We start from the raw sequence: 72,089 nt of genomic DNA, 5'->3' as shown, positions 1-72,089 counted from the left end.
TTTGTAGAATTTGCAATGTACAAAACTAAAACACCTTTCTAGTTTCTCACTCCTTAGTCAATAAAATCAGGCCAGGATTTCGACAAATCCTCTTCAGTTTGGAAACTAAAGTTTGTGCAACCGTTCAACACATAACTTAGTTTATCATCCAAACAATCGAACAAATCCACAATTGTTCTTTAAGGCTTTCACAAGACCATCTTATAAATTAACCTGTTATTGACTTATTATGCTCCTAGCATATACTTCATCACAGCGTGTGCGTCTGTTGGCATACATGATCATTCTAATGGCGAAATCATCAGCAAATGATTTTATGTGATCAACAACTTAATAGGTTTAGTGAACGACTATGACTCCATCATAGTAATTCCACTTTCATCACCATGAATAACCTATTCAACCTTGTTGATTTTAAACAGATTTGAAAGATCTTATCATCATAAGGCACTTAACTCTATGCCAATATTCTCTCACAAAGATTCAGAAATCTTAGAATATATCGCACCTTTTCCTAGTCTCCCAATCACTCTTTCACAGAAGAGAGCATTGGTACATTATACTCAATAAGTAATATGCTATCAACATATAAGGCATGGAAAAAAAAATTCTTGCTCCCACTTAACTTCATGTATAATCATGATTATTCAATCATGTGAATGATACCATTCTCAATTATCACATGAACGAAAAGTATAATTCTTTAATGCTTGCTTAAGACCATTTTGGGATAACTTAAGATAGCTAAGCATAATATGTTAGGATTCTTAGATCTTTATCTAAGGTTTTGTGTTCCAAACACATCCTTCTCTAAATTCCGATTTTAGAAAAGCGAATCTTAAATATCATTTGCCATTCTTCATCAGAATGAAATGTGGCGATTCCTAACATAATTTATCTTGATCAACATCTTCATGTCAATCTATGCTTTTAAGTACTCTAAAGCTCTATTTACTTTTAAGGAGACCCTCACCTTTAAGTAAATCTACTCTTGAGTAACAATTTTTGGACTGTAATGCTATGGCTCATATGTAACATGGTCGATTTGGGATAATACCATTACTTTCGCAAAGCAACATTTTAACAACAAGACATGTTTGCTAAACTCCCACTGAGCTATACTCCCACTCTATCTTTATAGATTATAGTTCTATCACTTTCACAAAGTAACACATTAACTATAAGACATATTTGTGACGATCTTATCTACTCCCACTCTATCTCTCAGAAATAAATCTATCTTCTTGAGAGATAGCTTTGTGAGTTACAAACATATATATGGAGGAGTATTAGGTGTTTCTTTAGACTGACGCATTAGCTCATAAAAGACCAGCTCTTTTACGGCAGACATAATATACGAGTCTTATCCATGTCATCTGTTAAATAGACTCTCTATTTCAGGTATCTCCTGGGTGGCCTTCCAAAATAACGTGTTCATTTTGGATTGATCATTCCCAAAAGTGAGTTTGACAACTCAAATCGACTTTTGTCCATGTAATAGACAAAATTGAAATCTTAAGCCCTCCCATAACTCGTATGGAGTCTTATAAATGGTGTAGCCAATTAGTAAAATTAAATTATCCTCTATAGAGTTCAATAACTCATCATAACTTTATAATTGATCTTACATAAGTAAGTTGTTACTATTAGTAACAATAGCATAAGGAGAATCAAATTCATAGCTTATGGACTTATAATGATCTAATCATTATAATTGTCTATTTGATCAATTTAAGTCGATAATCTTATGTTTTACGATGCAAGTAGTGTATAATGATAATCTTAGAACAAATGATACGATAAAGTAAGTGACTTGTGTTGCAAATCAAGTCACCAATATCCAAAATACAACCATTGTTTAAAGGATACAAACAAATTTCCAAGTCAAATAAGGAAATCAAAATAGTTTCAAAATCTCAAAATACAACATGAAAATAAAGACAAAGCAACATAAAGCCAAACTTCCATAGATCTAGCACCATGGTCGGCTACATCTAGCTTCCCTCAAGATCTTCTAGGCTTGCTTTTCTTTACCCTTATCCTTGCTAGGATGCCCTAATTAAAATAAAAAGGGTAATCATCACAACTTGTATCAAAATACCAAAGTTGAGATTGAAACATAAAAGATAGGGATAGTAATTTACCTACTGGAATAACCTTTCCAGCTTTGATATCGCCAAGATATTTTGAACAATTTCTCTTCCAATGCCCAACACCACTACAATAGTGGCACTTGTCCCCAGACGGGGCACTGTACTTGGGCTTGGAGGAGCTAGCTTAATAAGTCTTTGCTTTGTTCTTGTAGGGAGTTTTCTTCTTTCCCTTATTGCCACTTTTCTTGAAATTCCCTTTGCTCTTATGATTAACATTGAGCACATCCTTGGTGGTGCTAACACTTAGCCCCATGTCCATCTCGACTTGCACAAGCATTTTGTGCAACTCATCAAGGGAAACTTTCTTGTTTTGCATATTAAAATTCACGCTGAATTGAACATATGCCTTAACTTTGTTTAAGGAGTGAAGAATTTGATCAATGACGAGTTCCTCGGGAATATCTACCTTATGCATTTTTAGAGTCTCAACATGATCTATAAACTTGAGCACATGAGGGCTAACTTTTTGGCCCTCCTTAATGTTGAGATCAAAGAATGCGGATGCCGCTTCATATTGAATGATCCTCGGAGTTCGTCAAAACATAGTCACAAGTTTCGTATAGATCTCATGAGTGGTGCTAATCTTTATAGCACTTCTTTGGAGTTCGGCCTCCATTGAGAAGATCAACACATTTTTTATCGCGACCGACTCCTTTTGGTAAACCTCATAGGCTTGCGTAGTGGCGGTGGTACACGTAGCATTAGGTTCGGCGGGAGAGGCCCCGGTAAGGTAACGAAGCTTGTCGTCACCCTCCGCGGCCAAGCGAAGTTGCGTGTCCCAATCGGCGAAATTGGACCCATTCTTTTCTAACTTACAACGATCCATGAAGGATCGGAGCCATGAAACATTGGTGAGAGTGTTGGAGCTAGTGGTTGCGGATGAAATTGGAGTTGCCATTGCAATTGAGAAAACGATTTCGACTACAAAAATAGGAAGTGAAGGAATTAATAAACAACTATCGTTTTAATAATATTTGTAAACATTTTAAACAAGTTTTAAGCATTTATATAGTGACCTCTACCCAACTATTATAAATGATCCCGAGATCCAAATTCATATTAATTCGGGCACGGTGAGCCGATTCATCCTTTATCAATATAACTCGGTGTATTAACTCTTTAATCGATTCTACTTCTAGAACTCTCGGTCGATAAAAATTCTCTAATATTTATCTTTAGCCCGGAACACATGCGACTACGGTCACGAATACTTCCGTTGAGCTCAATCCAAATTTCGATGTAAAAACTAAGGCCAATCATTACCGATTAATGATGATCAGTTGACTATATAAATGAATCATCCCTTACGTATTCTTAATATGAGATTTAAACATGTGATCGCACTAATGTTGAGGACACATACTCCAACAATCTCCCACTTGTCTGAGACAAGTGTGCGTCACCAATTCTCTTGTCCTATTACAATCTCCCACTCAATCCAAGGTGTCTCGCATGTCGTACTTGCATTTGATCATATCTTAAGTGGTTTCTTCGATCTGGAGAGTAACTGTCTGACCGGAATTATCTACCATAGATACCTTCCGTGCGTGGCCACGCATTTCCAGTTCACTACTCCTCGAGTGGCCTTGAGATTTCAAATAACCCTGACAAGGGGGCGGAAAATTCCTATCGCACTATTCATTTTGTTTAGCCACAATTCATCATAACCCAAAATATACTCATTTGACCTCAGTTACGACAGTTGTAGAGCATAAATCAAAGCCAATCAGAAATTTGTGCTAACTTGGGCGAATTGTTTCTAGTCAAATGAATTGACTCATAAGAATACTATAGTAGCTCTTGCCACGACCAGGCTTTATGAATTACCAGAACTCTTTAAGCGGTCACTGGCCGACAGAGTGTCCCATACAGTCTGCCTATGTGATCGATTAGTCATCCCATATGACTCTATGGCACTTGAACTTGCCATCAATCGCATCACACTCTAGTCACTTCGAGACGTCACCTCTTCTAAGTGACTAGGGGCGAGTACTATGTCAATCCAGTTCACTTTAATGGGGTTCAATTTGTCTCTACAACCCATTTGCATATAACAAAGTAAATGGCGAGTTTAAAGAAACTCAAACGATAAATGCGATTATCATATATAAATAGTCAATACACAATTACTACTTCATATCTTATAATCTTTAGTGTACCTTTTACACTAGTTGAATTGCAATAAAAGTTTGGCAAGTGGATATACCATATATCCATGTATTCCAACTTTATTATTGCCATTTCCTTCTATTCAATGTCATCTCTAATGACATGAATTTATCTAAGTTTATGTCTAGTCATCTTACCAGACTTGGGCTCTTTAACTTGAAAGATGTTCCCACTGTTATCACATAACTTGTGATAAAGTCATTTACAGAGGGATTCACTCTTATACCCTATGTTGACCATTTTATCACAATTTACTTAGATTCCTTTTGTATAATTTGCAATGTACAAAACTAAAACACCTTTCTAGTTTCTCACTCCTTAGTCAATAAAATCAGGCCAGGATTTCGAAAAATCCTCTTCAGTTTGGAAACTAAAGTTTGTGGAACCCTTCAACACATAACTTAGTTTATCATCCAAACAGTCGAACAAATCCTCAATTGTTCTTTAAGGCTTTCACAAGACCATCTTATGAATTAACCTGTTATTGACTTATTATGCTCCTAGCATATACTTCATCACAACGTGTGCGTCTGTTGGCATACACGATCATTCTAATGGCGGAATCATCAGCAAATGATTTCATGTGATCAACAACTTAATAGGTTCAGTGAACGACTATGACTCCATCATAGTAATTCCACTTTCATCACCATGAATAACCTATTCAACCTTGTTGATTTTAAACAGATTTGAAAGATGTTATCATCATAAGACACTTAACTTTATGCCAATATTCTCTCACATAGATTCAGAAATCTTAGAATATATTGCACCTTTTCCTAGTCTCCCAATCACTCTTTCACAGAAGAGAGCATTGGTACATTATACTCAATAAGTAATATGTTATCAACATATAAGACAAGGAAAACAAAATTCTTGCTCCCACTTAACTTCATGTATAATCATGATTCTTCAATCATGTGAATGATACCATTCTCAATTATCACATGAACGAAAAGTATAATCCTTTAATGTTTGCTTAAGACCATTTTGGGATAACTTAAGATAGCTACGCATAATATGTTAGGATTCTTAGATCTTTATCTAAGGTTTTGTGTTCCAGACACATCCTTCTCTAAATTCCCATTTTAGAAAAGCGAATTTTAAATATCATTTGCCATTCTTCATCAGAATGAAATGTGGCGATTCCTAACATAATTTATCTTGATCAACATCTTCATGTCAATCTATGCTTTTAAGTACTCTAAAGCTCTATTTACTTTTAAGGAGACCCTCGCCTTTAAGTAAATCTACTCTTGAGTAACAATTTTTGGACTGTAATGCTATGGCTCGTATGTAACAAGGTCGATTTTGGATAATACCATTACTTTCGCAAAGCAAGATTTTAACAACAAGACATGTGTGCTAAACTCCCACTGAGCTATACTCCCACTCTATCTTTATAGATTATAGTTCTATCACTTTCACAAAGTAACACATTAACTATAAGACATGTTTGTGACGATCTTATCTACTCCCACTCTATCTCTCAGAAATACATCTATCTTCTTGAGAGATAGCTTTGTGAGTTACAAACATATATATGGAGGAGTATTAGGTGTTTCTTTAGACTGACGCATTAGCTCATAAAAGACCAGCTCTTTTACGGTAGACATAATATACGATTCTTATCCATGTCATCTGTTAAATAGACTCTCTATTTCAGGTATCTCCTGGGTGGCCTTCCAAAATAACGTGTTCATTTTGGATTGCTCATTCCCAAAAGTGAGTTTGACAACTCAAATCGACTTTTGTCCATGTAATGAACAAAAATGAAATCTTAAGCCCTCCCCTAACTCGTATGGAGTCTTATAAATGGTGTAGCCAATTGGTAAAATTAAATTATCCTCTATAGAGTTCAATAGCTCATCATAACTTTATAATTGATCTTACATAAGTAAGTTGTTACTATTAGTAACAATAGCATAAGGAGAATCAAATTCATAGCTTATGGACTTATAATGATCTAATCATTATAATTGTCTATTTGATCAATTTAAGTCGATAATCTTATGTTTCACGATGCAAGTAGTGTATGATGATAATCTTAGAACAAATGATACGATAAAGTAAGTGACTTGGGTTGCAAATCAAGTCACCAATATCCAAAATACAACAATTGTTTAAAGGATACAAACAAATTTCCAAGTCAAACAAGAAAATCAAAATAGTTCTAAAATCTCAAAATACAACATGAAAATAAAGATAAAGCAACATAAATCCAAGCTTCCATAGATCTAGCACCATGGTCGGCTACATCTAGCTTCCTTCAAGATCTTCTAGGCTTGCTTTTCTTTGCCCTTATCCTTGCTAGGATGCCCTAATTACAATAAAAAGGGTAATCATCACAACTTGTATCAAAATACCAAAGTTGAGATTGAAACATAAAAGATAGGGATAGTAATTTACCTACTGGAATAACCTTTCCAGGTTTGATATCACCAAGATATTTTGAACAATTTCTCTTCCAATGCCCAACACCACTACAATAGTGGCACTTGTCCCCGGATGGGGCACTGTACTTGGGCTTGGAGGAGCTAGCTTCACAAGTCTTTGCTTTGTTCTTGTAGGGAGTTTTCTTCTTTCCCTTATTTCCACTTTTCTTAAAATTCTCTTTGCTCTTATGATTAACATTGAGCACATCCTTGGTGGTGCTAACACTTAGCCCCATGTCCCTCTCGGCTTGCACAAGCATTTTGTGCAACTCATCAAGGGAAACTTTCTTGTTTTGCATATTAAAATTCACCCTGAATTGAACATATGCCTTAAATTTGTTTAAGGAGTGAAGAATTCGATCAATGACGAGTTCGTCGGGAATCTCTACCTTATGCATTTTTAGAGTCTCAACATGCTCTATCAACTTGAGCACATGAGGGCTAACTTTTTGGCCCTCCTTAATGTTGAGATCAAAGAATGCGGATACCGCTTCATATTGAATGATCCTCGGAGCTCGTTAAAACATAGTCACAAGTTTCTTATAGATCTCATGAGCGGTGCTAATCTTTATAGCACTTCTTTGGAGTTCGGCCTCCATTGAGAAGATCAACACATTTTTGATCGCGGCCGACTCCTTTTGGTAAACCTCATAGGCTTGCCTAGCGGCGGTGGTAGACCTAGCATTAGGTTCGGCGGGAGAGGCCTCGGTAAGGTAACGAAGCTTGTCGCCACCCTTCGCGGCCAAGCGAAGTTGCGCGTCCCAATCGGCGAAATTGAACCCATTCTTTTCTAACTTACAACGATCCATGAAGGATCGGAGCCATGAAACATTGGTGAGAGTGTTGGAGCTAGTGGTTGCGGATGAAATTGGAGTTGCCATTGCAATTGAGAAAACGATTTCGACTACAAAAATAGGAAGTGAAGGAATTAATAAATAACTATCGTTTTAATAATATTTGTAAACATTTTAAACAAGTTTTAAGCATTTATATAGTGACCTCTACCGAACTATTATAAATGATCCCGAGATCCAAATTCATATTAATTCGGGCACGGTGAGCCGATTCATCCTTTATCAATATAACTCGGTGTATTAACTCTTTAATCGATTCTACTTCTAGAACTCTCGGTCGATAAAAATTCTCTAATATTTATCTTTAGCCCGGAACACATGCGACTACGGTCACGAATACTTTCGTTGAGCTCAATCCAAATTTCGATGTAATAACATTTTATTACCCACTTACCTAACGTAACAAGTTTAGCACCCCGGTGAGCCGAGCCTACTTCCTCATGAAATTGGGACTCATGGTTTCTACTATTTGGTAAGGCTAATTCTCAATTATTATTTAGTGAAAGGTCTTGTCAATTTATTATCTATCACGTTTTAAGTGAACTAAAGCGGTGAACTACGATAATTATAATTGACACGGTCGATGACTCGATATGATATGCATGTGTTGTTATGGCGATTTGGCAATAATGCATGCAACATATTAGAAGAAATTAAAAGCAATAATAATAAATTCCTAGTATGGCCTTTCTAAAATAGAAAATCAAATAATCTATTACATATTCGGAAACCAACTCCTTTGGTCCCTTGAATCTTCCAGTGACACGCCTCCCAAGAACACCGTCTTTGTCGGAACGCTTTCCCGAATGGCACCGTCTTGAAGAAGCTCCATAATTACAAATAATAATAAAAATACAAATCTATTCCTATTATACATTTGTAATATGAAAAACTAGTAAAAATAAAAAGTGATACGAGATCACATTAAATTACAACTGAATCAATATTCCCTTTCATTACGGGTAATATCGATTAAAACTAAGGCCATACTAAGATAAAAATTACATAATTCAAAATTATATAAATAAAAACATTCAACAATTGAAATATGCAGCATTATAATATGTGTCTATCATGCCAAATTATGTGCCAAATCGCCCTATTTAACTTATATCGTGTATATATAACCCGGTTTTATGGAAATGCGTGTTAATAACTTCTTAAAATCACAAATCAATACTTAAAATCAAATTTAAGCTCAAGTTAATTATCCTAACACTCTTAGGACTCAAAAATTAGTCATCACTCAATTTTTGACAATAATTCAACTTGATTCAATTTTATGCTCATTTTTGACCTTAAAATCATAACATTTATGAAATAAATCCAAATTAAATTATAATAATTTCAAAATTTGAATTTTAATTTTTTGAACATTATGGAATAATTCCATGACACTCATAATATCAAAATCATGGTTAATATTTTTGAATTTAAATTCGAGAAAATATAGTTGCAATTTATCGGTTTTATCTCATAAAACATCTAAAGTATCCAACAATTAATCCAATCAATTTTACAACTTTATATCTGATAAGTGGGATATTTATGCAACCTAAAATAATTTTCTCATGCCATGTAATTTGTTTTAGCTATTTATGCTAAAATAGTCGCTATTTATGCCATTTTTACTCTAAAAATTAATAACTCATGCAAAATAGCTTTCATCTTCCTAAAATAAATCATGCAAAATAGTCGCTATTTATGCCATTTGTTTTAGCTATTTATGCTAAAATAGCTTTCATCTTCCTTATCCACAACCTAAACTCGCCGTTGCCGGAGCATATCGCCATCTCGCCGGATCTCAGACCCATCTCGCAGCAGCACACTCTTCCTCGGCGGTCGGAATTAGTTTATGATTAACATCGTCACAGTTCATTCAATCACTTCGCGATCGTTCACCATCCACCACCTTGCGCAGCCACCGCATCTTCCTTTGCCAACCATCGAGACGACGATGACCACGGATGGATTAGATTAAGGTGTGGCTTCGAGCGATTGGTTTCTCGATTTGATTTTTAGGTTGATTTTGTGAAATTTATTCAATTAGGATAAGTTTCGCGCCGGAGTTGCGCTTGCATGTGGCCTGGTCGTCAGCTATGGCCGATGACGCCGTGGCCCTATCTGGTTCCCATCAGCGAACGCTTTTCCTTATCTTTATAATTCAATCCAAAGTTTGAGGGAATCCCAATTAGTGTATATGGTTAGTAAATTGATGTATCTACTAACTAATTATGTGTATCTACTGACTAATTTTGTGTATCAATGGTAAGGTACATTAAAATAGTAGGTAGATACATCAAATATTAATGTAGATACATTAAAATAGTGGTTAGTTTCGTCAAATATTATACATTAAGATAGATGTGAAACCAACTAAGAGCAATAGCTCAGGTAGAGGCGGTGTGCCTGAGTCGCCACCGGCGATGAAGTGCGGAAGTCACCATAAGAGTTCGTTAAATGTTAAATCGGTGTTCGGAAAAGGAAATGGCAGGGAGAGTACACAATGAAATGGGTTATGTCGTGAGGGTCCAAGGTATCGCCGGTGACATAGCCAGTTCGCCGGAGATGCCGGCGAGATCGAGGTGGTGCCACTGGAAGTCAGTATGTCGGTGACTCGGTGGTTGTGATGTGCGAGAAAGGACGAGTGCTGAGAGTGTGTTCAATGGTGTGGGATGTTTTTTATTAAATAAGGACCATTAGATTGATGTTAATCCTATGGTTGATGATCGTTCTCACCGTTCTCACCGAATGTTCGTTTGTACCGGATCTTGACTCTATATATATATATATATATATATATATATATATATATATATATATATATATATATATATATATATATATATATATATATATATATATATATATATATATATATATATAGTTAGTATATTTATTAGATTCGTTATCTTTGGCACGTGGATGATTTCAATAAAGGCGTGGAAACTGCACCTAGAGAAGACATCTACATCGTTGAAGACGATCTCTAGGGTTTAATTTGCTTAATAAGGTAACTAGGTATTTTCCTTTAATTGTGTTTATGCCAATTGATGTAATTAACGTGATTTAATGAGTGATTTGTATGATTAGTACATGTTTGGTTGTTTATTATCATGATAATTATGTTTTCACATGTTTGTATATGATTTAATGTTTTAATTATGTCTCGTATATTGTTTACATGTTTATTATGGGTGTCATGAGCGCAATTAGGGTTTACGAATAAACCCTAGTGGCGGCATGATAGGCGGCCACGAGTTCTCTCCAAAGTTATAGCTAAAGCTAGTATAACCTTGATGATGATTCAAGTGTTATAACTGAAGTTAGTACAACTTTGGGTCGTTACTCTAGTTATGGTTGTTTGAGGTATAACCTTGGAAATATGAATCCAGGTTATAGCCTAATCTACTATAACATTGAAGTACGAGTTAAGGTTATAGCTGGAACTAACATACCCTGAGATTATGGCTCAAGGTTATGGTTGGAACTAGTATAACTTTGAGTTTCGTGTCAAGGTTATAGTTGAGGTAAGTATAACTTCAAGTTGTATATGTTGAAGTTATAGTCGAGGTTACTATAACCTCGCATCCAGAGTTCATGTTATGTTGAGGGTTACTATAACATTGAATGGTTAAATGTTAAAGTTATAGCTGAAGTACTATAACATTGAATGGTTGGTACTTGTTCACATGTTGTGTTGTGTTCAGTTATTAAATGACATTGTGTTTGCATATATCTTTGGTTACTCTTGTTTATATGATAAGTAGGATGGTCAGTTATGCTATCCTATGGGTTGAATCATGATGTTGTTCATGTATGTTAGTACAGTCAGTTATACTGTGCATTGGTTTGTTTGCTAGTTTGAATAGATTACGGTAGTATCAGTTATATACTATCGGAATGAACCAACGCTACCCGTTGTTGCGGGATTTGTTTGGTCTAAGTTCGGGGGTGGCCAGAGGCAGTGGTTATACGCTCTAGGTCCCGAGTGTCGTTCGGTTTACCGAGAGTCTGGCCAGGTCTTATACATATAGGAAGTGGTTATACGCTATACATAGTACCGTGGAGGCAGTGGTTATGCGCTCCACACCGATGGAGGCAGTGGTTATACGCTCCGTCAGCTAGAGGCAGTGGTTATACGCTCTGGCAAGTTAGAGGCAGTGGTTATACGCTCTAACGGGCGTTCGCTCTATTCGCTATGCTTTGTTGCTAGCTTTGTGCCTTCTGTTGCTGTGGATTGCGTGTCACCATGTTTGCTATGCTTCAATGCTAGCTTTGTGCCTTAGGTCGTCGTGGGTCGTTTGTCACTACTAGTCTTGTAAGTGTTCATGGTCTAGTGATAGCATATGGTCTAGGTTTGCATGATTGCATTCGTCTAAGGTTGATAAGACATGGTAAGCTTTGTTGGGTTTTCATGAGTATAGATGATCTCACATGTTTACTGGTTTTACATTTCGTTTGTTAATGATTGTTGATTATATTCAATTATTGTAAACATGACTGAGAGAGCATCTAGTTACTCCCGACTGATTGTCGACCCCCATTCTCAGGTTGTTCAGATGCTTGCTGTTTGGATCATATCTTGCTGGGGAAGTGCTGTGCGGCGAGATGAATAATTAATTAGGAGTTTGTTTTCATGTTATGAGAACCTTTGAATAATGTATTAGTTTGTTTTGGTTTTAGTAGCGAACTGGATTGGTCAGGTGTTTCCGCCACCTTGACCCTTTTATCAGTATCGTACTCTGATATTTATTTTATGTAAGTTTTCCCCTTGTTTTATAATCCGGGATGTTACAGTTGATATCAGAGCGAACACGCTCCCAATTCTGCTTAGTTGATGACTAAAATAAATGACCTAGTGAATGAGTGAGAGTAAATGGGGTAGAAACCAATAGGATTGGTTGGTTTTCTTATGTTTGTAAAGTGTATGAGTAGTTGTTTGGAGTGGTACTTAAGTTCTACCACTTATAACGAGATTTCGTTCTTGCAGATGGTGCGTAACGCGAATGGTGAGACTGATGCTGACCGCATCAGGAGACTAGAGGCCGCATTGGCATCTATGGCCGAAGGTTTCACCAACCACTTCAACAAAAACAACAACAACAACAACCATCCGCAACCGACTGTGTTTGATCGCTTTGCTCATCATCGTCCTCCGACTTATGATGGTGCGAATGATCCTACTGCTTTGAAGGCTTGGATTCGAGAGATGGAGAAGTTGTTCCTTGCTACTGGATGTCCTGAGGATCAGATGGTGGATATCGCCACCTATTATCTGAAGGACGAGGCCGACAACTGGTGCGCTCTTGCTAGAGCTGGTCTGGAAGTTCAGCCAGGATATGGTTGGGCTCTTTTCTCTGAGGCTCTGAAGAAAATGTTTTATCCCGAGGAGATGCGCTGGCAGAAGGAGCAGGAGTTACTTCGGTTGTAGTAAGGCTCAATGACCGTTGCGGAGTACACCAACAAGTTCGTGAAGCTGTCACGTTTCGTCACTTCTGTTGCTATGGACGAGGTTTCGAGGACTCGTAGCTATGAGAAGAATCTAGCTCCTAAAGTCCGGACTGCTATGTCTGGTATTCCTTCAACTTCTTTCCAGCAGGCTTATGATCGTGCTCTTAGCATATACAATTCAGTTCTTGCTACCGAGGCTGAGGAGAGTGCGAAGAGTAAGTTCGTGAAGAGACCTTATGTCGCTCCCAGTGCTTCACAGAAGAAGCAGAAATTCGAGGTTTGTTCGTATACACCGCGTGATCAGAGTCAAGCGAAGGAGGGTATGACTTGCTACAAATGCCGGAAGCCTTACCATCCGGGAAAGAGTTGTGCTCCTGATACTCCGATCACATGTTACACATGCAGAGCTCCGGGACACAAGGCTGTTGATTGTCCCCAGAAACCAAAGACGGAAGCGCCGAAGGTCGATGCTCCGATGACTGGCCGAGTGTTCGTTATGAGTCGTGCTGAAACAGATGCTAATCCAGATATGGTTACGGGTACCTTTCTCGTTTACTCTTTATTTGCTTTTGTTCTTTTTGATACGGGTGCATCGATGTCTTTTGTATCTGAATCCTTTTTCGTCCATGCCGGACTCTCTTCTTCATCATCCGTTCATACCTCTATATCCCTTCCTACGGGTGAGATTGTTTCTTGTTCCGTTCTTTTCAAGGACGTACCTATCAGTATTGCAGGGGCGATCCTTCCTGCCGATCTCGTCCAATTCAAACTCGGAGAGTTTGATGTGATTTTGGGTATGGATTGGTTATCTCGCTATGACGCTAGGTTCCTGTGTCGTGATCATAAGATCGTGCTTAAGAGTCCCACAGGTTCGAGGGTTTCTTATCAGGGTGTTAGGGTTACACCTACGGTCAAGTGGGTTTCTGCTATGAAGATGGTTAACATGGGTAGAAAGGGTTATCAGATCTATCTGTGCTGTGTTCAGGGTGTTTCTGTTGAGCCTAAGTTAGAGGATATCCCTGTGGTTGGGGAGTTTCCCGATGTCTTTCCTGAGGATCTACCTGGTATTCCTCCTGAGTGAGACGTGGAGTTCTCGATTGAGTTGCTACCTGGAACTGGTCCCATTTCGAAAGCTCCTTATCGTATGGCACCAGATGAGTTACAGGAACTCAAGAAGCAACTTGAGGAGATGATCGATAAGGGTTTTATCCGACCGAGTGCTTCGCCGTGGGGTGCACCTGTTTTGTTCGTCAAGAAGAAGGATGGTAGTGTGCGGTTGTGCATTGACTACCGTGAGCTGAACAAGGTTACTATCAAGAATAAGTACCTTTTGCCGAGGATCGAGGATTTGTTTGATCAGCTCCGTGGTGCAAGTGTGTTCTCGAAGATCGATCTGAGGTCAGGTTACCATCAGATTCCTGTTAAGAAAGAGGATATTCCTCAGACTGCTTTTCGTTCGAGGTATGGCCACTATGAGTTCGTGGTGATGCCGTTTGGGTTGACGAATGCACCTGCTGTTTTTATGGATCAGATGAACCGCACTTTCAGCGAGTATTTGGATAAGTGTGTCGTGGTGTTCATAGACGACATACTGATTTACTCGAGAGATGATGCTGAACACGAGAGTCATCTTCGTGTTATCTTGTAGACTCTGCGTAAGCAGAAGTGGTATGCTAAGTTCTCAAAGTGCGAGTTTTAGTTAAAGGAAGTTACCTTCTTAGGTCATGTGATATTTGGTAATGGAGTTATGGTTGATCCATCGAAGATCCGAGCTGTGGTCGATTGGGAGAGTCCAAAGAATGTGAACGAGGTTCGGAGTTTCCTTGGGCTAGCTGGGTATTATCGTCGATTTGTACATGATTTCTCTAAGATCGCGAGACCGATGACTCAGTTAATGAAGAAGGAATCCAAGTTCATTTGGAGAGAAGCTTGTGAAGCTGCCTTTCAGGAGTTGAAGAAAAGGTTGACTACTGCCCCTGTGTTGACTCTACCAGTAGAGGGCGTTGAGTTCGATGTTTTCTGCGATGCGTCAAAGTTTGGGTTGGGTTGTGTCTTGATGCAGAAGGGTAAAGTTGTGGCTTATGCTTCCCGTCAGTTGAAAGTTCACGAGACGAACTATCCGACTCACGATCTTGAGTTAGCAGCAGTGGTGTTTGCACTTAAGCTATGGCGACACTACTTGTATGGGGTCTCTTGTAACTTTTATACGGATCATAAGAGCTTGAAGTATATCTTCACCCAGAGAGATCTTAACATGAGGCAGAAACGTTGGTTGGAGCTGCTTAACGACTACAAGATTGAGCTGCAGTATCATGAGGGTAAGGCAAACGTGGTTGCCGATGCTTTGAGTCGCAAGTTGTGTTATGCCATGAGATCTGTGTTGGTGTTACCTTATTACTTATGTCGAGAGTTCCAGAAGATGAGCCTTGAGGTAGTTCTTCCTGGTACTTTAGATTTGAGTGCGATAGTTGCTGAACCCGAGATCCTTCATGAGATCCGAGTTAAGCAAAGAGAGGATGATTACTTAGAAGGAGTTCGAGTCGCTATAAGCGAAGGGCGCGCAAAGACTTCGACGTTGGACCTGATAATGGTCTACGATTCCAAGGTCGTTGGTGTGTGCCTAGCTGTGAGGTCTTAAAATGTAAGATTCTCAAAGAGGCTCATAGTACTCCCTATTCGGTTCATCCTGGTGGTGATAAGATGTACAAGGATCTGAAGCTAAAGTTTTGGTGGCCGGGTATAAAGAAAGAGATCGCCGAGTTTGTGAGCCGTTGCTTGGTTTGTCAGAAGGTTAAGTTCAAACATCAGAGACCCGATGGTCTACTGCAACCTTTAAGGTTCCCACATGGAAATGGGATTCGATTTCGATGGACTTCGTCATGGGTTTAACGAGGTCGCCGAGGGGAATGAATGCGATTTGGGTCCCGGTTGATCGTCTGACTAAGGTCGCGCATTTCATTCCGATGAAGGAGACTTGGAGTCTCGAGGAACTAGCGAATACTTATCAGCGAGAGATCATTCGTCTTCATGGGGTTCCTAAGGATATCATCTCCGACCGTGATCCGAGGTTTTGTTCTCAGTTTTGGAAGAAGCTTCAGTTGGCTTTAGGCAGTGAGCTTAAGATGAGTACGGCTTTTCATGCCGCAACTGATGGTCAGACTGAGCGTACGATTCAGACACTTGAGGATATGTTGCGAGCTTGTGCTTTGGAGTTCCAAGTTAGTTGGGAGAAGAGTTTACCACTTGTGGAGTTCTCCTACAACAACAGTTACCAAGCTAGTATTCAGATGGCTCCGTTTGAGGCACTTTATGGAAGGAAGTGTCGTAGTCCCTTGTGTTGGGACGATTCTAGTGAGGCTGTCGTTCTTGGTCCAGAGTTGGTTCAGGAATCAATTGAGCAAGTGAGGTTGATCCGTGAGAAGCTTAAGGCAGCCCAGGATCGGCAGAAGACGTATGCAGACTTGCGGCGTAGGCCGATTGAGTTTGAGGTTGGCGATAAGGTTTTTCTTAAGGTTTCGCCGATGAAAGGTGTTAAGAGATTTGGGCTTAAGGGCAAGCTTAGTCCTAAGTACATTGGACCTTATGAGGTGCTCGAGAGAGTTGGCGAGGTAGCCTATAGGTTGGCTTTACCTCCGAATCTGTCAAAGGTTCACGATGTGTTCCATGTGTCGCAGTTGCGTCATTATCGCAATGATGCTTCTCATGTTCTACAGGCTGATGTTATCGAGGTTGAGCCTAACCTGACTTATGAGGAACGTCTTGTTCGCATTTTGGAACGTTTGGAGAAGAGGTTAAGGAATAAGGTTGTACCTTTGGTTCGGGTTCTGTGGAGGAGTCAGAAGTTCGAGCAAGAGACTTGGGAAACCGAAGCGTCTATGCGAGAGAAGCATCCACATCTTTTCGAGTGAGGTAGTTCTCTTATAAAGTTTCGAGGACGAAACTTCTTTTTTAGGGGGTTGGATTGTAACACCCCTAATTTCCGTAATATAATTCTATAATTTTATTTTCCCATATTTCATATTTTATTTTCCGGGAAAATATCCGTCTCTTGTCTTTTTAACCCGTTGGGTTCGAAAACGGTGAAGACCCATTCCTTCCTTGGGTTTCACGTGAGTTTTGGTGTTTATGGGGGAATTTTGGGCCTAAGCTTAGAATAAACCCATGAGCTTCTCTATAAATAAGAAGGGAATCCAAACCCTTGTTTTTCTTTTCTCATAATTCTCAAAACCCTAAACCTAATTCTCTCCTCCTCTCTTCCTCCCTTGTGCCGTGTGCCTCCACCCTTCTTAGGGTTTCGTGCGCCTCCTCCTTTCTCCTCCTTCATCATCTTTCGTGCTTAGATCGATCCTACTCCTTGGATTTATCTATCTTCTTCGTAAATTTTATGTTTTCGCATAGTTTTATAGTTTTTATAGTTTATATATATATATATATATATATATATATATATATATATATATATATATATATATATATATATATATAGTTAGTTAGTTAGTTAGTTAGCATATTTATTAGATTCGTTATCTTTGGCACGTGGATGATTTCAATAAAGGCGTGGAAACTGCACCTGGAGAAGACATCTACATCGTTGAAGACGATCTCTAGGGTTTAATTTGCTTAATAAGGTAACTAGGTGTTTTCCTTTAATTGTGTTTATGCCAATTGATGTAATTAATATGATTTAATGATTAATTTGTATGATTAGTACATGTTTGGTTGTTTACTATCATGATAATTAGGTTTTCGCATGTTTGTATAGGATTTATTGTTTTAATTATGTCTCGTATATTGTTTACATGTTTATTATGAGTGTCATGAGCGCAATTAGGGTTTACGAATAAACCCTAGTGGCGGCATGATAGGCGGCCAAGAGTTCTCTCCAAAGTTATAGCTAAAGCTAGTATAACCTTGATGATGATTCGAGTGTTATAGCTGAAGTTAGTACAACTTTGGGTCGTTACTCTAGTTATGGTTGTTTGAGGTATAACCTTGGAAATATGAATCCAGGTTATAGCCTAATCTACTATAACATTGAAGTACGAGTTAAGGTAATAGCTGGAACTAACATACCCTGAGATTATGGCTCAAGGTTATGGTTGGAACTAGTATAACTTTGAGTTTCGTGTCAAGGTTATAGTTGAGGTAAGTATAACTTCAAGTCGTATATGTTGAACTTATAGTCGAGGTTACTATAACCTCGCATCCAGAGTTCATGTTATGGTCAGGGTTACTATAACATTGAATGGTTAAATGTTAAAGTTATAGCTGAAGTAATATAACATTGAATGGTTGGTACTTGTTCACATGTTGTGTTGTGTTCAGTTATTAAATGACATTGTGTTTGCATATATCTTTGGTTACTCTTGTTCATATGATAAGTAGGATGGTCAGTTATACTATCCTATGGGTTGAATCGTGATGTTGTTCACGCATGTTAGTACAGTCAGTTATACTGTGCATTGGTTTGTTTGCTAGTTTGAATAGATGACGGTAGTATCAGTTATATACTATCGGAATGAACCAACGCTACCCGTTGATGCGGGATTTGTTTGGTCTATGTTCGGGGGTGGCCAGAGGTAGTGGTTATACGCTCTGGGTCCCGAGTGTCGTTCGGTTTACCGAGAGTCTGGCCAGGTCTTAGACATATAGGAAGTGGTTATACGCTATATATAGTACCGTGGAGGCAGTGGTTATACGCTCCACACCGATGGAGGCAGTGGTTATACGCTCCGTGAGCTAGAGGCAGTGGTTATAAACTCTGGCAAGTTAGAGGCAGTGGTTATACGCTCTAACGGGCGTTCGCTCTATTCGCTATGCTTTGTTGCTAGCTTTGTGCCTTCTGTTGCTGTGGATTGTGTGTCACCATGTTTGCTATGCTTCAATGTTAGCTTTGGGCCTTAGGTCGTCGTGGGTCGTTTGTCACTACTAGTCTTGTAAGTGTTCATGGTCTAGTGATTGCATATGGTCTAGGTTTGCATGATTGCATTCGTCTAAGGTTGATAAGACATGGTAAGCTTTGTTGGGTTTTCATGAGTATAGATGATCTCACATGTTTACTGGTTTTACATTTCGTTTGTTAATGATTGTTGATTATATTCAATTATTGTAAACATGACTGGGAGAGCATCTAGTTACTCCCGACTAATTGTCGACCCCCATTCTCAGGTTGTTCAGATGTTTGCTGTTTGGATCATATCTTGCTGGGGAAGTGTTGTGCGGCGAGATGAATAATAAATTAGGAGTTTGTTTTCATGTTATGAGAACCTTTGAATAATGTATTAGTTTGTTTTGGTTTTAGTAGCGAACTGGATTGGTCAGGTGTTTCCGCCACCTTGACCCTTTTATCAGTATCGTACTTTGATATTTATTTTGTATAAGTTTTTCCCTTATTTTATAATCCGGGTTGTTACAAAATATTCATCACATTAATATGAAACTTTACATAAAATACATAAAATATTCATGCGAGGTCATACAAAAAAAAATCACGGCCAGTAGTGAAGGTTAACTTATTTTAGTGAATAAAAGTTCATTTTACTCATAAAAATGTAATTATTTCACTAAAAATCATAAAAAATGAACAATAAATTACCATAAATCATAAAAATGACCTAAAAACATTTTAGGACCAGAATATATAACATGCATCATGATTTCGTGACTTACTCTTATAAATCACAAATTTCTAGTTTTAATTAAGTTACATTTAACTCGGAAAAACCAAACCGATTATGCATGCAACATCCTATGCTCTGATACCAATTGTTAGGTTCATATACCTATTATTAGACTCTTCTAATAGTGAACTAATTAACATCTTAATATGTGTTCTTTAGATCTAGTGCATGCATAACAAAATAAGAGATTAATAAAGAAAAAAACAATGTTCCTTACATTGTTATATGGTTCGAAATAATGGGCACAAATAAGGTCACCTTCCTTATTTGTTCTTGAGCTTAAAATGGTGGATGATCCTTCAAAAATCTCAACGTAGAGATTCTCCTTTGATTGCACCCAAAACAAATCCCTTAAAAATAATATACTAATTAACTAGATTAGTGTATTATTGTACCTTAATATAAATTCTAATATTATCTCTATTACTACACTAGTAATCTAATATTGTTATTAGAATTGATGAACAATTTCTTTTTTTTCTAAAAACTTGTTTAGAGAGAAGTGGGAGAGAAGTGTGTTTTTGCATGTAGTGTATATGAATAAATAAAATGAGAACAAAAATTGCTCATATGGAGGAGCATGGAGCCAGGTAGAAGAGGCCAAGGAGAGCATCTTGCCTTTTGCTTTTTGTCTTCACAAGACATAGATGTGTAAGACTATCATGAATAGGCATGATTACACCTATTTTATTTTATAAAATAAAACAAACACAATCCATAACAACTCCCTCCATTTCGGTCCACTTCATAAAATGGACTACCATTTTATTTTGTCAATTTGTCATTTGTCACACAATATGTCACATGTAGTATGTTACCTGTTATTAATTAATTTAATGCATATTTATCAAATAAATATCATTTTATAAATTAATTAAATCATATATGACAAATTGACTAGTGATACTTGATCACATAAATAAAATGAGTCATATAATTATAATTCACAACATATTGTAATTATAATTAACCATTCGTTCTTATCTCAATTGTTTCATAAACAATAATCAATTTTAGTAATAAAATATTTCAATTACTAAAATAAATCTTATTTAATCCCATTACAATAAGATATAAAATATTCTCTCTCACAATTGAATTGTTCAATTTTAAGGAATTGATTAACTTGTATCGTCATACAATTAATCAATTTGTCTATTAAGGGAATTGTCCTTTAGGTGTGACCTTAAGGATCAACTGATCACCACCGTCAAACGACAGTAATGTCAAACTCTTGTTAGCCAATCATTAGCGATTAATGATGATCAGTTGACTATATAAATGAATCATCCCTTACGTATTCTTAATATGAGATTTAAACATGTGATCGCACTATTGTTGAGGACACATACTCCAACACAATTTGTTGCTGGCATCCTCTCCTACCAAGGACACAAAACCTTAAAGAATATGCAAAATGGGGAACTAAAGATAAGAAATGGCCCTAATAATCGCTAGAAAGTATGGAAACGAGGTTAATTCGGGGACTAAATGTGCACAAATATTAGTCACATCAAACATCCCCAAACCGAACCTTTGCTCGTCCCGAGTAAAGAAGTGACTAAAACTATGACCTTTATTTAAACTAACCTTCTAATATAGCCGATGTGAGACAATTAGCGGGTCTCACTCCGCCCCTTCAACTCACAACAAGACATCCATGAGGTAAGATGCCTTCTTGCAAGGCAAGGTAGAGCTTGCCAAAATGGCGATACATCCAAGCATTAAGCACACAAAAACAAGTAATGGATGCATCTACAAAAGAATAGCCACTTTCCTCATCTAAGTGGCGGAAATTATCTAAGAGGGAAGCAATCTAAGGGTACATACTCCATTATAGATATGGTTTCTTCAAGTTACTAAGCCTAAAAGGATAACAAATCACCTCCAAGTTGTGTTAAGCTAGGGTACCTTTGTCCACAATTGCTAAATGCTTTTGTCAAGAGTAGACTCCCTATGGTGTTAGAAACACTGTAGGATCGTGGAATTCTCCTTCTTGCCTAGACAAGAAGAAGGGTCGTCCCCTCTCCACCACACAAAAGTGGAATCAATGGATAAAAGGGATCAATATGACTTTGAGTTTCATAATGGTAATTTGCTTTTGATTTGTTATTCCCCCCAATTTCTTGTGGTATTTGACTTTTTGAGAACATTTCTTTGCCATTTCTTTGATGTTTGGTATTTTGATACTTGACAAAATTTTCAATTTTTGCATTATTTGAACATTTTCAAAGTCACCCTAATTTGTAACGAGGGTGCTTTTGTTGAAGCATAGGAGTTCTTATTTTTGTACTCCTCTTTTCTTTGATGCATTTTTGTGCAAACTTTTTGATTTTCATTTTGATGCTTGAACTCAAATTGAGATTTTTGTGCCCATTCCCTTTTTGTGTGAAAGACATGGTAGAAGTGGAAGATGGTTGCATGGTTTCAAGGGTCACCTTGGAATAAACGGTAGCCAAGGAGTCATCACACCACAAGGTACTCTTGACTAGGCCTTAGTCCATGGGTCAAAGGATACTAGCATGACACATCCTAGGGTGTTTTGGGGTATTCTAATGAGCAAAGTCTCAAGAAGAAAAATTATCTACAAGGGCCTTATATACACTTATCAAGCTTCCCAAATAGATGTTTTCACAAAATTTTCCTAGAATGCAACTACATGCCATGATGCAACTAGCATATATACAACCTAATGCAAATTCTTCTATCAACTAGTATGCCATATAAACTAAATGCAAGCTCTTAACAACACAATGGTTTGTACCACATCAACCAAAATAAAGCCACATTGTCATTAACATATAAAAGGAGGAAGGAGATTTGGAAAGATAATACCATGCGGTCTTCTATTTTCTTCATGCCTCGAATGTGGCGTAGTCGATCCAATTTGATAAGGGTGACAAACAAACACAAATATATACAATATATACAATTCTACAATATAAAGGAATGAACATGTTTTTGGATTTTTGATAAATTTTCAGTTTTTATGGGTTTTTGAGAATTTTTCAATTTTTATCATTTTTTTGATTTTTTTGAATGCTAAGTTAGAATTTCCCATCCCCACACTAGTATGGGCATTGTCCTCAATGGCCAATACGATAGGAAATTATGCAATACAATCTATATGAAAATGCATGATTTCTAAACTAGTATGCAAACTATATGAAATATATAACAAGTGGTGCAATCTAATCTCTCCTATATGATGTGTGCTTTCGATTAGTCGGAGAGCCAATTTGAATTGACTCGCATTCCTTGTGAGTGAACTTCCCCAAACCAAACAAAACATTATTGCTAGTGCAAAAAGAGGGGGAGTTCATGCACAAGGGATGAATGCAATGCTGAATTCTAATTGTCATTTTGGATTCTTGTAATGGGAGCAAAAAGATAAACACCTCAATGGGACCGAGGTGGGAGTCCTTTGAGTGGTGCTAAGACTCCAAACTCAAAATTATCAAGAGCCCAAAATTACTCTATAAATGATCAAGACGAAGAAATAAAACAAGAGATAAAAACAAAGCTAAAGGAGGTGTAGAAATTCACAATGGAATAGGTTGAAGTCAAGTAATCAACCCCTCACTTGTGGTATCCTCCAATAAGCCTTGTCAACCTTCAATTGTCGCTCATTACGACATCATCATCATCGGTCTCATCATCATCATCGGAATTATTATCATCATCATCATCATCATCATCATCAATTTCATCATTATCCACCTCCATTGGACCAGAGAATTCACCGACTTCATCATTATCGGAATTCGGACTTTGCTCTTTTTCATGGCATGAACCACTACCTTGCTCATCTTCCTCAACAACAATGTCTCCTCCATTAACCACCCGGCTATCCTTGTCGGCATCTTGAGAAGTACTAGGGAAAAACACTTACCTATCCGCCCAACTAGGCAAAGGACATGAAGAATCAAGAAGTCCTTGCTTAGCAAGATGTAGTAGTGGTGGATATTGGGCACGTTAAGCATTCACCCGGTCTTCATAAGCTTCTCTATGTAAGTGTTGCATCAATTGGGTCAAGTAATCATTGCCTACCACAACATTAGAGCCACTTGGTTTAAATTCTTGGTAGGCAAAAGGATAAGGTGGAGTCACAATGGTGGAGGAGGAGGGCGTTGCAATCGGATCCCTTTCTTGCTTGATTATCAATTCGGCTTCTTTGGAGACGGGAATGAGGTAGTTGGTTCGATGGGCAGAGATACGGCAAATATTGCTTGGCAATATAATGGACTTGGCATCTTTGGTGAGCCACTCAAATTTATGATCAAGATTGTCATTTTTGACCTAATGAAACTTGTTGATCAAAATAGTCATGTCAAGAAGGTTGCTCCCCTTAACCGGTTTGTAGGTATTATTCTTCTTGAACTACGGGTCAAAGTGTTTAGCTAACTTTGTCACCAAGCCCCCGTTTACAATAAAGGCCACTCCCTCTTTCCCATTATCAATATCTAATCACCGTTCAATCATCAATTGAAGAATGTTGTATTTTTGGGTGGACTTTCCATTAACATTCAAGAATAACTCGAGGTAGACAAAGTCGAGTTCGGTGAAGTGGTTGGCCTCTTTCCTAGCAATTAGAGTATTAGCCACAAACTTGTGCCAAAACCTTATGCCCGGATGGTGAACATAGAAGGCATGGCACTCCCGGAAAGAATCAAATTGACGACCGGTTATAGCTTTCCATAGGGGTGCAACATTAAACTTCAAAGGCTTCTTCTCAAAATGATTATATTTCACAAGTCCAAACACTTTACAAAATTCACCCTTAAGCATTCTTCTACTCTCATTTTCAAGTCGGAACTCAACATAGGTTCGAGTCTCCACCTTGTACTCCCTCAAGGAGCTTATGAACTTCATGGTCAATGAGGGGTAAGTCAATTCATTCATATCAAAGAGGGTCTTCAACCCCATAGACTCGAAAAATGCTCTAGATTGCTCAAGTACACCCACTTTTTGCAAAGTATCTTGGCAAATAAACTTGGTAGCTAAAACCTTCTTTTTGGCAAGGGATTGAAATGCATTCCTATGTTTGTTGGATAAGAAAGTTACCTCCGGATAGTTTGGCAATTGTTCCACAACCGGAGTATAGATGTGGTAGCTTCCTCAATGGTGTTGACGATTTCTTGGACTTGCTCCCTTGGTTGAGCTACTACCAAAGCCTTCGATGCTAGAAGAGTTTGTTGCCTCTTTGACAAATTTGGAGTTTGGGGTGCCTTAGTTCCGCCTTTAGTCCTTGCCATTGTATGCTCCTTATCAATTTGCTATCAACAAACCAAGTTGATCCTTGAATGCTCCTTGATTCTTCAAACTTCAATCAATTCCTCAATCAATTGGGGATTTTTGGATTTTTGCCCCAAACCCTAGAAAGTTGATTCAATTTGTGAGGAAATTGATGATTAAATGGTCTTTTGTTGATGAAGGAGTAATTTAAATGTGTTTTGAGCAAGTTTTGATTTGTTTGTGGTGAAGTTTGGTGAGAAATTGATGTTTTTGGATGAAGGGATTGAAGGTTTAAGTGAGGGAAAATAGTTGTGTTTGTGCTTGAAAGGTGTAAATGATTTGGGAAGAAGGAGAAAAATCCCGTGTAAGGCTAAGTAGCAGGTCTGGGACGGGCGGATTGGAGTTGGATCGAGCGGATTTTGTTACAAGCAAATTTGAAAGGTGCAAAGCAGACTGGGACGGGCGTCTTGGGACTGGATCGACCGGATTCTAGTAGGGGACGCTCGTCTTAAATTTGGGACGGGCAAATTTTCTTACAGGGAAATCTCATAAATTTTGAAGCTTCCCAGGACCCACGGCTCGAGTGTAGGACGGGCGTCTTGAAGTTGGAGACGCTCGTCTCGAAGCCAGCTCGGGCAGATCGTCTTACAGGACTTTCTACCTAGACTTGAAGCTTCCCAGCTCCCACGACCTAAAGCCAGGACGGGAATCTTAAGACTAGAGACGCTCGTCTCAGCGCTGGCTCGGGCATATCTGCTCGTCTTGATGTCAGCTCCCACGAGCTCATGTCTGCTCGTGGGGATCCTTTTCCCGCGTCATTCCTTCTTCCTTTCCTTATTAATTATTGTGGGTTGCACTAAAAGGATTGGCTAGCCTAGGCATGTGACATTCCCAAACTTGATCAAACACTACACATTAAAACATTAAAATCCCTCCCTCACTTGCTCTCTTGTCAAAAATATTATAACAAAGCATGAAAATACAATGCAAAAATGACCACAAAAAAATGCAATAAAGGAAATGAAATTCTAGTTAAGGGGTTAGAATATTTACAAATGGTGTTTTAGGGAGGACTCCGCCAAAATCTCCTTTCTTTGATGAGATGTTAAGGGGGCAAAGCCAAGGTGTTGTTGATGTTGCTCAACACCTTCTAGAAGTAGTCGAAGGCTTGCTCATTTTTATCATAAAGGTCTTGCATAGACCTTTGCACATTATTTTCTTCATTGTTGTGGTCTGAGTCAAAGTGATGACAAGGATCTAAAAAGCCTTGGTCCAAGGTCATAGCATTTCCAATATAAGGATTGACCAATCCTTCAAATTCATCGATCATCCCATAGACCACAAACTTTGCTTGCTTGTTCCCCAATGTTGTCATGAGTTGTCAAGAGCAACTCTCCTTCCTTGTTATCATAGCCAATGAAGCCTTCTTCATTACTTGTCATGATGGGTGAGCTATTCAAGCTCTCATTTTTGTTGAAAATTCCATGCTCTGCGAATAGAGCTACTTGAAGGTCATCCACTTTCTTTTTCCGTATGGGTGATGCTTCTTTACCCATGGCTTGATCTTTGCATAGAGATTCTAACTTCTTCCTATCACTTTCTCAGCTATAGTGATCGACCATGAAGCATGACTCATGTAATCGGGGAGCTCTCATTGTTTTGTCAAGATTGAAAGTAATTGTCTCGTCCCCTACTTCAAGTGTGAGCTCTCCATGTTTCATATCGATTACCACTCCGGCGGTATGCAAGAAAGGTCTTCCTAAGATGATAGGGATGTTAGAATCCTCCATCATGTCTAAAATGACAAAGTCTATCAGGATGAAGAGTTTGCCAATTCTCACGGGCACATCCTCCCATACCCCTAGAGGTGTCTTTGTCGATCGATCCACCATTTGAAGAGTAATGTTGGTGCATTTGAGCTCTCCCATTCCAAGCCTCTTACATACCGAGTATGGGATGACACTTACACTTTCTCCAAGATCACACAACGCCTTGTTGATTGTAGTGTCGCCAATGGTACATGGGATAGAAAAACTTCCCGGATCTTTGAGCTTTGAAGGGGAACTCCCTTGAAGGATATCACTACTTTATTTGGTAAAGGCAATAGTCTCCAACTTTCGGATGGATTTCTTTTTGGTAAGTATGCCCTTCATATACTTTGCATAAGCCGGAACATGATTGATCAATTCCGTGAATGGGATTGAAACTTCTAAGTTCTTCACAATTTCCATGAACTTTCCAAGTTGCTCATCAAGCTTAGGCTTAGCTTGGCGACTTGGGAATGGAAGTCTAATCTCAATAGGCTCCTTATCAACATTCTTAGCCTTTTCTTCATTTCTCTTCTTTGAAAGTTCATTGGTAGTAGGTTCTACTTCCTTGGAGTTCTCCACAACTCTTTGCTTTCTACTTTCATTCACAATATCTTCATAAATTGGCCTCCTCGGCCCCTCATATCTTATACCACTCCTCAAATGGATGGCACTAACCGTCTCATGTCTTGTGGGGGGGTTACCTTGAGGAGGTAATTGCCCCTTTTGTCTTTGGGAGTTAGAGGATGATAGTTGAGTCATTTGAGTCTCCAACATTTTGGTGTGGGAAAGTATCTTGTTGATGGTGGTTTCTTTAGCTTGGCTATCTTTTTGCATTTGGGTGAAGAATTCTTGTTGGTTCTTTTGCATTTGGAGGACCGCTTTTTTAACATCAAAGCTTTGGTCATTGGAATGGTTATAGGAAGATTGATTTTGATATCCTTGGCTTTGGTTGAAAAAGGGTCTTTGAGTTTGATTTCTCATTGGAGGCGGGGTGTATGTTGGTTGAGGATTTTGAACATTTTGGCTCTTGTATGACAGGTTTGGATGAAATTTGGTATTCTCATTATAGTAGTTGGAATAAGGGGTCCACTCTTGTATTCTTGGAAAGCATTTACTTGTTCATTTGTTCCCCTACATTCGTTTTGATCATGTCCCAAGGTTCCACAACTTTCACATACTCTATTTGGGATTGAGGATGATGCCATCATAGCTGATACGTGCCTAATGTATAGTCTTTTTAGTCTATTTCAGCACGTATTTCTATGCATTTTTATACTATTTTTATGGTATTTTGCCCCGAATTGGCTACTTTGGTTCGATTTGTCCATTTTGTAGAAATGAACGCGAAAGTAGTGGAATCGTACCCTTTTTCGTCCTTTTGCATGCATTTAGAGGAGACGGGATTGTTCCAGAGTGAGATACTGCATTTGGAAGCGTCGTGGCACGCATTACGAGGCATTTAGGCGCGGACTTGAGCTGAAATGAAGTCAAAGTACTCGATCGAGCTGTTTTACCACTCGATCGAGTGGTTTCTACGTCCCAGAGTGGTCGATCGAGCATTTTATACTCGATCCTTAACTTGCAGAAAGACCATCTACTCGATCGAGTAACTTTCTGGTCGATCGAGTAGATTTGGCTGAGGATTTGGTCGATCGAGTGGTTTTAATCCACTCGATCGAGTGGTTTTGATGGTTATGGGCTTTAATCAGGCCGCGTGATGTTTATTTCGCTAAACTTAATTATTTTGCTACTTAAGCACGCTTTACTAGGTTAATTGGAGGATCTTTCATTTTATCAAACTCTCTACTGTTAAACTTTGCTACGTACATTATTCCTCTTCACTGTAACCTTGCTTTGGGATTATTTTCACTCGGATTTTGTGTTCTTTACGCCGGATTCGCTTGGATTGTAATTCCTTTCTCCTTCTTAATAATAATTAATCATTTGTTTGCTTGTAATTGCTTGTTACTTTGATTATCCTTCTGCCCTAATTTTCTTTTATGCAATTTATTGTTTATTTCATAATGTTTACTACTGGAAAATTACTTGCTGTTAGTTTAATTAGCGACATGAGTAGCTAAACCCCTTTCGTGTTAGGATTAGGGGATCTGCGGTAGAAATGTGACGATGTAGTAAATGAATTAGATGAATTAATTGTGAGACCCTGTCACCATAGCAATTTAATTGTATTTATTCGACTTAGTTGAGTGCACGCTTCTATGTCACCCTTTTAATCAAGCTAAAATTAATCCTGGATCGAAAGATTGGACTAAATAGGCCTGCTATGAACAGTAGACTACCCTAATGAGGATGAAAGTTAAGTTAGTGGTATTTTAGGATATAAAGTGGACCGAAAGGACCTTTCAACATCCGTCTCGCATATAATTCGTCTGAGTCATTTACAGCTGAGTCACTAGACTACCGTAGTGAACCGAATTCCCGACATGTCCCTCCTTATCTGATAGTTTAATCTTATTTTCTTGCTTTTACTGCTCTAATCTTTATTTCTCTTTCCCTTAAATCTCGTAGTTTAGAAACCAATTCAATCAAAACCCCCCAATTGTTACTTTAGGACTAGAACTAGATAGCTGATAATTACATTACCTCCCTGTGGATTCGATACTCGACTGTCTCTGCTACATTTTAGTTGAGACCGTTAGGTTTTATCTTTGATAGGGTTGCGATAGCCGTGTCAAATTTTGGCGCCGTTGCCGGGGAGGCAATTGTTTAAATTATTAGTTGTTTTATTTTTAGTCTTTCTTTTAGTTTAAGGGGCGTCCGTTCCTTAAACTATTCTTATATTCTATTTGTAGTTTCTTCTTATGCGCAGGTCACAGGGTGGTGAATTACTACCATTCAATGCTGAGATTGAGAGAACCTTGCGCGCAAAGAGGAGATTATTTCAAGACCAACAGTCAGAGGAAGAGCCTGGTTCTCATTCTAGCTTTTACGAGAACGAGCTTTTCGAGGAGGATCCACCTTGCTCTCCAGTTTCTACTTCATCAGTTGAGACTGTCCACTACAAGAAAAACGCGGGTTACTGACGGCCCTACCGACGTAAAAAAGAGGCCGTCAGAAAACACGGGTTACTGACGGATGTGTGACGGAAATTCCGTCAGTAAAGTTTCCTGACGGATATCCCGTCAGTATCTATTGGCGCGTTGACCAAGTCAAAGGCGCCAAAAGAACTATGACGGATATTCCTTCAGTAATCTTTTAATACTGACGGAAAATCCGTCAATGGTCTTTGCGCGTTAAATTGGATGACAGCTGGAAATCACTTTAGCCTACTGACGGAATATCCGTCAGTTTTTTCAAAAAACTGACGGAATATCCGTCACTTGGCCAATTATTAGTTGGTGGTAGTGTGTGACAGGTGTCACAATAATTGACCTCTCGACGGATATTCCGTCGATTTTTGAAAAAAACCGACGGATATTCCGTCAGGAGTTTTACTTTAATTGACGTGTACAAATCCTTGCATTATTTTTCGATAAAGTGAGCAGTGACGGATTTTCCGTCGCTTTAATAAGAATACTCGACGGAATTTCCGCCAGATTTCTATTTAACTGACGGAATTTCCGTCAGTGGTTTCTATTAACTGCAACACGCGAAGAGATCCTCCTTCACTTTACTAAAATTCCCCCAAATCAATTAAAATCGCCTTAACCCCTTACCTCCTTAAAACCCGACACCACCACCACCCTCCTCCACTTCCCGCCCACCACCACCACCACCAACACCACCACGCCGTCGCCATCACTATAAGGTAATTAACTTTATCTTTTTTTTCTATTTCCTTTATCTTTTTCCTTCTCCTTCATCCTTTTCCTTCTCCTTTTCTTATTTATCTTTTTTTTTTTTGTTAATAGTAGGCCGCCGCCTCCGCCCCGCACACAATCCCGCCCAGCCACCCCAGCCGCTTGCCGCCATCGCACTTCCTTTTTCATTTTTTTTGGTCAAGTTAATTAGGTATTACTCCTTTTAATTAGTTTAATTAATTTAGATTATTAGTTATTGTTTTAATCCGTCAGAGGTTTCTACTGACGGATATTCCGTCAGAATTGTGAAAAACTGACGGATATTACTCTTTTTAATTTTTTTAATTAGTTTAATTAATTTAGATTATTAGTTATTGTTTTAATTGTTGTTGAAAAAGGGTTGGTGTTGATGCATGTTGACTTAGGATAGAAGCCAATGTTGTGACGGATGTATGTTGTTAATGTATGTTGTTAATTTAGATTATTAGTTATAATTTTTTTTTTTAATGTATGCATGTTGAGTTAAGATAGATATTTAATTTTATTATTAAAAATTAGATTATTGTTAAATGTTAATTAGAATAGATATGAATTAGACTAGATATGTAAAATGAAAAGTAAATCATGTTAGTTTTTGTTAATTGAAAAAGTAGTCATTGTTGTATGTTTTGTTTTTAATATTGTTAAAATTATTGTTCATATTGACCTAGTACCCGTTCAAAAATTACTCACTAGGAGTAATTTTTGAATAGTCCCCGTTTTGGGACTGTCTTTGTACGTTTTAAGTCACTTAGGTAGTAAACATGTGCTTGTGATTTGTTAATGAGAAAAGAGTTTGGTGACAATTCCTTTAATGTTCTCTAAATGCATATGTAGAGTAATTATTTATTCTATATTGTGTATTTGGAGAACGGATGGGAATTGCTCCCAATTTTTTTTCTCATTAATAAATCACAAGTACATGTTTGCTAGTGACTTAAAACGTACATTGATGGGTTTAGGTTGGAGTGATAAGGACCCAATTCAAAGAAATACAATATTTATATTGGTTAAAATGTTAAATTATTGTTTATTATGCTTGATTTTGATTGTTGTTAGGTTATTATCTTTTTTAATGATATATATAAATGTGTAGATATATAATAACATGAAAAGATTAGAACGGCAGTGGATGTATGAAAGATTAGACGAAAAAAAGAAACCCAAGAAAGCATATGCAGAGGGGGTGAAAGAGTTTATTAAATTCGCGGAGGGAAGTAGTGAGTACAAGAATTTAGGTAAGGATATGCATTTTCCACGAACTCACGGTAAGGATTCTCACTAGAATTTGTACTAGGTAGTTTCTCACCGTGATTGTGACTCCGTACAACTTACCTCCTTGGTTATGCATGAAGAGACAATTTCTGTTCTTGTCTGTGCTAGTTCCCGGTCCTAAGAATCCGAAAACAAATTTAGATGTTTTCCTCCAACCGTTGATCAAAGAGTTGAAACAACTTTGGGAAACCGGCGTGGACACCTATGATGTCTCTAAGAAACAAAATTTTCAATTAAAGGCTGCATTAATGTGGACGATCAACGATTTTCCGGCATATGGCATGCTTTCTGGTTGGTCCACAAGTGGATATCGTGCCTGTCCTTATTGTCCTGAAAATGATCATAGATCTTTTTGGCTTAAAAATAGCAAAAAGGTTTGTTGGTTTGATTGTCACCGTGAGTTCTTAACACCGATCATCCTTTCCGCGACAATTGTAAGCATTTTCTAAAAAACAGAAAAACCGAGAATCGCATAGCCGCATCGAAACTAACGGGTGATGAAGTGTGGGAATCCGTAAAAGACTTGCCTAAAATAGTTGATGCTTCTGATAAAGAATTGAAAAGATTGAAAGATCAGAATGAAGGTTGGTGGAAACAAAGCATATTCTGGGAACTTCCCTATTGGAAAACGCGTTCTTTGATTCGACACAACTTGGATGTTATGCACATTGAGAAAATTTTTTTTGAACAACTTATCAACACCATCATGGATGTACCAGGTAAAACTAAATTTGACACTAAGGGTAAAGAAGACTTTAATGAACTTTGCTATAAACGGACCACATCATCTAGGTTTGTTTTATCAAACGCGGAGAAAAAGGCTCTATGTGACTGGGTTGCTAACTTAAAATTCCCGGATGGTTATGCTTCAGATTTGAGTCGGTGTGTTGACCATAAAAAGATGGTGTTACATTCCATGAAAAGTCATGATTGTCATGTCTTTATGGAACGACTACTCCCGTTGCCTTGAAAGAGTTGCTCCCGACAGTCCTTGGAATGCAATAACCGAGATAAGCCAATTTTTTAGAGACCTGTGTACTTCTACGATTAGAGTTGATTCTATGGAACGTCTAGAGTCAAACATTGCGGAGATAATATGCAAGTTAGAGAAGATATTTCCCCCGTCTTTTTTCAATTCCATGGAGCATTTGCCTCTTCACCTACCTTATGAAGCAAAAGTTGGAGGACCTGTTCAATATCGATGGATGTATCCATTTGAGAGATTTCTTAATCATATAAAAAAAAGATTGGCAACAAAGCTCGGGTGGAGGGTTCAATATGCAACGCTTTTTTGTTAGAGGAAATTTCAAATTTCTGTTCTTTTTATTTCGAAGATCACATTGACACAAAAGCAAAAGACTTAGATGTTGGTGTAAATTCCGATGACCAGTTGAAATCTAAGTTACCTGAGTTATTCAATGATGACATGGGAACTACAACCGGAAAATGTATACGAGAGGTATTTAATCGAGAAAGAGTATGAAGAAGCTCATTTTTATGTGCTAAGGAACTGTGGAGATTTTTTAGATACTTATGAAAAGTAAGTTAATACTTCATCATTACTCAATTGTTTTTTAATTATCAAATTAGATCGAATTTATAGGTAATTAATACATAACTAAAACATGCTTTCCCTACTTATAGGGAATTTGAGGCACATATCAAAATCAATTTTCCCGATGTCACATCCTCTGATGATGTTTGGGCATCACATGAGAAAAGTTTTCCGAAATGGTTCCGAAATCAAGTAAGTGATGATACATTTTCTTTGAAATTGAACTATACATTTAGATTTCTTATTAGATATTGAAAAAAATATAACAACTTAATTAACATTTTTTTATTCATAGGTTCATAGATTGAAGGATCATCTAATAATAGCTTTAGCATTGGGTCCTAGTAACATGGTGAAGTCTTGGAGACGGTATTCCATCAACGGCTATAAGTTTCGAGCTTATAAGGAGGGAGTTGATGTTTCGAAGTCTACGTTAAGCAATGGGGTTTCTGTGAATTCAACTGAAGGGTTGGACTACTATGGAACCCTAAATGAAGTAATTGAGCTTTCTTATTATGCCGGGCAAAGGGTTTATAGGGTTATATTGTTTAAATGTGATTGGCTTGATAATTCCCCACAAGGACTTAGTATCCATAAGGTTTATGGACTTGTAGATGTAAACGAGAAAAAGAAACTTCATGGACATAACCCATTTGTGGCAGCTTTTCAAGTCGATCAAGTTTTTTATGCTCCTTATCCAACCATTAAGAAAGGTAATCAAGGTATTCAGTGGTCCGCGGTTTTTAAAACCAAGGCAAGATCACAAGTTGATGCTCCTATTGAAGAAAGTGTCTTTCAAGAAGATGTGGTTGTGAATGATCACTCAATTTCACCGATTTTGTTGGAAGATACAGATGATGAAGATGTATACGAAGTGACAGTGGAAAGAGGTCAAGGGGAATATGACAGAGACGTCGAAGAAGAAGGGGATGAAGATGAAGTTGAAGAACTTATTAGATACGAAAATGAGGAATTAGAGGAAGAAGTGGGAGTGCTTTTTTCAGAAGATGAACCTGTTTTGATTTGTAGTGATAGTGAGGAGGACTAGTTGTAATTGTACAATTATTAAACATTCAATAAAATATGCCCTCCGTTTTTTATTACTTGTCGTTCTAAGCTATTTGGTTTTTTGTTTTATACATGTCGTTTTAGCTTAACATCAATAGTGTGTTTCAATTTTCAAGATTTGGTTATAAGAAACCTCTCAATTCACCCGATAAAATGCATTAAAGAAGAGGCAAGTGGTAATTAGTTCACGTTTTCCATAGTGTTTTTTTCAATTGTTTATATATACCTACGAGAAATGGTTGTTTTGAACTAACGATTTGAATTGTTAACATGCAATGATTATGCCGAACATTTTTCGCCGTATGATTGGGAGCAATAGTAAGGCAAATGCATCTCAACGGAATCGGGAGGACGACGAGGTTGAGGATGAGGAAAATCCTGAATTTCCAACGGATAGACAGGAGAACATGCGGTGATTCTCTCGAGGCCCGTGCTCGGCCAGATCATTTTTGGTAAGTTTATGTTAATTTTTCTTAAGTTTAAAAAAACTTAACATTTACAGTTTTAATTTCAAATATTTATGTGTTTTTCAGGTGGGATGACGAACCAATCAAGAAATATGTTACTTGGTCATTCACCTGTAACACAGGAGATGAGTACTTCACTAGGTGGGGTGAAGCGAGTAACGCATACGCGTCGGAAGATGTGGAATTACTTTGCGGTAATTATGTTTTTCAATAATAATTTTCTTAAGTTTATAATAATTTTCTTAAGTTTATAAGAATTTTCCAAAGTTTTATATAACTAATTTCACACTTGTTTTTTGAAACAGACTCATGTAAGATCCATCGATCGTGGGTATGATCCTATTCCTGAGTGGCAGGCGAGGGTAACGAGGCGGATTACCACTCTTATCAATGGAATAAAATATAACAAGAAACCGCCAAAGTGGGTGCCTGTTTCTTGGTTGGAGAACCTTAGTAATAGGCCAAATGATCCTACTTTTTCCAAACATTCGAAAATCAACACGGCAAATAGGAAGTCGGGTGGGAAAGATGGGAAAGCATTGGGCACCCACACTCTTGGTCGGAAGAGTTGCTCCGATGCTTTCAAGGAATTGGTAAGTATTGTTTATATTGCTTTTAAAAAGTGGTTAATATATATGATTGACAAAAATATACTTGATTTTACTTGTTTCCATAATAATTTCAGGGTCAAGAGGCCACCCCTCACAAGATGTTCATGAAGACGAAGAAAAATAAGAAGGGCGAGTGGGTTAACCCTCGAGCGGCTGATGTTGAGGTAAATTCTTGAATTTAATTTAATATTTATTTTTATTACAAAAAACGATAATCTCTTTCTTATAAAGATAGGTATATATATATATCATTTCTGACGATTTTCTATTTTTTCAGTGATTTCCAAGAGGAGATGAGCCACCATTGCCACACTGGACGGTCTCGCGACGAGATTCGTGCCTACTACAAGGTCAGTAGGAGGGTTTGACGAGAAGAACCGGATGTTTGGGACAGGACCTACAGGGGCCCAAATATGGTATGATCTTCCTCCTAACAAAGCTGGCCGACGGTCTTTATCTTATGCTCCTAGCATGATTTCACAGCTTTCCACCCAAATGAATGATGAGCGATCCGCTCGAGTTGCTCTTGAAAGACAGGTTCGTGAACAGGCTGAAGAAATGGCGGCAATGAGAAAGGCTTGGGCTGATTTGCAAGCATCTCAACCCCCAAACACGTGTTCCCAATTTACTCCACATAGACGGGATGACTTTGGGGGTGGTGATGACGGGTTTGGAGGTATTGGTGGTAGTTTTATTGACCCTATAAACACTTAGAGCCTTTAAGTTAGAGCCTTTAGGTTAGAGCCTTTAGGTTAGAACTTTAGTTTAGTTAGTATTGTCGTCTAGTAAGTATGAAAGACATGGTAAAACAATTCTCTGTTTAATTTGTAAGACAATGTACAAATTTGACTATGTTTTTATGTAAAACAATTTGCGTCCCCTTCTCTTTTGTTGTCTATTGATTCCCGCATTAGCGGTCGACGTGAAAATGGATTCCCGCTTGGCGGTCGACGATTGGATGTGTTTTGCAGGTTTTGTTTATATTGGAAACGATGCAAATAGGCATCGTGGTCGGGCAAAGAAGTCAGTATTTGAAACGATGCAAAAACGCATCGTGGTGGGCAGCAGTCTTTTCCTGGCTTTGTTATTTAATACATCGACGGAAATTCCGTCGCAATTTTAAAATACCGACGGAATTTCCGTCATCGCGTTTTCCTCCCCATTTTCCAGATTTAACTAGAAACTCGCCACGTGTCCCACAAACCGACGAATTTCCGTCGGTAAAAACTAAAAACCGACGGAATTTCCGTCATCGCGTTTTCCTCCCCATTTTCCAGTTTAACTAGAAACGCCACGTGTCCCACAAACCGACGGAATTTCCGTCAGTAAAACTAAAAAACTGACGGAATTTTCGTCACTACCCTCTGTTAATGTGATTTTAGAAACTTACGTGGAATGCCACGTGTCAGACACAACTGACGGAAATTCCGTCAGTAATGCTAAACACTGACGGAAATTCCGTCACTATTGACCTATAAATAAGGACGGATTTTCCGTCACATATCCGTCAGTTTTTTGGAAGACTGACGGAAATTCCGTCGAAGATGGTATTTTACTTGACGAAATAAGCTGACCCCTGATTCCTGACGGAATTTCCGTCAGTAAATTGAAATACCGACGGAAAGGCCGTCAGTATGGGCTTTATTTTTCCGTCAGTTTCCCGCGTTTTTCTTGTAGTGGTCACATCTCCAGACATGGCTGAAGAAGCAACCATTGCCAGTCACTCTGAGCCGACAGCTGCGAATCTCTATAAGGGATTTGTATTACCAGGGGAGGCAAGAAAATTCGAGCCGAAGCCGTCTTATATCAATTTGGTTGAGAGAAACCAATTTGGGGGAGCTGCCAATGAAGATGCAGCCAAGCACATGGAGACCTTTATCGATTATTGCTGCTCCATACCCCCACCAACTGGTGTGACCCCGGATCAGATAAAAGAAACCATGTTTATTTTCTCACTCCGCGATGCTGCAAGGGAGTGGTATATGGATCTGGACCGGGCTGCTCATGGGATAACTGACTGGAATTCACTGGCTTTGGCATTTTACAAGAAGTACTTTTCTGCCTCGAAGACTAATGCCATTAGAGCTCAGATCACGAGCTTTAAACAGAGGCCTGATGAAAACTTTCATGAGGCATGGGTCCGTTTCAAGAAGTTGGTGCGAACCATTCCGCACCATGGTTTCGAAAAGTGGAGTCTATGCAATCAATTCTATAATGGGCTGTATGATGATCAGAGGGCTATCTTGGATGCTGCAGCTAGTGGCCGATTTGCTGAGAATATGGGAGAGACTAAGGGGTGGAAGATCATTGATGACTTAGCCACCCATAAAGCTGGTATGGGAATTCCAGAGGGAATCAGAGGAGGAGTCTTTGAATCTCCTTCTCAGCGCACTTGAAGCTCTCACTGCGAGATTTGATAAATATGAGTTGGGAGGAGCTTCAAAAGGAGGGATGTATCGGTAAATGCTTTGTTTCGAGACGGTCCTTTCGTCTCGTAGAAGATGTGGAGCCGAGGGACATGTTTCGAGAATTGTCCTAGTCCTTTTGAGTCTTGTCTTTGCCTTTCAACATTATAGGTAGACAAACACTTATTATGAGCCGAATGTCCATCCCAATTTGAGGTGGACAAGCCAAAATGTGCTCAATCCTACTCCTCCTCCTGAACCAAAGAAGCACTAGTATATTCCTCCACACAAGAATCAACAAGGCTTTCAGAAGCCTCCTTCTTTCACTCCTTCTAATCAAGGTGCATCATCTTCCGGTGGGGTGAGTGAAATTGGTGAGCTTAAGTCCATGATGCAAGCCCTTACAAAGCAGTTTCAGCTGAGTGATCAACAAAGAAACTCAAGTGATCAACAGAAGGACACGTCTATTAAGGCACTTGAAACTCAAGTTTCCCAACTAGCCGCGAATCAATCCTCGAGAAAGCAGGGTCATTTACCGACTCAAAATGAGAAGAATCCACATGAGACGGTAAATCTGATAGAATTGAGAAGCGGTCTTTCTTATGAGGGACCGGAAGTGTCGAAATCAGACCCGAAGATGACTAAAACTGATGGTGAACAGTGTTCTGTCGAAGAAAATAAGCTCACGGCAAAGCAAGTACTCGATCGACTGATTATAGGTGGTCGATCGAGCAGAATCAGGGATGAAAGTGCTCGATCGAGTAGTTTTTCTACTCGATAGAGTGAAGCAGAAAGTGGAGTTGATCGATCGAGTGGGAATTTTACTCGATCGACTGATTCTGAAGGAGAAACTGCTCGATCGAATGAAGAAATTGGTCGATCGAGTGGTATTGATGACGGGAAGCTTATTCGAGAGCCTGCTAGTGCTCGTTTAAGCGAGGAATCACCGGAAAGACCTCGTTCGAGAGGTAAGAAGCGTCCAAAGGATACAGAACTTGCACCGGAAGATACATTGGAAGCGAGAAACAAGGGACTTGAGATACCTATCACGATTCCCTTCCCGAGGCGGCTGCAGAACACAAAGGCCAATCAACAATTCGGCAAATTTGACGAACTTCTAAAAACTTGGAAGTCACTGTGCCGTTCACTGAGTTGCTGACAAAGGTACCCTCTTATTTAAAGTTTATGAAAGAAATTTTATCGCGTAAGAGGACTATTAATGATAGTGAGACAGTAGCTTTGACTGAGGTGGGGTCAGCCCTATTTCAAAATAAGTTACCTCCTAAGCAGTCAGACCCGGGTAGTTTTTCGATCCCTTGTCATATCGGTATCCATTTGATTGATAATGCGTTATGCGATTTAGGCGCTAGCGTGAGTGTCTTACCGTTGTCTCTGGCTAAGAGATTTGGTTTGACAAAGTTGAGTTGCACCAACATGACTGTCCAGATGGCCGACCGTAGTTTATCACGGCCACTAGGTGTATTAGAAGACGTACCTGTTCAGATCGGGAAGTTCTTTATTACCGTTGATTTTGTTGTCTTAGACATCCCCGAAGATGCACACACCCCTATAATTTTAGGGAGACCATTTTTGTCTACTGCCCGTGCAGTTATAGACGTCGGGGTTAAGACTTTGACCTTTCAGGTAGGGGACGGGGAGCTGATTTTTCATCAGTCTAAGTTCCGGAGAGCTCCCATGCAAGCCCAGCCTTGCAATGCTCTCTCTTCTATTGATCCTATTATTGACACTCCAGATGAAAATTTGGAGAATTGTGCTGCTATTGTTAACCCTCCACCTCAGACTGAGAGCAAAAAGGAGGAAAGTTCGTCTGTTTTCCTTGCTGCAGGTACAGATGAAAGCAATAAAGGAGCTGTCAAGGGAAATGGTGCAATTAAAGTCGATCAGATTGGAGATGATGACGCTACAGCTGGTGATAAAGGAGCAAGGACGAGGAAAATTCGCGCTTACGTGGATGTGAACTACTCCCCTCCTACCGTCTCAAGCGATAATTCATGCTCATGGAAGTTGAAGAGGATAGTCAATGTTGCTGAGGTGACGTCCTCCAGTCAGGAGCCCACCGAGGGGCTACTGAAATTCGTTGGGATTTAAGCGGGGAAATGCCCCGTGTAACACTTTGTAATAGATAATTTTTGAATTTTTCCGTTGAATTTGTTTTATTGCGTTTTAATTAGGACAATTAGTTTTAGACAGTTTTTAGCGTAGACGTAAGACTATAGACTGTTCTTATGCGTAATTGGTATTTTGGGAAATTTTTTGCACGTGTTTTAATGCAGGTTTGGGGAAGTTTTACGCATTCCAGATGAAGAAATGACGAAATTAAAGAGCTTACACGAGAAAAGTCCTCGATCGAGTACTTTTTGTACTCGATCGAGTGAAAATTTGGTCGACCGAGTGCTTTTTCCAGTCGATCGAGCAAAGCATAAAGTGGGACTTGTCGATCGAGTAAATTCTATTTGATCGAGCATCTGGATCATCAAAAGCGCTCGATCGAGTGGTTTAAAACCACTCGATCGAGTGAAAGTGAATAGGACGCAGGGAGTTTTTAACCTTAAACTCTTTTATTTTGTTTCTATTTCATTTTGTCCCAAAATTTTCGTCTACTCTACCCCTAATTGCGATTAAACTCATCCCCAAATCCCCATTTTTCTTGCCCAATCTCCAAATTCGCCACTTACAATCTCTTGCTAGCTAATTAATCTTCAAAAGCCCCTTATTTTCCCCTTAATTTGTGTTGATTTACACGGTTTTAAAGAAGGGTTAGGGTTTGCGGTTTTTAGCTCGAAAAATCGCTACTTTTGCTTGTCTATTGAAGATTAATTGCATATTGTAGGTCTTTTATCATCAAGTAAGTGTTTCTTCCTTCCTCTATGCATCTTAATTTCGTTTTTTCGAATTGTTACGAGGTAAATGGTTTTTAGGGTTCGAAATTCCTGTTTAGTCGATTTTTTTCGACTTAATTTGTCATTATAAGCCCTTAATTATCTTGCTTGATTATCAAATCCCCCTTCCTCGCTGTTGTTGCTTGCTTAATTCGAATTTTCCGCGATTTTGCGATATGGGTTAAGGACAGTCGATATCTTCGACTGTCACTGTGGTTTTTGTTGCTGTAATCTGCCTAGTAGCTTTAGGGTTACTTAATTGCTGTTAACATTACCTGTTTTGACCACCTTTTCGCCAAATATATGCTATTAGGGTATTTTAGTCGAAGTCTTCGACAGTCAGACGGGTTTATGAGCTTTCATGCCTTGATTAGCCTCAGTCATCGCTTACTCACTGCTGTTGATTAACTGTCATCCCGTCCCCTATCACCATTTGCATGCTGTAGTTCGAAATTTTTGAGGATTGTTGGGATTTGTATGCTGTAAAGTCGAAATTTCGACTGGTAGGGGATTTACATGCTGTCATATGCTTGTTCTTCGTGCTGTTATAGCCACTATTAGCAGCTGTTATCTTATCGTGCCCCCTACCCTATGTTCGCAGGATGGAGTCTAGTACTTTACCTTCTACCAGTACCACCTCCAGCCCGTCCTTGAGTGAGTCAGTGGCCCCTGCTGGTGCCACTACCTCCGCCTTAGTCACTACTGCAGCCCCAGTGTTCCTAGTTTCAGCTGCAGGGACGGTTTTTACTCCAGCTAGCTCAGTTCAGGCTGCCACTTCTTCTACGGTCACCACCACTGCTAGCACTGTTGCTAGTCCCTCTTCAGTGGTGACCACAGCGGCCACTACGTGTACACCAGCCTCTACTTTTACTCCTGTGGCAGACTCGCCAGCCGATCGCAGCGCAATGCTTCGAGCAGCTTGGTTCCTCACACCGTCGCTTCACGAGCTTCGCTTTGAGTTCCGAGGCCGGGTCGTAGATGATCTCGAGCTACGCCAGCTCCCCGTTACCTCTACTTCCGCTCCTAGCACTTCTACAGTGCCGCTTCGCTCTGCTTCTACTTACTGCATCACATAAACCGAGGGGACACCTCCCTCGACTCTCACCCAGATTATCCGCAGGTATTATTCGTCAACGCTTTAAACCGTACGAAATTTTATAACCTGCTTAAGTGTGTACATGTACCTTCCCGATTTTTGGATAAATCGGCACTAGAGAGACTCGGCATTTACGAGTCAGTTTGTGAGTTACTACGGGTCACGGGGATGCCTGGACTCATCACTATGAGAGGCCGCACCTTTTTAGAGCTGAGTCTCGAGTTTCTCAGCTCTTTTACCTTCTCCCCCGGGGCACACGAGACTGACCCCGAGAGCCTTTCAGTGTCCTTCCGGTTGTTTAACCGGACCTTTCCGATGGCACTAGGGGAGTTTGGGAGGTTACTTGACTTTTCCTCTACGGGCTTGACTGCTGCCCCGAGGAAGGTCTATCGTCAGCTTTGGCGGTGTCTGGCCCAGACCACTTTTAGGGAGCGAAAGCTCCATCAGGTCCACCTTCCCCCTGTCCGTTGTTTCCTTAGACTGATGGGGAGCACTATTTTCGGCCGAAAGGAGCCGAACAACATTACCAACAACGAGCTCTCCATCCTGGGCGGTTACCTGAACATCGACTGCGAGGGTCCTTTTACCCTCAACATAGCTTACTTGACCGCCCAGTACCTTCTGAGCCAGGGGAAGAAGGAGGCGGGAACCATTGCCTGCGGTGGCATAGCCACCATTCTTGCCCGTCGCCTTTACCCCACCTGGCCACGTGACTTGCAGTACCTCACGGGAGAGAGGTTACTGAGTCTGGATGCCATGCTCTCTCAGCATTGGCTGACCCCAGACTACCAGACTTGGAAGATTGACGGCTCCTTGTCTGTTGACTTACCTTATGACAGTCTCCCCCGTCTTGAGCCCTTGCCTACTGTCGCAAATGGCCACCGTCTGCCACCACTACCTCACCTTCTCCTTCCACCCAGACCTACTTCTGATGCACCCGCCGCCAAGAAGCGGCGACTTGAGACTGGAGAGGGGTCCACACCTTCAGGGAGTACCCAGCCTTCCACGACTACTCCCGATCCGACCCCTACACCCACTACTACTACCACTCCTACTCCACCTCCCACTGACCAGACACAGACTGAGCCGGTCTTACCGGCTACTTTCGTACCACCTCCCCCTTTTGTGACGCCCGCGGTCCTGGACCAAGGGGGCGCAGTTTACGGTTTGTTGCTTGAGGTTGCAGCGCGTCAAGCTCGTATGGAGAGGGACATGGCTCTTGCCTTACACCCTCTGTACGAGTACCACTTGCGGCGACACAGACCGATCCCGGAGGGTTGGCCACACCCTTCCTTCTTCCGGTACCCACCTGAGGGGTACCCGGCTACTGAAGAGGAGGAGGACGAGGACCCAGAGGTGGCAGTGGAGAGAACTCGTGCTGAGGAGCGGAGGAGGAGAGAGGAGGAGAGAGACCCGGAGTACCGGGTGGTGGTGGAGGAGGTCCGTGACAAAGCAATGGATTTACGACGACGAGTAGCTACTGGTCTACTCACTTCCCCGATTTTAATTGGTTTGGGGAAGTTCGTATTTTGTATGTATCTCTTACTCTTTTATTTTGTTTCCTTTATTTTCATTGTTTTTATTTTGTTGGTTGTATATTCCCGTTCCCCTGTATATATCTCTTTGGTGTATCTTTGGAGGACAACGAGGGCGTTGTCCGTTTTGGTTTGGGGAGGGTATTGCATCCTTTTGAGTCTGCATTTGCATTTGTTTTTGCATTCACGTTTATTTTTCAGTTTGCATTGTTGTTTATTTTTAATCAAATTCAAATCCAAAAAAAAATAGAAATGTTCAAAAATTCAAAAAATTTCACGTTTATTTTTGCATATAGGTTGAGTCGGAACGGTAGATTTCCATGATGACAATGCACTATAACTTGTCATTTTACTTGAGCCTTGCACTTTATTGATAGTTATTAGTTTTGTCATACGCATAGTCTACGAGTTTCTGTTCAAATATAGCTGACTGTTTAGACTTGACCTGATAAATTGGCAAACTACTTAAAAATTCTGAGATATTAGAGCCCATAACTGGTGACATTCATGACCAGTTCATTAGGAATTTTGAGTAGTACTCCTTGCATAGCATGTTCGTCTATTTTGCACATTCATGGCATTCAATTTCTCGTCAAATGCACATATTCGGGTTTGTGGTTGGTGTCACAAGCAGGGAGGTGCTTGCAAATTTCCCTTTCCTTATATTTTTCACCCATCTAGCTCCACATAAACCAAAATTGCCTTTTGACCCATTAGCTACATCCCAAACTAAGCCTGCCTAGTCAAGCTAGTTAGTATGTTCTTTTGCGGTATGCTTTTCCGTTGCTTTTTTGCCCGTGTTTCTTGTTATGGAGTTGTTGGAAAATAGAGGAAGGAAGGAGGAAAAGAAAGAAAAAGTATTGAAAAAAGAAAAAAAAAGAAAGACGTGAAAGGAAGAAAAAAAAAAGAATGAAAAAATGAAAAAAAAGAGGCTGGAACGTGATACAAGAGAAGAAAGAAAAAAAGAAAATTTTGAAAAAAAAGAGTTGACTTGTTTCAGTTGGTTTATTTCAGACGGTGTTTAAGAAAGGGAAGTTTGTGACCGTCTGACTCCTCCGTTCTATCCAATTATTTTTGAGGAGATTGTGTTTGAGTTTAGTGAGTTTTGTGCCAAAAGAAGGGCACTTGTACTTAGTCTTTCAGTCAGTTGAGATTCGGATGCTTTACTATGGTCCTGTTAGGAACTAGCTTGACGCTTTTACCTCCACATTTCCATAACATGTTTTGCCTTTTCTCACCCGAACCTCACTAATCCCAAATTATTTGTAAGCCCTCGGCTGTGACGGACATTATTGGTTGGAGTGTGTGCATTAGTACTTGAATTGTCTTTCATTTTTGTTGCATGCATGCTATGTAGGTCGCCGTTAGGTGAGTGACTGTCTTTTCTTCTCTCTTTTACATATAACATTCACCCTTTGCTTCATGAGAGAAGAGTGACCACGAGAGAGTCCGATTTATTTGGTCTTGCAAGGTCGATAGGTTGGCTATATTTCTGAACAGCTTATAATTCGTTTGCGTATTGACTGCTTAGCTTTAACTATTAGTTTTTGTTGCATTAAATTGGTTCAAGTAGACAAGTTAAGCTAGCTCTGAGTTATCATTTCCGTTCCATTAGGTTGTGTATAGTTTTGAGTTTACTCGAGGGCGAGTAAAGGTTTGGTTTGGGGAGATTTGATACGTGCCTAATGTATAGTCTTTTTAGTCTATTTCAGCACGTATTTCTATGCATTTTTATACTATTTTTATGGTATTTTGCCCCGAATTGGCTACTTTGGTTCGTTTTGTCCATTTTTCAGAAATGAACGCGAAAGTAGTGGAATCGTACCCTTTTTCGTCCTTTTGCATGCATTTAGAGGAGACGGGATTGTTCCAGAGTGAGATACTGCATTTGGAAGCATCGTGGCACGCATTACGAGGCATTTAGGCGCAGACTTGAGCTGAAATAAAGTCAAAGTACTCGATCGAGCTGTTTTACCACTCGATCGAGTGGTTTCTACGTCCCAGAGTGGTCGATGGAGCATTTTATACTCGGTCCTTAACTTGCAGAAAGACCATCTACTCGATCGAGTAACTTTCTGGTCGATCGAGTAGATTTGGCTGAGGATTTGGTCGTTCGAGTGGTTTTAATCCACTCTATCGAGTGGTTTTGATGGTTATGGGCTTTAATCAGGCCGCGTGATGTTTATTTCGCTAAACTTAATTATTTTGCTACTTAAGCACGCTTTACTAGGTTAATTGGAGGATCTTTCATTTTATCAAACTCTCTACTGTTAAACTTTGCTACGTACATTATTCCTCTTCACTGTAACCTTGCTTTGGGATTATTTTCACTCGGATTTTGTGTTCTTTACGCCGGATTCGCTTGGATTGTAATTCCTTTCTCCTTCTTAATAATAATTAATCATTTGTTTGCTTTTAATTGCTTGTTACTTTGATTATCCTTCTGCCCTAATTTTCTTTTATGCAATTTATTGTTTATTTCATAATGTTTACTGCTGGAAAATTACTTGCTGTTAGTTTAATTAGCGACGTGAGTAGCTAAACCCCTTTCATGTTGGGATTAGGGGATCTGCGGTAGAAATGTGACGATGTAGTAAATGAATTAGATGAATTAATTGTGAGACCCTGTCACCATAGCAATTTAATTGTATTTATTCGACTTAGTTGAGTGCACGCTTCTATGTCACCCTTAAATCTGGCTAAAATTAATCCTGGATCGAAAGATTGGACTAAATAGGCCTGCTATGAACAGTAGACTACCCTAATGAGGATGAAAGTTAAGTTAGTGGTATTTTAGGATAGAAAGTGGACCGAAAGGACCTTTCAACATCCGTCTCGCATATAATTCGTCTGAGTCATTTACAGCTGAGTCACTAGACTTCCGTAGTGAACCGAATTCCCGACATGTCCCTCCTTATCTGATAGTTTAATCTTATTTTCTTGCTTTTACTGCTCTTAACTTTATTTCTCTTTCCCTTAATTCTCGTAGTTTAGAAACCAATTCAATCAAAACCCCCCAATTGTTACTTTAGGACTAGAAATAGATAGCTGATAATTAAATTACCTCCCTGTGGATTCGATACTCGACTGCCTCTACTACATTTTAGTTGAGACCGTTAGGTTTTATCTTTGATAGGGTTGCGATAGCCGTGTCAATAGCATTTACATGTAGTTTGGGTGATTTGGAAGCTTCTTCAAGCTTAGCCATGGCCTTCTCAAACTTCAAGTTGATGGTGTCGATATGATCACTTAGTTGAGCACCCAATTGTGTGACTGAATCTACCTCATGCTTTCCTCCTCTAGTGGCCTTTCGAGGCCTACTATATTGGGAATTATGAACCGCCATCTCTTCGATTTTGGCCCATGTTTGGTTGTCATCAACTTCGGTAAACCTCTCATTGGATCCCATATTAAGCACATTGCGTGAGTCTTTATATAAGCCGTTCCAAAATTGTTGAACAAGGAACCACTCATTAAGTCCATGGTGTGGACAAGAGCGACAAGTGTCCTTAAATCTCTCCCATGCTTCATATAATGATTCTTCATACCTTTGTTTGAACCCGGTGATTTTGGCTTCAACATGTTAGTCTTCTCCGGAGGATAGAATTTCTTGTAGAAGGCAAGTGCTAACTTCTTCCATGAATCAATACCAAGGGTAGCCTTGTCTAGGCTCTTCAACCATTGCTTTGCGGTTCCGATGAAGAAAAAAGGAAACAACACCCACCGAATTCGGTCTTGAGTAACTCCGGTTTGAGAAATTGCATCACAATAGTAACAAAAAGTCTCCATATGTAAATGAGGATCCTCACTAGGCATCCCTCTAAATTGACTTCTCTCAACTAATTGTATGAATACGGATTTGGCAATGAAATTACCGGTTAAATGTGGTGCTGTAAGAGTACCATTTGGTAGGTTTTCCTCGGTTGGTACGGAATGTGATGAAAATTTAGGCATTATTGGTTAATTTTGTGGTTGGTTTGGAATTGGGTTATCCTCTCCTTCTCTTGCAAAAGGGTTGACAAACTCAATGTTATTTGGTTGAATGTCCGCAATCTCTCCAATACCCACAACTCTTGAAGTACCTCTTGCAACTCTTCTATTGTTGGTTAAGGTCCTTTCAATCTCAAGATCAATAGGTAATGGATTACCTTGTGATCTACTAGTCATGCAAAATATCAAACAACTAGAAAACAATTAGAACAACCTTGAGGAGATGAGTTCCCCAAGGTAAAGGAAAGACACAACTAAAAACAATTAACGAAAATCAAATCAATTGAACACCGTCCCCGGCAACGGCGCCATTTTTTGCGTAGCTAAGGATTATGTGCCTGTCGTTAAAGCTATCAACCAAAACAATATTTCTAACTCTACAAACTACTCTTTAGTGGAGTGGTAAGTAAAGGTCGGATCCCAAGGGATGGGTATTGATTTAGGATTTCAATTGTAAGTAGTTCATGTCTTAGGGTGTCAGAATTTTGGGTTGAGATGAGATGCAGTCAAAACTAATCAACAAGATGAATGTAAATTAAGGAAAACAAAGCAAAGATATAAAAGGGGTTTTATAAACAATTGATTAAGGGCACTAGGGTGTTATGGGTTCATAAGGGAATCATGGAAATAGATCATACAAACATGTTCTCAAATAGATGCAAGCAACTTATTGTTGTGATGGAATCGAGTTAGTGTATATCTTACAATTCCTAGGAAGATTTAGGTTCCTGAGCCTAGTTGATCAAGACTTTACAACACCTACAAGTCGACTTAGTCTCTTCCTATTCAACTCTATGCATGGTCTAACAAGGCTTGAGTTGGCTTATATCTTACAAGCCTCATTGAAAAGATAAGATATGGGTACAAAATGCAACGTTTCATAGTCTAGCATTTCATCAAAAATAATATGTGCATAGGTTGAAATCACAACAAGCAAGCATTCAATTATGAAAACATATTAATTTAAGCATAGATTTAATTCCATGATTGATTCCCCTAATTCCCCATTAAGACTAGCTTAAGAGACTACTCACTCATGATCAAGTTTAACATGCTAATAAGGTGGTCAATCATACTAACAAAGCAAAACATGATGAACAAGTGATGTAATTAACAATAATTAAGCAAAGGTAAAAGGGATTATACCTACTTGAGATGATCCAAATAATACAGCAAAGAATAATAGAAGTAAACTTGATGATTGATGGAAGGTTGTGAATCCTCAAATAAACCCCAATAATCTTCTAATTACCCAACTAAAACTAAGAACGATTGAGAAATTAAGGAAAGATTGAGATGTGATTAATATTGAAATGTGTATTATAACTTGGATTAAGACTAAATTAAGAGAGATTAATACTTGATTAAGAGATGGTTCTAAGATGATGCTAATCTAGGTAGTACAATAGAGTATTTATACTAAGGATTAAGTACAAGGATTAGGGTTACTAAGGGCTTAAATGACGATTAAGACCCTAAGAGAAGTTGACGATTTGCAAGTCCCTTAGGGACACGCATGAGCTGGGCTGCAAGACCCTCAGGGACACGCGCGTCCTGGCTGAAGAATGCTCGGGTCCTGTGAGAAGATCCGCTCAAGCCGAGCCTTGGGACTCCCGGATCCTGGCTTGAGACGCTCGTGCTGAGCTCGGGACGCCCGGATCCTGAGACAGGGTTCCTTCTCCTTTTCTTGACTTCCTAACAATCCGTGGGGACTGTCTTGGGGCCGTGGGGATCTTTCATCATTGCCCAATTCACTTGTTTTATTTGCTTAGGCCTTTAGTCTTGGTTTCCTCTTCGATGCTTGGTCATTAGATGCGATCCATTTAGCTCCATTTTCCTCCATAAATGCAAGGCTAGCCATCCACTCCTACCAAGGACACAAAACCTCAAAGAATATGCAAAATGGGGAACTAAAGATAAGAAATGACCCTAATAATCGCTAAAAAGCATGGGAACGAGGTTAATTCGGGGACTAAATGTGCACAAATATGAGTCACATCAAAAAAAATGAAAATACGCCGGATTAGGAGTGATAATACGATTAATAGTTGATTTAATACGTAATTAAGAGCTACGTCAAAGCGAGAAAGAGTTCAGGGACAGAAGCCAACCCAGAACAGGCACAGCATCTGCTGCATCCTCTGGAAGGGGCGCAGCTCTTCCTGCGTCTGTTCTTGAGCTGGGCTCTATCTGCGAAGTCAGAACCGCAGATTGTTAATGTTCATTGGGGAATTTAAGGTCGATTATTGATATTAGACTCGAATTGAAGTGATTTAACAGATTACATACATCTTGAACCGTCATAAAACGAATTAAAGGTGAGAATTTACAGCGGTTTACATGGTTATGCGAACTCGTGTCGGATTTGATAAAGGAACAAACTTTGAACTTGAAAACGAAATTGGAATAAAATAAATTGAAAATAAACAAACTATGTACAAAAGATGAATTCTAGAGACTTGATATGAACGAATCAAACCTCTAAAATTCGGGTTTGAATAAGATAACGAAAACCCGCAAATATTGATTATAAGGGATTTAAGTCGAAATTAAACGTTATAATTTGAAAGGATTAATAAAGACATTTTCTATATACTGATACGAACAAAAGAAACGAAGAAACCAAAAAAAAAAATGGAAAGTTGCAGAAGATCGAGGAAGAAGAAGAAGAGCAGGAGCAGCGGCAGCCTCAAGAAGAGGCGCAGCATGCACTGCGACTCTTCGAAGAGTCGCAGCTGCTGCTGCGTTTCTTCTCGAGGTCAGATCTTTGCTGTTTTGTAAATACGGTTTTAAAAGATGGTTTTTTAGGATGGTTTTGAACGTGCTTTTAATATAAACCTTACATTAATGATACAAAATAAAAGTACAATGAAATAAAATAGGATTTACACCCTCAGACTTACATGTTTGACAAAACGAGATTGACTAAAGTTATCGTTTAGTGATTGCTCGACTCGAATATGCGATTATGAAAGTGCCCTTGTTTAAGGATTAAAAAGATTGATTAGATTGATTAAGTGGAGTTGGTCAAATTGGTCAGTCTATGCAACGTGACTAGGATTCAGAATGATCTGAGCTTACGTGGTCGATTGATCAAGCATGTAGGCGTCGAAAGCAAAAGCGTGGTCTGGAATACAAAGAGAGAAGAGAAGGGCGGACACTCGCATGCCAAATATGGAGACCGAAGGTCTCTATTTATACTAAACACACGAAGGAGTTTAGGAATGACACGGATACGGAAACAAATCACGGAAATATTCTGGAAAGCGTGGAATAAGGGCTGGGAAAGAGGCGAAGCAGCCACTGCGACTCTTGGAAGAGGCGCAGCACCTGTTGCATCATTTCCCCAGAGGTTTCCTCCTCAACAAGAAAGATTTCCGCATTTTTTATGGAATTTCGGTAGTTATATACTTTCTTATTCCGTGAAACATAATATACGGAAGATATTTCCTTAAAATATTAAATTAAAATTAGGAATAAATATCCAGAGAATTCTAGAACACTCCGGAACATTCCGACTCGGCGTTTAAACGGTTTTTAGAAAATGAAGCGGTTTTTGACCCGGACTCCAAATGAACTCTTATTAATGTCAAAACGACCGTATCGGTGCGTAGATGACGACCATGAGGTTGACTCGAGTGTTTGAGCTATCACTTGTCGATGAACTTGTGAACTGTCATAAAATCGTTCCGCATATCAAACATACGGCCCAATCATCACTGGGTGGTTGGGGGGAGGTGCAGAAATGAGGTATCTACAGAGTCCCCACTTTGACTGAGGCTTGGACAAGGCGAAAGTCAAAGTATAACCATCAGGTCAATCGAAGATTACAACCTAACGACTATGGCGGCGCGAGGCGGCTCAAGGGGTCTGAGCCAAGGACCTGTCGTCGGGAACATTTGAGAGTCTGTTGACTATCGGGGAGGGTCGTTTAAAGTCCAATAGACTATGTAAGGAAGCTTGCCAGCCATAAGAAGAAATCATACCTGGGGGAATATGCATGTGTCTGTCCTCAAGAAAACTCTCGCTGGGGAATATGCCGATGACTCTGCTGGGGAAGAATCATACGCTGGATCAACGACGACACGCCATTAGCACCGCGAGGAGAAAGGTAAAGGTATCAACAACGACGCACCATTAGCGTCGCTGAGGAGAAAGGTAAAGGTATCGACAACGACGCGCCATTAGCGTCGCTGAGGAGAAAGGTAAAAGTATCGACAACGACGCACCATTAGCGCCACTGAGGATAAAGGTAAAGGTATCGACAATGACGCGCCATTAGCATCACTGAGGGAAATAAAATGTATCGACAACGATGCACCATTAGCATCATTGAGGGAAATAAAGGTGTCGAAAACGACACGCCATCGCTAGAGGGAAAAAAGGTGTCGACAACGATGCACCATCAACAGCGTTGAAGGAAATAAAATGTATCGACAACAATGAACCATTAGCAGCGTTGAAGGAAATGTCGTGGTTTTCTGTAGTCTGTTGAAGAAAATGCTGATCTGGACGAAGTGAACGCCAAAACGGAGCCATATGTTGAGGAAGAGGCGCAGCAAAGCCTGGGCCCACAAATAACGAACTTATAACGAATTTTAACAAATTTTGAGGAAGCCTGTTGGAAAAGGCGCAGCAAGAGCTGCGACCCTAGGAAGAGGTGCACCTAGTACTGTGTGCTTTCCCAACTCGTCCCTGTCTAGGTAAAAACCCGACTTTAAGTCGTGTTTTATTTTCATTTCAAAACACAAATATTTCATTTCTTCATCAAAACCCAACCAAATTCCGTCAAGAACTCGATCAAATCTCGCCATAAATCATGACTAATCAAGGTATGTGACTTGCACTTGCTTTAATTTGCATTTGTGCTCCATTTTAGGTCGAAAATTAGGGTTTTTATTTCCTTATATTTCGAAAATTTGGGGCTTTTGCCTCAAATGGATTTGCCTCATGAAATTGACATTCGAAATGATAAATTGGCAATGTTAGGAACACAACCATATATCCCTTTGGAATTTTCATCGAGTATTAAGGATTTGAGGGCGAAATGTGACGGTTTCTCTACTAAACTGTAAAACTGCTCGAAAATGGCCCTATACTAGCCCATTTTTTTATGAAACTTAGTGTTCTGAGAGCCTTGAGTAGTGGGTAAACTTGCTATCATTCCGGATTTTTGATTTGTAACAGCTCTTCCGGGACACTTTTATGTGGCATAGTTGACGTTGTAGCGAAATGCTGCCGAATGTTTGGCTCAAACCCGCAACTAGGCTCGAACTAAGACTATTCTTGACCCGTCCTACCACATGAGTGGTTGGACTTTGGGAAGCGTGGCCAATGATGGTCAGAAATGCCGCTTTTCATGCTTGAAAATGCTCGAAAGTGCTTAAAAAATTTTTCTAATATTGGTTTATTTGCTTTGATTGCAGAGGATATCCCTTCTGCGTCGGGAAGATACTTCATGGAGACCGATGTTGTGCCTGAGCCTTCTACCGTCCACGTGATGGAGGAGGACTTAGAGGAGGAGGAGGAGGCCCCACGGAGGGCCAACTTGGGACGAGGCGGCCACCAGCTCGCAAGAGCGCCTGAGTGGGCCGAGAAATTGGATGGTAGACATCTCATTTGGGTAGGGGAGAGCCACTTGCCGTACAGGACGGCAAGGAGTATGGTGAGCCTTCCACTTGTCATTTCTTTATTCGTTTCCTTATTTGTTCACTTTTTATCGTTTCTTAGCTCATTCATTCCTTGTCATTTGCTATGCTTAAGAAAACTTTCTTTTGGATTGACGCAGGAGGCCGGGAACATGAGGTCCTTTTACGGCTACACGACGATGATGGATGCCTTCGGGAAGCTGGCGGAGGAGGAGCAGGCCATCATCGAGCAGGGAGCTTTCGGTGACTTGGTGCGGGCTTCGAGACAGATTAAGGAAAGGAAGATTCGGGCTAACCTTTTCCTGATTCGAGCCTTTCTTGATCGGTTCTGGGACACGACCTCGACTTTCCATATGCCTTTTGGAGAGATCGGGGTCACCTTGGAAGACTACGACATGATCTCGGGTCTGTCGTGTGGAGAGGAGCCGGTGTTATGGTCGTCGACGGCCATGAGAGTTGACTCGACCGAGGCGAGGAGTTTGATCGGCTGGAACCTGGCTACGAGTGCGGCCCAAGTTCCTGGTTTGGTGCCGAGTTCCTACATGAGAGACTACTTCGGCGGTAGGGTTCCGGCGAGGGTGAGGATGGATGGGCGCATGATGCCTCCACTTCCTTGCACTGCTGAGCAGCGGGCCCGCTAGTGGTTGTGGTGGTTCTTGTCTTCGATTTACCTCAGAGTCAAGGGGGAGAGGCTGTCGACGAAGCTTCTTCCGTTTCTTGCTGACTTGAGTAGTGTAGGTCATTGGGACTGGGTTACTCCTAGCTTTGCGGTCCTCACTCGCTACATGAGGGCCATAGTTCGTCCGGAGTTGATGGAGAAGGGGACTTCTCCTGCCACTGTCGGTCCTGGACTTCTGTTGGAGGTATGAACCTTTCTTGCAACTATGAAAAATCATTTTGTCATTATTTTTCTATACTATTATCTTTTTGAAAATATGAAAGATCATTTTGGTAGAGAATGAGCTGTAATCACTATCATTTGTCTACAGGCGTGGGTGTACTCCTACTTTCCCAGTTTTGCGCCCAAGAGGGCGGCGGACGTACCGAGGGAGTACCCCATCGTCAGGGACTGGATCGTGTACCGTCGGAAGAGTCAGCGGTCTTCTTACGACGTTTGCCGGAGGGGCGTTAACACCCTGACCTTGGACAGCGTAAGTATCTTGATTCTTATTTATATCTTTTTCTTTGCTTAGAGGTGATCATAGGAATGACCCCATTCTCTTGCTATAGTGGGTGCCCCGGCCCTGGGAGAGCTGCACTGGAGCTCCAGCTTTCGTGGCTGAGGTTCTCCATCCTCGGAGTTCGAGTCAGTTGCTGTTGACGACGCGCATGGGCCCTGTGTGGTACTTGGGCGAGCGTTTGGGTCGACAGAGCTCCCGCGACACTTTCACAGTTCCCATCGATCCTCCACGGACGATGTTTAGGGAGCCTTCGGAGGCTGAGAGGGCGACGGACCTGGCCGGTGCGAGTGGTGACGCTCTTCTTCTTCCTGGCGTGGAGTACGCGGAGTTTGTTCGCCAGAGGTTGGCGTACTGGCCGATTGTGGTAAGCATATTAATTTCTTATTTGTCTTTGATTAAACTGATAAATGATGAATGATCATCAAAATAACGAATCATTTGAGCCTTGCAGAAGATCGAGGTGGCGGGCGTCGAGCCCCCAGCTTTACCAGAGACACTGAAGTACACCAACTCGGCGGGCATGACGACGATGTCGGAGATCCGTGACTTCGGCGAGGCGGTGACTGACTCTGGCTTGGACGAGTGGCAGCATATTGTGAGGAGGGTAAGCCCCCAGCTTTGACTGTCTTTTGTACTCTTATACTTTATTACATATGAATGCATTTGCTTGAACTTTCTCTATATGCAGGTGGCACCGTCCAGACACATGGAGTTATGGAGGATGGCCAACCGGCTGCGAGCTACAGCCATCGAGGTCCTTGCCGGTGGCTCAGGGAGGCAGGTATGAACCTTCCCAACCTGTTTCTCATTTCTTATCTTTCAATCTTGTAGAGAAAAGTAGAATAAAACATTGCTCCATGTCTTCTGTGTAGAGGGAGCGTAGCTTGGAGCGTGAGCTGGCGCAGTCCCAGGAGGAGACGGCCCGCTTGTTGAAGGAGCTTGAGACCAGAGACGATGAGATTGCCGCTCTTGAGGTGACAATAGCTGAGCTGAGGGGACATCGGGACTAGTTTGCCGGCTGTTTGTTTGTTGTATATTTGTACATTTCCTCTTTTGATGTCACTTTGGGCAGGAGCCCGTCTTTTGATGTACATTTGGTCGTTTGGTTGTATATATGATGGCCTGTATGCCTTTGTTGTTGGGTGTTTGTTGTATCTGCAGGTTAGCTTAGAAAACAGGTTTGGCATGTGACGGTTTACGAAGAAATTCACGTAGAAAAATCACATAGCAAAGCATATAATAAGTAATTAAATTAAATAAATGGCCTAAACAAGCGCGAAAATGAAAAAAAAAGGGTGCCCAAAAATGGAAAAAAATGAAAAATAGGTGACGCTACGCCGACGCGACCGGACGGTAGGGAGGGCTACCCCCTAAAAAAAGAAATTAAAAGAAATGTCTAAGTGTATTAGAAATATTTTAAAAAGAGGGAGTGAAATGATTCCTTGAAATGAAAAAGAAAATAAAAATGGGTAAGTGTGCGTATATGGCGAAAATGTTGATTTTGCCTTGAAAAGCGAACCCGTATCGATTAGGAAACGCAAATTTGGCAATTACACGGAATTACCAAATTAAATCCTTATAGGAATAGGAAATTTTAACTAAAACGGAATTAGGAAAGAGCCGTAGCAGGAGCTGTGATCCTTCGAAGAGGCACATCAACTGCTGCGTCATTTCCCCAGCTTGTCTGTCTTCTGCTGAAATTAGGAAACATCGAATTGTATAAATAGAGACCTCGGTTGAGCTCCTATTCTCAAAATTCTTTCTTTCTCGACTCGTCTATCACATAAAATCTCTTATAAACTTCTCCAAATTTTCCAACAAAATATGGATGCATTTGAAAATCGCATTAAGGAGTGGACGAATAAATTCACAAATGTGGAGAAACACGACATGGTTGCGTTTAATTTGGGATAAATCATAAGTTTGATGCTAGTGAAGGTCGTGAGGCCCTTCTTGGATGCATGTCTTGAATATTGGGACCCAAGTTTCCATGTGATTGCCTTTCTGGGACGCGACATTTGTCCTTTTCCTGAAGAAATTGCCGCGGTTGGAGGATGAGACGCAGAAGGTGTTCCGGTTATACCTCCTAGCTCTCAAGGATATAAAAACAAATTTAGGGACTTGCTTGGGTTGACCAAGGCTGAGGTGGACCGTCTTATGACATCTAAAGGAGTCCGCATGTTTGATTTTGTTGATCGATTTATAAATAGTGAGGACCCCACTATCTCCTATGTGGCGAGGCACCGAGCTTATGGATTCTGCCTTCTTCATTGCTACATTCTTCGAGGGCATGTGGATCAAGAGATGAGGGGTGACCCTCGATTTCTGGGCATAGTGGAGCAAATGGAACAACGCAGGAGCCCATCGTGCTTGATTCTAGGAGAGACCATCCTAGGATTAGACAACAGGAAGGCGAACCGCGTGCTTCCTTATCTTGGAAGTCCTATCATTTTACAGGTAAGAACCCGTTTTGTCCTATTTGGCCATTTTTATTATTTCTGATTTTTTATATTTTTTTTGGCCGAATATGGGACTGAGTCCCGTCTCCTGGTCTTTGCAGATTTGGCTGATGGAGAGACTGCGGCTGATCGAGGCCCCAGTTGATGTAGTAGGATACCGCTCCCGATCGATTGCAATGAGAACGAGGCAGTACATGGTGGACTTCACCCGAGTATGTGATTATTGGGAAAAGAAACTGAAGAGTGAAGGTGGGCCCCTGATCAGATGGATAGTGCCATGGTGGCATCTCAGGTCGGTGACTGGAGTATCATCCTTGGATCCGACACGGTCCATTCACGTTCCTGGCTTGGAATTCATGGTTCATACCTTTCCGGAGAGATTGATGAGGCAAGTGGGCTTAAGACAGAAAATTTCGAAGCTAAACACTGTCCCTCAAACTGCCTTGGCACATATTGCAGAGTCTTGTCGGGAGTGGGCTATTCGTTAGGCCCAAAGGAATATGTGGTTCATACCTGTCCCGGTTGGCTCATTATGGGTATCTGATTCATATATGCAATGGAGGAAAGGTAGAACCCCTGAGGAGCGTGAGAAGCTAAGGAAGCACGAGCCTGTAGACTGCAAAATCCATGAAGTGGCGAAGGAGAACCAAAGGTACTTGACTGAGGAAGAAGAAGAAGCCGGATATCGAGTTGTTCGTCCGTCTAAGAAATCAAAGAATGCTCCTACTGAGAAGATGGTGGTGGACCGAAATGAAAATGCTAGATCGCGAGAACGACCGTTGGTTATTAGGTCGAAGATAACGTAAGAGCGTCCCGCTCGTGGTCGAGACAAGAAATATGACAAGGGTGACAAAGGCAAGGGGAAAATGGAAGAATAGCCTTTAGTCATTTTATAATATTATTATTTATTATTATTGTTGGAGCTTGTGTCCTCCACAAATTAGTGTGATAACATTTATAAATCTCTTATAGGTTCACAAGGGTATACTTCGTATTTTATCAGTTGATTAACGATTACCTAATAACGATTGGCTTGCTAGAAAGTTTGACGTTATTATCATACTGATGGCGGTGATCAACTGGTCCCTAAAAGTCACACCTAAAGGATGTGTTTGAGAGATGTGATTATGGAAATGTAATCACATTGATGCCTTATATGACTAAAAGGTTAGTTCATGCATTTGACTAAACAGTTAGTCAATGTGTTGATGAGACGATTATTTAATTTACTTAAATAATATTAGCTGAGACGAATTAACTGTCAATTCGTAAATTGAATATAATATGTTATATTTAATTAATGTATATATAATGTTATCTTGGATGAATTAATATGTTAATTCGTAATTAAATGTAATCGGTTATATTTAATTAGCTAATTATAAATATGCGATATTTATAATTAAAGTATATTATACGATATTGTCATTATAAATTATTACAGACCGGCATTAATATATCGACTGCAAGCTATTGTATGTAGACTTATTAATACGGAACAAAATAAATGGCAATTTATATTAATACACATTATTATACATTTTGGATAACAACTTAAAATAAGGAGATTTTTCTCCTTATTTGTTGTGGGTGTATCTCGGTCAAACCGAGTAAAAGGGAAAGGAATATTGATGCGTGTCTTTTATATGATGTTTTACATCCCATTTTACACGCATTTCAGAGTTCATTCTTGTAGTTTATGCTACATTTCTCCCTATTTCCGTCTACTTCCGTATTTTGTACATTATTGCAGAAATGTGGAGAATTTAACGGGAAATCAAGCCAAATCCGTCCCCGAGTAATCTGCATTGCAAATGACGTAAAGGAATTGCTTAAGGAACGAGCTTGGTGCGCAATTCAAGGCCCAAAAGACAAGTCCACGAGTTAAAAGAAGTCAAGTAGCAGCTCCATTAGTCGATCGACCATAATCTTTAGTCGATCGACCAATGTTCGGGTTCCAGAAGCTACTGTTTGCTGAGATCCAGTCGATTGACCACCATTGTTAGTCGATCGACCAGATCGCTATTCCAGACGTAAATTAAAAGACCGTGAATCTTGAAGCCCGTGAAGTTTAGGTTTAGGAAATAAGGTGTTACGTTGATTGCTATATAACGTAACATAAACAATCAAGTTGGATATCAGTTTTCGATCCAAGTTTTTATCACAATACAGTACTTTCAGTTTTAGTTCATTCGAGTAATTAGGGTTTGGAACATCGGTTAGCATTGGATTTTCTGTTCTTATTCTTAATCGTTCCTCTGAATCTCGGTATTCCTTCTGCCCTAATTTCATTTTATTGTTTTACTTTCGTTTTTAGTATAAGATTTGCTATATTAGTATCCCAAAGCCATTTATCGTTTTATCGCTATTTGTTATTTACTTTAAGCATGAATTCAGTAATTGCTGTTAGTTTTATTGTTGTTATTACTTTCATCATGAGTAGCTAACTCTTCAGTGCTAGGATGTAGGCGATTTATGGCAGAGGCGGCATTAGATTAGACACGGACTGTCTCGCGTGTTGGTCGATCGACTGACATTGCCAGTAGATCGACTGACCTCGTAGGGTTTTCCCTCGTTTTAATTATTTTAATCTTGTATTTAACGAATCGAATGCATGCGACCAGTTAGATACCTATTTTGTGACTGACCCATTAGATCGAAAGGTAGGGGAGGTTATTAGACCATCAATTAAATCGACTAGACTGTGCTAAGATCGAAAGATAGGTATAGTTTAGACCGTTAGTCACTTTTCAGGACGAAAGTTAGTATTAGTGACATTAGGGACCTATAGCGAGATCGAGAGATGCTATTTGTTAAGAGTGGACCGAGAGGACCTCTTTATTTCCCGCCTTACCTGTGTTTGATTCAGACCGACTTAGTTTGCTGCCGCCGAAGCTATAATGAACCGACCATCCTAGTACCCTTCTTTTATCTGTTTAAATCGTTTATTTAGTTTATTGTCTTTATTCGCTATTAGCTGTAGACCAATTCAATTCAACCCCCACAATAGTTACCATAGACTAAATATAGATCAACTAGAATTTACAACTGCCTCCTCGTGGTTCGACCCTGTTACCACTAGCCTAGGTTAGTCTTAATAGGAGATTATAAATTTTATCTTTGGTACTCACAACGACGGGTATCAAATATCCCTCCTTTTCTTCTCTTATTTTCGGTTAATATAAAGAGAAAAGGGGATTCATTTCTAACCTAATTTTTAACCTAGCACACTCTCATCAAAAAAATACACACAAACCCTAAAAATTAACCAGTTAATTGGGGATCGATTCTAGCAAAGAACAAAGGCATATCTCATATCATCTTGGGTGCAACTGATAGGAGAATATCATTGCGATATTGTTCATAGGCCATATTAGCTAGGACTGAAGGTTATTTCTTAATTCTCTACTGTTTTGTTTATGTAATTTATTTTATGACTCGTATTCATCATAATAAATTCGTTATAATCCTTATAATTAAAGGGAAGCATAAAGATAATTCCCACAAGTGGTATCAGAGCCAAGGCCATGATTTTATTTTTGATGATTTTCATGAAATGAATTTAAAAAGGTTGTAGAATCGAAAAAAGAAAAAAAAAATTCAAATCGGCTGAAATTTTTTTTATGCCGAATTGAAAATTTTTTCCAGCCGGTTTTTTTGTTCTTGTTTTTGATGTTATATTTCCATTTTGATTTTTCATATTGTTGTTTTAATCAGTTAAAATGATTATATGAAGAATTGGTAGATGTTTGATTTAATGAAGATTAAGTTAAAATGTAAATGGAAATCGTCATGCTGATGATATAAAAATTTGTTTTTGCTATATATTTTTTGGCATATACGGTTAATCATGTTTCATTAATTCATATGCTAATCTTGTTCTAATAGCAACCATAAACGATTTGTTCTTTTTTTGTTTTAGGGCATTTTGCCGAAAGAAAAAAAAGGAGGATTGTTTTTTTTTTTAGGGTTTGCCGAGCCAAAAGGAAAAAAAAAATCTGTTTTTTTTTTCGTTTTGCTGAAAATGCCGAAATAAAAAAAACTTTTGTTTTTTTGTTGTTTTGGCTAAAACCGTGAGCATATAAAAAAAGGGGCTGTTTTTTTTTTATTTTTGCAAAATGCCGAGACCAAAATGAAAAAAAAAAATTGTTGTTTTTTATTTTGCCGAAAGAAAAAAAAAATTGTTTTGCAGAAATGCCGTGAGCATTTTAAGAAAATTTTTTTGTTTTTTTTCTTGTTTGTTTTGGCCAATTTTGATTATACATTAAATTAATAATGTATGATTAATTTTGTGAAGAAGTTCACAATTATAGATACCTAATTATTTTAAAGAAGTTTAAAATAATGTTGGCTTAAATTCATATTACAAGCTTAATGTGAATTAAGATTAAATTTATAGGGAGTAATTGAGGAATTGTCACTTAATTTGATCATTTAAATAGGTGGTTTGGATAAAATTAATCTACATAATTAAGGAATTATGTCTTGCATGTTTAATTTATTTAGTTAATGCTTTTTATTTTAGTTGAATGAATCGTTGAATGAATTTATTTACGTATTTTTGCAATCGGTTGTAATTTGTAATACCTAGTGTGGCCTTAGTTAATTATGTTTTCGTAATGAAGGAAACATAATTTTTATGTAATTTGAGATCTCGAATCTCCTTTTATTTTCTTTACGTATTATGGTTTTGTAATTAGAATGTAAATAGGTTTATTATGTAATTTAAATTGTAATTTTAAAGAAGACTAAAGATGGAGATTGGAGCTCACTCCCGCTACATGGACCAAGATGGAACATCAAGACAAGCTTCTCGGGTCCAAGGATGGATTCCAAAATTGTATTTAATGTTCATTTTGGTAGATAGGCCACACTAGGACTTTATTATTGTCTTTACGTTTTCGTTCCTATTGCTTTTCATTCACATGATAGTTTATGCATCATATTCCGCCTAAACCAAACCACCTCCTACTAAAATGCATGAAAATTGACTCATATAGGTTGTATGTTAGTTTGATGGACATACAGATATCATATACTTTTTAAGCCATCACCTTAGTTTATTCATTCTCGCATGCTAGATATTAGTTCACTTAAAATGAATTAAAATAAAGTTGATGGGATCTTCCTCTAAAACGGAAATTGAGCCTAGTCTTTATAAGGGAAAACAACTATGAATCCCTTCTTCATCGGTAGGCATAATATGACCCCTTCTACGTTGGATAAGTAGTTTGTGTTGACTTAGTTTATCTCAACATTATAGTCCGATGAGTTTCTCGTGATTATGATGGACTAAAGATAGAATTTACAGAAATTTATCGACCAAGAATTCTAACAGTAGAATTAGCTAAAAGGTTGGCTTATCAATTTACAGATAATTGAGTCTTTGGATCATTTATATAATTCTTGAGGGAGGTCAACTATATAAATGTTTGAGTCTTCGCGTTATAACAGTATTTCAATAGACTTAAATCATAAACGATGAGTATGCTTATTATATTTATTCTTCTTCTCGCAGTGTAGAATACGTCTTATTTTGATAAAACTGTTACATCAAATGGCTGGAAATAACGCAATCCCAATGCCAAGTGCCACACTTGGACGCGAATCCTGGCTTGAAGCTTTCATGGACCACATGAATCAGTTCACACGTCTGAAAAATGACGGGTCCAACTTTGCGGACTGGGAGGCATCATTGCGGAATGCTGCCATTGCTGAGGGTAAGCTCAAGTACTTAACTGAGCCAATACCGGTAAACCCAGGCCCCAATGCAGGAGTTAACGATTCACTTGCTTATAGTGACTTCGTCATGGAAGCGGGTGCGATAAACAATGTACTCATCTTTGCAATGGAAACCAATTTGCAGAGACGCTTCATTGCCCAAGGTGCAAACAAGATTTTCACCACGCTCACTAACGAATTCTCAAAAGCACCGAGAATCGTTACTTATGAGCATACCTGTCGCTTCTTTGATGCGAAACTCCAGAAGGGCCAACCGGTTAGCCCACACATTCTTCACATGATTGAGAATGTCGAGAAACTGGAGTCACTTGATTGCAAAATCAGTGAGAGCATAGTCATTGACCGTATGCTTCATTCACTTCATGATGGCTTTGCCCTCTTTAGGGCAAATTACTATATGAATGACATGAAGAAAAGTCCTCATGAGCTACACTCACTTCTCGTACAGACCGAGAAGGATATGAAATTGAGTGGGAGCATGAAGCAAGATGTTCTCATGATTTCCAACAAGAAAGGTAAGGGCAAAGCTCCAGGCAACCTAACTGTAGGTAAGCCAAAGTTTAAGAAGCCGGGAAACAGTAAGAGTGGGCCTGGTGAGACTAGTGGCTAGGCAAGGCAAATAGCAAGGGCGGTGACATTGAGTGCCACCATTGTCACAAGACTGGACATTGGAGGAGGAACTGTCCCGTGTACCGTGAGGACATAAAAGCAGGCCGCGTCGTTCCTGTTGGTATGTCATCTTATATTCATATGATTGAGATTAACCATGCAAGTTTCGGAACTTGGGTACTAGATACTGGTTGTGGTTCTCATCTGTGTAATCATTTGCAGGGCCTAAAGAACATCATACCTCTCGAAAAAGGTGATGTGGACCTGCGAGTCGGGAATGGAGCACGAGTTGGTGCAGTCTCAAAGGGAACATACGTAATCCAACTCCCTAGTGGTTTTGAGTTATTTTTATATAACTGTTACTATGTACCCAGTTTGTCTAAGAACATTATTTCTGTTTCCGTACTTGCTAAAGACGGTTTTGCATTTTCAATAAAGGATAATAGCTGTATTTTCTCTTTCAATGAAATGATTTATGGCAAAGCAGTTTCCATGAATGGAATATACATTTTAGATCAAACCACGGAAATATTACACATGAATAATAAGAAATTAAAGGTTGGTGACAAAGATCAAACCTATCTATGGCATTGTCGAATGGGACACATAAATGAAAAACGTGTAAAGAAACTCGTCGAGAATGGGACTATTCCCGCATTCGATTTTTCTACATATGGCACGTGTGAATCATGTCTCATTGGCAAAATGAGTCGAATTTCCTTCAAAGGTGTTGGAATGCGCGCTAGTGACCTATTAGGACTCATACATACTGACGTATGTGGACCTATGTCAATTACCGCTAGAGATGGCTATAGATATTTTATCACTTTCACAGACGATTTGAGTAGATCAGGATATGTCTACTTAATGAAGCATAAAAGTGAGTCCTTTGAGAAATTTAAGGAATACCAGAACAAGGCTGAGGACCAACTGGGTAGAAAGGTTAAAGCACTCCGTTCAGATCGGGGTGGCGAATATCTTTCAAATGAGTTTGATCAACACCTTAAAGACTGTGGAATCGTTTTATAGTTAACTCCACCTGGAACACCTCAATTAAATGGTGTGTCCGAACGGAGAATCGAACTTTACTTGATATGGTTCGATCCATGATGAGTCACACGGTAGTACCTGATTCATTATGGGGTTTTGCTCTTTTGTCAGCTGCTCTTATACTTAACCGAAGTCCGACTAAAGCTGTCGACAAGACTCCATATGAAATGTGGAGGGGAACGGTCCCCAACTTGTCCTTTATTCGGTTTTGGGGCTGCGAGGCTTATGTCAAGTGGAGACACGAGGATAAGCTCAGCCCGGGATCGGTCAAGACATACTTTATTGGTTATCCAAAAGAAATGTTTGGTCATTACTTCTATTCGCCTACCGAACATCGAGTTTTTGTTGCGGCTAGTGCAAAGTTCTTAGAGAAAGAATTTCTCGAGAACAAGACAAGTAATAGAACCTTCGAGCTGTCGGAGATTCCAGAACCAACAACCGAGGAACGGATGGAGGAAGTTATTCCTCCAACTGATGATACGGTTAATATTCCTGAGGAACCTAGGAGGTCGGGTAGAGTCTCTAATCCTCCGGACAGATACATTGGTATGGTCGAGGAGAGTGACGTTTTACTCCTAGAGAGTAATGAACCCGCTACCTATAAAGGTGCAATGACCTGTTCCGACTCAAAGCTATGTCTTGAAGCCATGCAATCCGAGATGGACTCCATGTATGAGAATGACGTATGGGATCTAGTTAATTTACCTAATAAGGTAAAACCTCTACAGTGCAAATGGCTTTACAAAATAAAGCATTCTGTAGACGCGCAACCAGATACCTATAAGGCACGACTAGTGGCAAAAGGTTTCACTCAAGTGCACGGATTGCACTATGATGAAATTTTTGCACCCGTAGTTATGCTACGTGCCATTCGGATAATCTTAGCGATTGCCGCTTTTCATGACTATGAAATTTGGCAGATGGATGTGAAAACCGCCTTCTTAAACGGTTATTTGGAGGAAGAGTTGTACATGGTGCAACCCGAAGGTTTCATATATCCTGAAAATCCTAAGAAAGTGTGCAAGCTCAAGCGTTCCATTTATGGACTTAAGCAAGCTTCTCGGAGTTGGAATCATCGTTTCGACCAGGTGATAAAAGAGTATGGTTTCACTCGATCGGTCGAGGAACCATGCTTATATATCAAGTCGAGTGGGAGCAAGATTGTTTTCTTGATATTGTATGTCGATGACATACTCTTGATTGGGAATGACATTCCTCTCTTATCTTCGGTTAAAGGATGGTTGAAGAACCATTTCCAGATGAAAGATCTGGGTGAGGCACAACGCATATTGGGAATCCGTATCTATCAAGACAGATCACGACAGACGTTATCACTTAGTCAGGAGTCTTATTTGGATAAGATTCTTGAAAGGTTCAGCATGACCAACTCCAAGAAGGGGAACCTTCCAATGACGTCTGGGATGCAGTTGAGCAAGTCTCAGTCACCCACGACGCCTGAAGGGATTGAGCGCATGAGTCGTGTTCCTTATGCATCTGCAATAGGATCAATAATGTATGCCATGATATGCACACGTCCAGACGTGGCATAAGCATTGAGTATGACGAGTCGGTACCAAAAGAATCCAGGTGAAACACACTGGATAACTGTTAAAAACATCCTCAAGTACCTACGGAGGACTAAGGATAGGGTATTGACTTATGGAGGCGATACTAAGCTATGCGCAATCGGTTACGCAGATGCTAGCTTCCAAACGGATCGGGATGATTCAAAATCTCAGTCCGGGTTCGTCTTTACTCTTAATGGTGCTGCGGTCAGCTGGAAGAGTTTCAAACAGAGTGTTGTAGCAGATTCTACCACTGAATCCGAGTACTATGCCGCTTCGGAAGTAGCTAAGGAAGCTATATGGATGCGTCAATTCTTACAAGGACTTACGATAGTTCCTAGTTCGAATGACCCGATCACCATCTATTGTGACAATAGAGGTGCCATCTTCGAGGCTAAGGAGTCTAAGTCTAGCAACAAATCTAGACATGTACATCGGAAAGCTCACCTGATCCCTGATTACATGGAGCAAGAAGAGATAGTGATTGACAAGATAGCTTCGGATGATAACATCGCGGACCCTCTCACTAAACCGTTAAATTTTGATAAGCATGAAGGGCACGTTATTTCCATGGGAATTAAACGTGTTCCTGAGTTGTAGTAGTTGATTATGGATTTGATACATTATCTTTTTCATATACTATTTATAACTTCATCGTTTTTATAATATTTTGTTTTTCATGTGGATTGTACCGACAACATTGAACGCCACAAAGTGAACTGAATTACATTATATTTGTTTTGGTCCGTAATCGCCTTAATGAGCTGATAATCCTGGCTATTATATTGTGCAGTCGATTGATGGTGGGTTCAACGAGCCATAAGTCAAACGGTTGACTGATCGATCACAGATGCGAGATTATAACGATACCTCGTCGGACAAAATTTTTGTGACAACGTAATGGAGTCCTAAATGTTTAAAAACATTCGGTGCCAGGTCGTGAATTGGACGTCCATTGCGTTCCCACTACAAAGAAAAGGTTCCATAGCGACGGAAAACTCCGTCGCAAATATGCCAATCCCGTCGCAAAAACAGAACTTGCGACGGAATTGCGACGGATTTAATCCGTCGCTTTATTTCGTCGCAAAATTTAGTTTTGCGACGGGAATTTCGTTGCAAATGAATATCTGCGACGGATCAAAGCGTCGAAGAAACCCGTCGCAAAAGAGGGACTTGCGACGGAAATTCCGTCGCAGTTCACTGTTCATGGGAGGCCACGTAGACACAATGGTCAACCAGAAAGTCAACATCTGCGACGGAATTTCCGTCGCAGATCACTGTTCATACAGGCCACGTAGGCACATTAGTCAACCATAAAGTCAATATTTGCGACGGAATTTCCGTCGCATAACACTGTTCATACAGGCCACGTGTCCCCAAAGTCAACCAAAAAGTCAACATTTGCGACGGAAAATCCGTCGCAGGGCAGAATGAACCAGGGGGTTTACAGCGCTTTTCCAGCTCCCCCATTGCTTTGAAAGCAATTACATATACTCCCGGTTTCCTACAAACATACAGAAAATCCAGCAATTGACAAATTCACAACTCGTTCAAGACGAGATTTCCAAACAACGTCTTCGCATTAACTTAAAATAAAAGGTTTACAACCGTTTAGTACAATAATTGTTCAACAAAGAAAGCTAAATAAGTCCATAAACTACGGGGTAGGAGTGATAACTACTAATAAACTAACAACTACTAATCAATACACGGGAGTAGGAGTAGGCCTAGCATTGTCGCCACCATCATCATCAAAGTCATTTCTAGCTTGAGATACACCTCCGGGGTTACAAGTTTGAGTGGTAAAACCTTGTTGGCTCAAGAACTCCTCTATTGCCGCAAGCCTTTGAGATTGTTCGGCCTCGACTTGCTTAAGTCGGGCATTCTCTTTTGCGACTCTACCAACAAAACCCGGAGTATGAGGAGTAGAAAAGAGGTTACCAGTTCGAGCGGCGGTGGTGCTCCCAAATTTGTGGTGCTGCATTTCCCGCGCCAAGTACTCTACCTTTCTTATCAAATCCTCCATGTTCTTCAATATAAATCTCATTATCATCGATGTTATCGACCCCTTGACTCTGAAGCTGAGTTTTCTTTGAGATGATTTTACCCTATATCAATAAAAAACGAGAGATTAGATACCATCTACTAAATAATCATGATTGAAAAAATGAGTTAAAAATTAAATAATTATAGTAACTTACGAAGAGTTGACCAGTTTTTTTGGATAACCATCTGATGTGAACATTATTTGCGCACATTTAGTCCCCTAATTGAGCCTATTTTGCATACTATTATAGCATTTTATGGCCATTTTATCCGTCAAAACCTTCCTATTTGCTTTTCTATCGCATTTCATATGTTTTGTAGAAAAGGAGATAATAAGGCGGAAATTCCCGTCTTTCGTGCATATTTGGAAGCTTATTGATGATATTAGATGGAATAGTATGAAGAGGAGGCAAGAATGATGACCAAAGATGTAGGAATAAAGTGTATGTAGAAGGATCAAAGGGTTAAAAGTAAGAATGACGAGAGGGAAGGCATTACAAGAAGAAATCGCTCAAAAACCGAACCAAGGGTTGCTCCTTTGGCTCTGAAAATATGCTAGATGGAACGGCATCGAAAAATCAAGTGATCTAGGCTTTTGAATCACTCTAATAGGAGCCCGGATGAGGAAATAACGTCCGTTTTACAATCCGAGCTCAAGATACAGCTCAACCCGCTCGGGTCAAATTCAACCCGCTCGGGTTGAAGCCCAGGACGCCCATATTTCGCTCGGGACGAGCGGATTCCTGGACAGGAAACTTTTCCTTGCTACGTGAACCACAATCCGAGCGGATTCTCCCAAATCCGCCCGGATTGCATCTCCCAAATCCGCCCGGATTCTCCCAAATCCGCCCGGATTGAATTTTCAGAATCCGCCCGGATTCACCTTAATCCGCCCGGATTCCAGCCCAACGCATTTTTGCCTTCTTCAAGCCTCAAACAAAAGACGCCCTTCCTTCGAAAAATACCGGAGTCTCCCTGCTCAAATCTCAAAAGTGTAATTACTAGTTTAGCCCTTAGTTAACCTAATGCATCCCACCTAATTTCCACTATAAATACCCCATCTTTGTAATTAATCAAAAATGTTCTTTTTAGCTAGAAAATCCTTCTTTAGAATAGATTAGGAGTAGATTAGAATAGATTACTCTTTAATCTTTCCACAAATTACACATTAATCTCTCCTTAATTATTGTTCAAGTTTATTATTCAAGTTTATTATTGGGTAATTGAAGATTATTGGGTTATTATTGGGAGATTGACAACCTTCCATCAATCAATAAAATTTCTTCTATTATTCTTTGCTTTATTATTTTGGAATCTCCATAGGTATAACTCTCTTAATCCTTGTTTTAATTATTGTTTATCTTTCTTACTTGTTCATCATGTTTTACCTTGTTAATATGATTGACAACCTTGTTAGCATGTTAAACTTGATAATGAGTGAGTAGTCTCTTAGCTAGGATTAGTGGGTAATTAAGGGAAACAAACATGGGGATTGATTCATGCTTAATCTAATATGTTCACATGATTAAATTGCTTGCTTATTGTGATGTCAACTTTATGCACATGTTATGTTTGATGAAATGCTAAGCCTATGAATCCTTGCATTTTTACCATCTCTTATCTACTTAACTTGACTTGTAAGATATAAACCAACTCGAGTCTTGTTAGACCATGCATAGAAGTTGATTAGGAGGAAAGTAAGTCGACTTGTAGGTGTTGTACAATCTAATCGATTCGGCTCCGGGACCCAACCCTTCCTAAGAACCGTAAGACATAACCCAACTCGGTTCCTCCACAACATTAATCGCTTGCAACCTTGTAAACACGTTTGTATGATCAACACCATGAATCCCCTATGACCCCATGATATCCTAGCACTTTTAACCTTTTGCTTACATCCTTCCTTTTCGTTGCTTGTTTTACTCTATTGCTTTTATTAGTCTAGAACACAACTACAAACCCCATCAATTGTGACACTAGCATAAACTGAGATAGATAGACTTAGAACCCAAAGCACACCGTCCCATGGATCGACCTCGACTTACTGCTAACTAGTTGTATGTTGAGTATTATAAATGTGTTTGATTGGTTGAGTGACGACATCGACCGGATCAAAATGGCGCCGTTGCCGGGGATGGTGCTATGTGATTAAGTTCTTACTTGTTTGTCTATTTTTGATTGTGCTTTCACCTTGAGGAACTTGTTCCTCAAGGATTGTTCTTACCATTTTCGTGTAGTTTCCATGCTTGTAGTTATCTCCTTGTCTTAGTTATGATGACTCAAGACATGTGTTATGGAGTATGTGGTAGATTCTTTGAGTATGACTATGGGTATGGGGAGTTTGAGGAGCAAGTCAACACAAACCTACCTTACTATTCATACAATGAAAATGCTAACTACTACCCTAATTTTTCCCACCAAAATCACCACATCCAACATCCACAACAACCACCCACCCATTACCCACTTCAAAATGAATTCCAAATGCCACAATACAACCATTTTCACACTCACCCACAACAAGAAAATGGGCCCACTCAAAATGTGATTCTCCAAATGATGGGAGATCAACAAAACTTCTTCAAACAAATGCTAGAAGAGAGCCGAAAAGAAGATAATGTTCTTAAAGGCATTGTTATCCAAAGAGAGGAATTGGGGATTCAAATTGCCCAAATGAGAGAATCCCAAGAAACCACCCCCCACCACTCCTTGGACATTGACCATGAATGTGAGTTTGAAGGAGTTACCTTTGATGAGAAGTGGGAAGAGCCAACCTCTTTGGGCTCTTGTGAGTATGAGGGTGTGGTATTTGATGATGAAGACATGAGGTTGAGTAACCCAAATACTCTTAACCTTTGTGAGTATGAGGGTGTGTCTTTTGATGTGAACGTTGAGGTGTTGGAAAAAGAGCTAAATGAAGCCCCCATTTATGATTCGCGTGAGGATAGCAACAATGATGATGAGCCTAGAGGAGGGATTCATAAAATCACCTTGCTTGAGGAGCCTATCCTTTAGGCATTTGAGATACCCTATCATGAAGAAGAACGCCCTTCCTTTATCCTTCATGAAGACCACTTGGCACCTATCATGGAGCCAATGATCATTGAAGAGGATATGTTAGACCTTCTTCAAAAGGCCAAAGTTTCTTACAAGAGCTATTTGGTGAAAAAGCTCAATGAGAAAATTGCTCGTGAGGCTACTTGTGAAGATTTGGCACTCATGATTTCAACTCCTATGGTATCCGATCATCAAAGTCATGAAAATGCTCTTCCTACTCATGAAGGATTGATAAATTCAAATGCTATCGTCATCACCAAAATAGAAGAAGAAGTTGGTAAGTGGAAAGCCATGGATGGAAATGAACCACACTTCATGCTTAGTTTTGGCAAGAATCATGGGTTTACCTATTTGAAGCATCGGGAAAGCTCTAACGCTAAGGAGAAGCCAAGAAAAAGGACATTCTACAAGCCTCCTTGGCCAAATTTCATATTCAAATTGAGCAACCCATACTTATGCTTATTTGGAGCTTGTTCACAAGCTTTTGATCTTTTATTAAGAGCTTTGAGCTCTATGGATAAGAGTCTCTACAAATTGAACTAGTTTGGTGGAGTCCTACCTCAAAAACCACCGTTTGTAAGATATTTCTTGAACCCTCTTTCTTTGTATAAAATTATACATTTACATTTGCATTTAACTTCTTGCATGAGAGAGAAGAGAGAGAGAGAGTCATCTTACATGTTTTATGAGCAAATTTCAGAAAAAGATAAGGAAAAAGAGAAAATCAGTGAAAAAGGGGTATGTTGCTTCATCAAAAAGAAAGAAGAAGGAGAGAAGAAGAAGACGCCCGGATTCTAGAAAATCCGCCCGTCCAGGGCCCGCGGGAAAGAAAAAGTTGAAACTGCTGAAGAATCCGTGCGGATTCTAGAAAATCCGCCCGTCCCAGACAATCCGTCCGTCTTCTTCACGGGACGCCCGTCCCGTGTGTCATCCAGAAGCAAGATTTTGAACTGTGTCAAAATCCGTGCGGATTATAGAAAATCCGCCCGTCCCGATCAAGCCGTGCGTCCTGAAGAAAATCCGCCCGTCTTTTCCCTGCTTCCCAGCCAAAGAAATTCTCTGTCCTAGAATCCGTGCGGATTCTACCAAAGACGCCCGTCTTCTTTCCCGACAATCCGCCCGTCCCGTCTTAAATCCGCTCGGATTGTACTGTTTGCACGGATAAAACGGGTTCGATCCAATCTTATCCGTTCGGATTCCCTACTTCTTCTATATAATCACCCCCCTTCTCCCTCATTT

General features: G+C 39.7%; 1 non-coding gene and 1 pseudogene across 1 annotated transcript; one reads left to right on the top strand and one right to left on the bottom strand.

Moving 5' to 3' along the window:
• Positions 1–37,642: 37,642 nt before the first annotated feature.
• Positions 37,643–37,749, bottom strand: LOC141650157 (small nucleolar RNA R71). The gene has a single exon (XR_012546210.1). It is a non-coding gene; the product is annotated as a small nucleolar RNA R71 (small nucleolar RNA).
• Positions 37,750–46,979: 9,230 nt separating this feature from the next.
• Positions 46,980–47,079, top strand: LOC141650057 (small nucleolar RNA R71; annotated as a pseudogene).
• The last annotated feature ends 25,010 nt before the right edge of the window (positions 47,080–72,089 follow it).

The sequence above is a fragment of the Silene latifolia genome, chromosome 3, assembly GCF_048544455.1.
Source record: "Silene latifolia isolate original U9 population chromosome 3, ASM4854445v1, whole genome shotgun sequence".
NCBI classification, from domain to species: Eukaryota; Viridiplantae; Streptophyta; class Magnoliopsida; order Caryophyllales; family Caryophyllaceae; genus Silene; species Silene latifolia.
This window is presented reverse-complemented; position numbering and strand designations above follow the sequence as displayed.